This window comes from Triticum urartu, chromosome 4 (genome assembly GCF_003073215.2).
Source record: "Triticum urartu cultivar G1812 chromosome 4, Tu2.1, whole genome shotgun sequence".
In the NCBI taxonomy this organism is placed as follows: domain Eukaryota; kingdom Viridiplantae; phylum Streptophyta; class Magnoliopsida; order Poales; family Poaceae; genus Triticum; species Triticum urartu.
Window position 1 is genome coordinate 15027011 of NC_053025.1, and position 69738 is coordinate 15096748.

General features: G+C 46.1%; 6 protein-coding genes across 9 annotated transcripts; 3 read left to right on the forward strand and 3 right to left on the reverse strand.

Moving 5' to 3' along the window:
* The first annotated feature begins 16344 nt into the window (after positions 1-16344).
* Positions 16345-20900, forward strand: LOC125550283 (EVI5-like protein). 2 transcript variants are annotated; one of them, XM_048713246.1, is made up of 9 exons: positions 16345-16722; positions 17147-17316; positions 17716-17911; positions 18270-18440; positions 18527-18643; positions 19107-19304; positions 20037-20096; positions 20175-20273; positions 20510-20900. In XM_048713246.1, the coding sequence occupies exons 2-9, from the start codon at positions 17174-17176 to the stop codon at positions 20669-20671; spliced, it is 1146 nt and encodes a 381-aa protein (XP_048569203.1). In that variant the 5' UTR covers positions 16345-16722; positions 17147-17173; the 3' UTR covers positions 20672-20900. The 2 variants fall into 2 exon arrangements, with proteins under 2 accessions (XP_048569203.1, XP_048569204.1); XM_048713247.1 differs by having other exon boundaries at positions 16704-16722; positions 17152-17316.
* Positions 20901-26882: 5982 nt separating this feature from the next.
* LOC125550284 lies at positions 26883-28610 on the forward strand. The gene is made up of 2 exons (XM_048713248.1): positions 26883-27194; positions 27299-28610. Exons 1-2 carry the CDS (start codon positions 27027-27029, stop codon positions 27617-27619), a joined length of 489 nt encoding a protein of 162 aa, XP_048569205.1. The 5' UTR covers positions 26883-27026; the 3' UTR covers positions 27620-28610.
* Positions 28611-32975: 4365 nt separating this feature from the next.
* On the reverse strand, positions 32976-35767 carry LOC125550286 (costars family protein). The gene is made up of 2 exons (XM_048713249.1): positions 35529-35767; positions 32976-33408 (listed from the first exon to the last, which is right to left on the reverse strand). The coding sequence occupies exons 1-2, from the start codon at positions 35616-35618 to the stop codon at positions 33226-33228; spliced, it is 273 nt and encodes a 90-aa protein (XP_048569206.1). The 5' UTR covers positions 35619-35767; the 3' UTR covers positions 32976-33225.
* A 1510-nt stretch (positions 35768-37277) lies between these two features.
* LOC125550289 (tetratricopeptide repeat protein 38-like) lies at positions 37278-42514 on the forward strand. Its single transcript, XM_048713255.1, has 13 exons — positions 37278-37861; positions 37964-38062; positions 38157-38258; positions 38654-38797; positions 40023-40117; positions 40212-40341; positions 40418-40522; positions 40665-40771; positions 40850-40901; positions 41176-41265; positions 41346-41430; positions 41530-41594; positions 42274-42514. Exons 1-13 carry the CDS (start codon positions 37610-37612, stop codon positions 42361-42363), a joined length of 1416 nt encoding a protein of 471 aa, XP_048569212.1. The 5' UTR covers positions 37278-37609; the 3' UTR covers positions 42364-42514.
* Positions 42515-42709: 195 nt separating this feature from the next.
* Positions 42710-48048, reverse strand: LOC125550290 (plasma membrane ATPase 1-like). 2 transcript variants are annotated; one of them, XM_048713256.1, is made up of 20 exons: positions 47929-48048; positions 47744-47842; positions 47468-47605; positions 47212-47346; positions 46901-47080; positions 46595-46801; positions 46366-46502; positions 46183-46303; positions 45979-46101; positions 45770-45874; positions 45535-45679; positions 45105-45269; positions 44783-45021; positions 44627-44659; positions 44280-44361; positions 44010-44170; positions 43701-43886; positions 43412-43594; positions 43132-43301; positions 42710-43041 (listed from the first exon to the last, which is right to left on the reverse strand). In XM_048713256.1, the coding sequence occupies exons 2-20, from the start codon at positions 47810-47812 to the stop codon at positions 42945-42947; spliced, it is 2676 nt and encodes an 891-aa protein (XP_048569213.1). In that variant the 5' UTR covers positions 47813-47842; positions 47929-48048; the 3' UTR covers positions 42710-42944. The 2 variants fall into 2 exon arrangements, with proteins under 2 accessions (XP_048569213.1, XP_048569214.1); XM_048713257.1 differs by having other exon boundaries at positions 43701-43807; positions 44003-44170.
* Positions 48049-51715: 3667 nt separating this feature from the next.
* LOC125550288 (B3 domain-containing protein LOC_Os12g40080-like) lies at positions 51716-56021 on the reverse strand. Of its 2 annotated transcripts, none has more exons than XM_048713254.1 (7): positions 55591-56021; positions 55301-55445; positions 53885-54209; positions 53610-53800; positions 52908-53481; positions 52565-52806; positions 51716-52281 (listed from the first exon to the last, which is right to left on the reverse strand). In XM_048713254.1, the coding sequence occupies exons 2-7, from the start codon at positions 55388-55390 to the stop codon at positions 52018-52020; spliced, it is 1686 nt and encodes a 561-aa protein (XP_048569211.1). In that variant the 5' UTR covers positions 55391-55445; positions 55591-56021; the 3' UTR covers positions 51716-52017. The 2 variants fall into 2 exon arrangements, with proteins under 2 accessions (XP_048569211.1, XP_048569210.1); XM_048713253.1 differs by having other exon boundaries at positions 55582-56021.
* Between the last annotated feature and the right edge of the window lie 13717 nt (positions 56022-69738).

Here is a 69738-nt window from a genome sequence, read left to right on the forward strand (position 1 = left end):
TATGCAATCAAAATATGTGACATGATATGGCCATCATCATCTTGCGCCTTTGATCTCCGTCTCCAAAGTATTGTCATGATCACTACCGTCACCGGCATGACACCATGATCTCCATCATCTTGATCTATATCAATGTGTCGTCACATGGTTGTCTCACCAACAATTACTCTTGCAACTATTGCTATCGCATAGCGATAAAGTAAAGCAATTATTTGGCGCTTGCATCTTATGCAATAGAGAGATAACCATAAGGCTTTTGCCAGTTGCCGATAACTTCAACAAAACATGATCATCTCATACAACGACTTATATCTCATCACGTCTTGACCATATCACATCACAACATGCCCTGCAAAAATAAGTTAAACGTCCTCTACTTTGTTGTTGCAAGTTTTACATGGCTGCTACGGGCTTAGCAAGAACCAATCTTACCTACGCATGAAAACCACAACGATAGTTTATCAAGTTGGTGCTGTTTTAACCTTCGCAAGGACCGGGCGTAGCCACACTCGGTTCAACTAAAGTTGGAGAAACTGACACCCGCCAGCCACCTGTGTGCAAAGCACGTCGGTAGAACCAGTCTCGCGTAAGCGTACGTGTAATGTCGGTCCGGGCCGCTTCATCCAACAATACCGCCAAACCAAAGTATGACATGCTGGTAAGCAGTATGACTTATATCGCCCACAACTCACTTGTGTTCTACTCATGCATATAACATCAAACCATAAAACCTAGGCTCGGATGCCACTGTTGGGGAACGTAGTAATTTCAAAAATTTCCTACGCACACGCAAGATCATGGTGATGCCTAGCAACGAGATGGGAGAGTGTTCTCTACGTACCCTCGTAGACCGAAGCGGAAGCATTGATGCAACATAGAGGAAGTAGTCGTACGTCTTCCCGGTCCAACCGATCCAAGCACCGTTACTCCGGCACCTCCGAGTTCTTGGCACACGTTCAGCTTGATGACGCTCCCCGGGCTCCGATCCAGCAAAGCTTCGGGGAGGAGTTCCGTCAGCACGACGGCGTGGTGACGATCTTGATGTTCAACCGTCGCAGGGCTTCGCCTAAGCACCGCTACAATATGACCGAGGTGTAATATCGTGGAGGGGGGCACCGCACACGGCTAAGGAACGATCACGAAGATCAACTTGTGTGTCCATGGGGTGCCCCCTGCCCCCGTATATAAAGGAGTGGAGGAGGGGAGGGCCGGCCCTCTCTATGGCGCGCCCTAGGGGAGTCCTACTCCCACCGGGAGTAGGATTCCCCCTTTCCTAGTCCAACTAGGAGTCCTTCCATGTAGTAGGAGTAGGAGACAAGGAAAGGGAAGGGAGAAGGGAAGGAAGGAGGGGGGCGCAACCCCTCCCCCTAGTCCAATTCGGACTAGGCCTTGGGGGGCGCGCGGCCTGCCCTAGGCAGCCCCTCTCTCTTTCCCGTATGGCCCAATAAGGCCCAATACTTCTCCCCCGGATTCCCGTAACTCCCCGGTACTCCCAAAAATACCCGAATCACTCGGAACCTTTCCGATGTCCGAACATAGTCGTCCAATATATCGATCTTTACGTCTTGACCATTTCGAGACTCCTTGTCATGTCCCCGATCTCATCCGGGACTCCAAACTCCTTCGGTACATCAAAACTCATAAACTCATAATATAACTGTCATCGAAACCTTAAGCGTGCGGACCCTACGGTTCGAGAACAATGTAGACATGACTGAGACACATCTCCGGTCAATAACCAATAGCGGGACCTAGATGCCCATATTGGCTCCTACATATTCTACGAAGATCTTTATCGGTCAGACCGCATAACAACATACGTTGTTCCCTTTGTCATCAAGTATGTTACTTGCCTGAGATTCGATCGTCGGTATCCAATACCTAGTTCAATCTCGTTACCGGCAAGTCTCTTTACTCGTTCCGTAATACATCATCCCGCAACTAACTCATTAGTTGCAATGCTTGCAAGGCTTAAGTGATGTGCATTACCGAGAGGGCCCAGAGATACCTCTCCGCCATTTGGAGTGACAAATCCTAATCTCGAAATACGCCAACCCAACATGTACCTTTGGAGACACCTGTAGAGCTCCTTTATAATCACCCAGTTACGTTGTGACGTTTGGTAGCACACAAAGTGTTCCTCCGGCAAACGGGAGTTGCATAATCTCATAGTCATAGGAACATGTATAAGTCATGAAGAAAGCAATAGCAACATACTAAACGATCGGGTGCTAAGCTAATGGAATGGGTCATGTCAACCAGATCATTCAACTAATGATGTGATCCCGTTAATCAAATAACAACTCTTTGTCCATGGTTAGGAAACATAACCATCTTTGATTAACGAGCTAGTCAAGTAGAGGCATACTAGTGACACTCTGTTTGTCTATGTATTCACACATGTATTATGTTTTCGGTTAATACAATTCTAGCATGAATAATAAACATTTATCATGATATAAGGAAATAAATAATAACTTTATTATTGCCTCTAGGGCATATTTCCTTCACCTAGGCGCAAGGGGAGGCCCATGGGGGGCGCACCAGCCCACTAGCGGCTGGTTCCCCTCCCACTTCAGCCCATGGGGCCCTCCGGGATAGGTGGCCCCACCCGGTGGACCCCCGGGACCCTTCCGGTGGTCCCGGTACAATACCGATTACCCCCGAAACTTTCCCGATGGCCGAAACTTGACTTCCTATATATAAATCTTCACCTCCGGACCATTCCGGAACTCCTCGTGACGTCCGGGATCTCATCCGGGACTCCAAACAACTTTTGGATTACCGTATCCTGCTACGTCTCGAGCTAGCGTTGGTTTTCCCCGAAGAGGAGGGGGTGATGCAGCACAGTAGCGTAAGTATTTCCCTCAGTTTTTGAGAACCAAGGTATCAATCCAATAGGAGGTCACGCGCAAGTCCCTGGTACCTGCACAAAACAGTAGCAACTCGCAACCAACGCTTAGGGGTTGTCAATCCCTTCACGGTCACTTACGAGAGTGAGATCTGATAGAGATAATATTTTTGGTATTTTTGGTATAAAGATGCAAAGTGAAAAGTAAAAAGCAAAACAAGTAAAATAAAGTAATGGAGATTGATATGATGAGAATAGACCCGGGGGCCATAGGTTTCACTAGTGGCTTCTCTCAAGAGCATAGATATTCTACGGTGGGTGAACAAATTACTGTTGAGCAATTGATAGAATTGAGCATAGTTATGAGGTTATCTAGGTATGATCATGTATATAAGGCATCACGTCCGTGACAAGTAGACCGACTCCTGCCTGCATCTACTACTATTACTCCACTCATCGACCGCTATCCAGCATGCATCTAGAGTATTAAGTTAAAAACAGAGTAACGCCTTAAGCAAGATAACATGATGTAGAGGAATAAATTCATGCAATATGAAAATACCCCATCTTGTTATCCTCGATGGCAACAATACAATACGTGCCTTGCAACTCTTTCTGTCACTGAGTAAGGACACCGCAAGATTGAACCCAAAGCTAAGCACTTCTCCCATTGCAAGAACTACCAATCTAGTTGGCCAAACCAAACGGATAATTCGAAGAGACTTGCAAAGATAACTCAATCATACATAAAAGAATTCAGAGAAGATTCAAATATTATTCATAGATAAGTTGGATCATAAACCCACAATTCATCGGTCTCAACAAACACACCGCAAAAAGAAGATTACATCGAATAGATCTCCACGAGAGAGGGGGAGAACATTGTATTGAGATCCAAAAAGAGAGAAGAAGCCATCTAGCTACTAGCTATGGACCCGAAGGTCTGAAGTAAACTACTCACACTTCATCGGAAGGGCTATGGTGTTGATGTAGAAGCCCTCCGTGATGGATGCCCTCTCCGGCGGAGCTCCGGAACAGGCCCCAAGATGGGATCTCGTGGATACAGGAAGTTGCGGCGGTGGAATTAGGTTTTTGGCTCCGTCTTTGGTCTAATGGGGGTACGTAGGTATATATAGGAGGAAGGAGCACGTCGGTGGAGCTCCGAGGGGCCCACGAGGCAGGGGGCGCGCCCAGGGGGGCGCCCTCCACCCTCGTGACCTCCCCGGAAACTTCTTGGAGTAGGGTCCAAGTCTCCTGGATCACGTTCGGTGAGAAGATCACGTTCCCGAAGGTTTCATTCCATTTGGACTCCGTTTGATATTCTGTTTCCTCGAAATACTGAAATAGGCAAAAAAACACAATTCTGGGCTGGGCCTCCGGTTAATAGGTTAGTCCCAAAAATAATATAAAAGTGGAAAATAAAGCCCAATATAGTCCAAAACAGTAGATAAAGTAGCATGGAGCAATCAAAAATTATAGATACGTTGGAGACGTATCAGGCATCCCCAAGCTTAATTCCTGCTCGTCCTCGAGTAGGTAAATGATAAAAAGAGAATTTTTGATGCGGAGTGATACTTTGGCATAATTTCAATGTAAATCTTCTTAATCATGGTATGAATATTCAGATCCGAAAGGTTCAAGACAAAAGTTCATATTGACATAAAAATGATAATACTTCAAGCATACTAATCAAACAATTATGTCATCTCAAAATAACATGGCCAAAGGAAGTTCATCCCTACAAAATCATATAGTTAGGCTATGCTTCATTTTCGTCACACAAAGATGTTCCCAACTTCTATACCCCCGATGACAAGCCAAGCAATTGTTTCATACTCAAATAATCTCAAACTTTTTCAACCTTCACGCAATACATGAGCGCGAGCCATGGACATAGCACTATGGGTGGTATAGAATATGATGATGGGGATTGTGTGGAGAAGACAAAAAAGGAGAAAGTCTCACATCAACGAGGCTAATCAATGAGCTATGGAGATGCCCATCAATTGATGTTAATGCAAGGAGTAGGGATTGCCATGCAACGGATGCACTAGAGCTAAGAATGCTCAACAAAAGAAAACTAGTGGGTGTGCATCCAACTTGCTTGCTCATGAAGACCTAGGGCATTTTGAGGAAGCCCATCGTTGGAATATACAAGCCAAGTTCTATAATGAAAAATTCCCACTAGTATGAACAAGACAACTTATGAGACTCACTATATGAAAATCATGGTGCTACTTTGAAGCACAATATATGAGACTCACTACATGAAGAACAAGGTGCTACTTTGAAGCACAAGTGTGGAAAAAGAGATAGTAGCATTGCCCTTTTTATTTTCTCTTTTGGGCCTTTCTTTTTTTTGGCCTTTCTCTTTTTTTTTGATTGGGCAATGCTCTAATAATGATGATCATCACACTTCTATTGATTACAACATAATGATTACAACTCGATACTAGAACAAGATATGACTCTATATGAATGCCTCCGGCGGTGTACCGGGATGGTGCAATGAATCAAGAGTGACATGTATGAAAAATAATGCATGGTGGCTTTGCCACAAATACGATGTCAACTACAAGATCATGCAATGGCAATATGACAAAAGTAAAGCATGTCATGATGATGATGAATGGAAGTTGCATGGCAATATATCTCGGAATGGCTATGGAAATGCCATGATAGGTAGGTATGGTGGCTGTTTTGAGGAAGATATAGGGAGGTTTATGTGTGAAAGAGCGTATCATATCACGGGGTTTGGATGCACCGGCGAAGTTTGCACCAACTCTCAATGTGAGAAAGGGCAATGCACGGTACCGAAGAGGCTAGCAAATGGCGGAAAGGTAAAAGTGTGTATAATCCATGGACTCAACATTAGTCAAAAGAACTCATATACTTATTGCAAAAATTTAGAAGTCATCAAAAATCAAGTACTACGCGCATGCTCCTAGGGGGATAGATTGGTAGGAAAAGACCATCGCTCGTCCCCGACCGCCACTCATAAGGATGCACAAGCCAGGTACACTTCATGCTTCAAATTTGTTACACAACTTTAACCATACGTGCATGCTACGGGACTTGCTAACTTCAACACAAGTATTTCTCAAATTCACAACTACTCAACTAGCACGACTATGATATTATCACCTCCATATCTCAAAACAATTATCAAGCATCAAACTTATCTTAGTATTCAACCCACTAAAAAGAAAGTTTCACATATCTTGAATACCAAGTATATTAACATTAAGCAAATTACCATGCTATTAACGACTCTCAAAATAATCTAAGTGAAGCATGAGAGATCAAGTTTCTTTAAAACAAACCACCACCGTGCTCTAAAAGATCTAAGTGAAGCACTAGAGCAAAAATTATCACGCTCAAAAAGATATAAGTGAAGCACATAGAGTAAACTATCAAGCTCAAAAGATATAAGTGAAGCACATAGAGTATTCTAACAAATTTCAATTCATACATGGCTCTCTCAAAAGGTGTGTACAGCAAGGATGATTGTGGTAGACTAACAAGCAAAGACACAAATAATACAAGACGCTCCAAGCAAAACACATATCATGTGGTGAATAAAAATATAGCTCCAAGTAAATTACCGATGGAAGTGGACGAAAGAGGGGATGCCTTCCGGGGCATCCCCAAGCTTTGACTTTTTGGTGTCCTTGGATTATCTTGGGGGTGCCATGGGCATCCCCAAGCTTAGGCTCTTGCCACTCCTTGTTCCATAATCCATCAAAAGAATTCACCCAAAACTTGAAAACTTCACAACACAAAACTCAATAGAAATCTCGTGAGCTCCGTTAGAGAAAGAAAACAAAAGACTACTTTAAGGTACTGTAGTGAACTTGTTCTTTATTTGTATTGGTGTTAAACCTACTGTATTCCAACTTCTCTATGGTTTATAAACTATTTTACTAGCCATAGATTCATCAAAATAAGCAAACAACACACGCAAAACAGAATCTGTCAAAAACAGAACAGTCTGTAGTAATCTGTTACTAACGCAAACTTCTGGAACCCAAAAAATTCTACCAAAATTAGAAGACCTGGGAAATTTGTTTTTGATCAGCAAATTGGAATCACTATTTTATCACGTTCTGGTGATTTTTGACAATTCGGGCACTGAGCGCAAAGATTCTGGAAATTACAGCAAGATCAAATAACTATCTTCCAAGAAGATCTAATAGGTTTAACTTGGCACAAACACTAATTAAAAGATAAAACCACATCTAAACAGAATCTAGATGGATTATTTATTCCTAAACAGAACCAAAAACAAAAAACACAAAATAAAATTGGGTTGCCTCCCAACAAGCGCTATCGTTTAACGCCCCTAGCTAGGCATAAAAGCAAGGATAGATCTAGGTATTGCCATCTTTGGTAGGCAATCCATAAGTGGCTCTCATGATAGATTCATATGGTAATTTTATTTTCTTTCTAGGAAAGTGTTCCATGCCCTTCTTTAAGGGAAATTGGAATTTAATATTCCCTTCCTTCATATCAATAATTGCACCAATCGTTCTAAGGAAAGGTCTACCAAGAATAATAGGACATGAAGGATTGCAATCTATATCAAGAACGATAAAATCTACGGGCACATAATTCCTATTTGCAACAATAAGAACATCATTAATTCTTCCCATAGGCTTTTTAATAGTGGAATCCGCAAGATGCAAGTTTAGAGAGCAATCATCAAAGTCACGGAAATCTAGCAAATCACACAAAGCTTTGGGGATAGTAGAGACACTAGCACCCAAATCACACAAAGCATGAAACTCATAATTTTAATTTTAATCTTAATTGTAGGTTCCCACTCATCATGGAGTTTTCTAGGGATAGAAACTTTCAACTCAAGCTTTTCTTCATAAGATTGCATTAAGGCGTCAACAATGTGTTCGGTAAAGGCCTTATTTCGACTATAAGCATGAGGAGAATTTAACACGGATTGCAACAAGGAAATACAATCAATTAAAGAGCAATTTTCATAGTTAAATTCCTTGAGATCCAAAATAGTGGGTTTAGCAATATCTAGATTTTTATTTCTTTCAATCCCTTTTTTATCAATTTCATCATCAGGATCTAAAAACTCAGAATTCTTAGAACGCCTTCTAGGTAAGGGAAGATCATAATCAGATTCATCAAGATTCACATTTGCAAAACAAAGATTTAATAGGGGACACATCAATAACTTTTTAGATCTTCATCTTGATTCTCATAGGATTTAGAAGAACACGCTTTAATAAAGCATCTTTGCACTTGTTCCAAGAATCAATACTATTTTTAGGCAAAGATGAAAACCACGCTTTAGCACGATCTCTAAGCGAAAAAGGAAATAGCTTCAATTTAACGACATCATTATCGACATCCTTTTTCTTTTGCATATCACATAAATCAACAAAGCCATTTAGATGAGTAGCGGCATCTTCACTAGGAAGGCCGGCGAATTGATCTTTCATAACAAGATTCAACAAAGCAGTATTGATTTCACAAGATTCAGTATTGGCAAGAGGAGCAATCGGAGTGCTAAGGAAATCATTGTTATTGGTATTGGTGAAGTCACACAATTTGGTAGCATCTTGGCCATCACGACAAGCAAGCAAACTAACACACGAGCAAACAAAAGGCAAAGGGAAAGAGAGGGCGAATAAAACGGCAAGGGTGAAGTGGGGGAGAGGAAAACGAGAGGCAAATGGCAAATAATGTAATGCGAGAGATAGAGATTGTGATGGGTACTTGGTATGTTGACTTTTGCGTAGGCTTCCCCGGCAACGGCGCCAGAAATGGCTCGTTGACGGGAGAGTAAATCTTGACTTGACTTGGCGTAGGCCTCCCCGGCAACGGCGCCAGAAATCCTTCTTGCTACGTCTCGAGCTAGCGTTGGTTTTCCCCGAAGAGGAGGGGGTGATGCAGCACAGTAGCGTAAGTATTTCCCTCAGTTTTTGAGAACCAAGGTATCAATCCAGTAGGAGGTCACGCGCAAGTCCCTCGTACCTGCACAAAACGGTAGCAACTCGCAACCAACGCTTAGGGGTTGTCAATCCCTTCACGGTCACTTACGAGAGTGAGATCTGATAGAGATAATATTTTTGGTATTTTTGGTATAAAGATGCAAAGTGAAAAGTAAAAGCAAAACAAGTAAAATAAAGTAATGGAGATTGATATGATGAGAATAGACCCGGGGGCCATAGGTTTCACTAGTGGCTTCTCTCAAGAGCATAGATATTCTACGGTGGGTGAACAAATTACTGTTGAGCAATTGATAGAATTGAGCATAGTTATGAGGTTATCTAGGTATGATCATGTATATAGGCATCACGTCCGTGACAAGTAGACCGACTCCTGCCTGCATCTACTACTATTACTCCACTCATCGACCGCTATCCAGCATGCATCTAGAGTATTAAGTTAAAAACAGAGTAACGCCTTAAGCAAGATGACATGATGTAGAGGAATAAATTCATGCAATATGATAAATACCCCATCTTGTTATCCTCGATGGCAACAATACAATACGTGCCTTGCAACTCTTTCTGTCACTGAGTAAGGACACCGCAAGATTGAACCCAAAGCTAAGCACTTCTCCCATTGCAAGAACTACCAATCTAGTTGGCCAAACCAAATGGATAATTCGAAGAGACTTGCAAAGATAACTCAATCATACATAAAAGAATTTAGAGAAGATTCAAATATTATTCATAGATAAGTTGGATCATAAACCCACAATTCATCGATCTCAACAAACACACCGCAAAAAGAAGATTACATCGAATAGATCTCCACAAGAGAGGGGGAGAACATTGTATTGAGATCCAAAAAGAGAGAAGAAGCCATCTAGCTACTAGCTATGGACCCGAAGGTATGAAGTAAACTACTCACACTTCATCGGAAGGGCTATGGTGTTGATGTAGAAGCCCTCCGTGATGGATGCCCTCTCCGGTGAAGCTCCGGAACAGGCCCCAAGATGGGATCTCATGGATACAGGAAGTTGCGGCGGTGGAATTAGGTTTTTGGCTTCGTCTTTGGTCTAATGGGGGTACGTAGGTATATATAGGAGGAAGGAGCACATCGGTGGAGCTCTGAGGGGCCCACGAGGCAGGGGGCGCGCCTAGGGGGCGTGCCCTCCACCCTCGTGACCTCCCCGGAAACTTCTTGGAGTAGGGTCCAAGTCTCCTGGATCATGTTCGGTGCGAAGATCACCTTCCCGAAGGTTTCATTCCGTTTGGACTCCGTTTGATATTCTGTTTCCTCGAAATACTGAAATAGGCAAAAAACAGCAATTCTGGGCCGGGCCTCCGGTTAATAGGTTAGTCCCAAAAATAATATAAAAGTGGAAAATAAAGCCCAATATAGTCCAAAACAGTAGATAAAGTAGCATGGAGCAATCAAAAATTATAGATACGTTGGAGACGTATCATATCCTAATATCTCAACAACCCTAGCGTCACCGAACCTTAAGTGTGTAGACCCTACGGGTTCGGGAGACACGCAGACATGACTGAGACGACTCTCCGGTCAATAACCAACAGCGGGATCTAGATACCCATGTTGGCTCCCACATGCTCCTCGATGATCTCATCGGATGAACCACGATGTCGAGGATTCAATCAATCTCGTATACAATTCCCTTTGTCAATCGGTACGTTACTTGCCTGAGACTCGATCGTCGGTATCCCAATACCTTGTTCTATCTCGTTACCGGCAAGTCACTTTACTCGTACCGTAATGCATGATCTCGTGATCAACCACTTGGTCACATTGAGCTCATTATGATGATGCATTACCGAGTGGGCCCAGAGATACCTCTCCATCATACGGAGTGACAAATCCCACTCTCGATTCGTGCCAACCCAACAGACACTTTCGGAGATACCCGTAGTGTACCTTTATAGTCACCCAGTTACGTTGTGACGTTTGGCACACCCAAAGCACTCCTACGGTATCCGGGAGTTGCACAATCTCATGGTCTAAGGAAATGATACTTGACATTCGAAAAAGCTCTAGCAAACGAACTACATGATCTTTAAGCTATGCTTAGGATTGGGTCTTGTCCATCACATCATTCTCCTAATGATGTGATCCCGTTATCAATGACATCCAATGTCCATAGTCAGGAAACCATGACTATCTTTTGATCAACGAGCTAGTCAACTAGAGGCTCACTAGGGGCGTGTTGTGGTCTATGTATTCACACATGTATTACGATTTTCGGATAACACAATTATAGCATGAACAATAGACAATTATCATGAACAAAGAAATATAATAATAACCATTTTATTATTGCCTCTAGGGCATATTTCCAACAAATCTGCCATGACGGATACTAGTGGGGTGGTCCCTGCGATCGAAGGTGATCGGACAGGAGGACCAAGGGTTGAACTTTGGGGCGACCGGCTCCAACGCATATACGTCCCTGAGCGCACGCTTCCGCTCCCTCTTGGGGATGTGGGTTGCGTATATCATGTTCACCGTCCGCACTTGTGGGGGAAACCTCTTCTGTCCTCCGGTGTGTGGCTGCTGTGATTCCCCCTCGTCATCGCTATGCGGCCCCTTGTCTTTGTTTTCGGCAAGCAACTTGCCGGCCTGCTTGAACACCCAACAATCCCTGTTGGTGTGATTGGCTGCCTTGTCTGGGGTGCCGTGTATTTGACACGAGCGATTGAGTATACGGTCCAAGCTGGACGGACCCAGCGTACTTTGTTTGAATGCCTTTTTCCACTAACCGGGTTTAGAGCCTTTGAATCCGGCATTGACTGTCGTATCCTCGGTATTTTCGTTGTTAATGCGGCGCTTATGATTGTTGCGACGTGACCTGCTATTGCCGTCCTTGGTATCCGAGGTACCATGGTTTTTTGATATGTTATTACTGCGAGCCAGCCAGCTGTCTTCTCCCGCACAAAAACGGGTCATGAGCGTCGTGAGAGCTGCCATAGATTTCGGCTTTTCCCGACCAAGGTGCCGGGCTAGCCACTCGTCTCGGATGTTGTGCTTGAAAGGCGCTAAGGCCTCTGCATCCGGACAGTCGATGATTTGATTTTTCTTTGTAAGGAACCGAGTCCAGAATTGCCTGGCCGACTCTTGTGGCTGCTGAATTATGTGGCTCAAGTCATCGGCGTCTGGTGGTCGCACATAAGTGCCCTGAAAGTTGTCGAGGAATGCGGCTTCCAGATCTTCCCAATAGCTAATGGAGTCCGCTGGCAAGCTGTTAAGCCAATGCCGCGCTGGTCCTTTGAGCTTTAGTGGGAGGTATTTGATGGCGTGTAAGTCATCACCGCGGGCCATGTGCATGTGGAGGAGGAAATCCTCGGTCCATACTGCGGGATACGTTGTGCCGTCGTATGATTCAATATTTACGGGTTTGAAACCTTCTGGGAACTGATGATCCATTACTTCGTCTATGAAGCATAAAGGGTCTGCTGCGCCTCTGTATTGGGCTATATCACGACGCAGCTCGAATGGGTCTTGCCCGCTGTGTTCGGCCCGGCCGGATTTGCTTTTAATGTATCCGGCATGACGTTTATCGTCTCGCAGAGTGGTGCTCCTTCGTGATCCGTAGATCGATCTTGCATACTTTGCTTTGTCCTCCAATATGTCCCGCAGGTCTGGCATATCCCCCCAGGCCTTTTTATGTGAATGGCATCGGGGTGGAGGCTGAGTTTTTGGCTGGAATGCCTCTCTATCACGGCCACGAGGTGGCCGATCAGCCGTATCATACGCTTCCTCCTCCAGTCGGGGCAGTAACCTGCACTTTGGGTAATTCTTGGAGGGGCGCTCGAGTTTATATTCCTCGGCCGCGAGGACTTCAGTCCATCTGTCAGCTAGCAGATCTTGATCAGCTTGAAGCTGCTGCTGCTTTTTCTTGAGGCTATTTGCCGTGGCCATAAGCCGGCGCTTGAAGCACTCTTGTTCGACGGGATCCTCTGGTACGGCGAATTCATCATCGTCGAGGCTTGCCTCGTCTTCGGAGGGGGGCATGTAATTATCATCTTCCTCCTCTCCGTCTGCCGCTCTCTCAGGAGGGCTGGCTTCTCCATCCTCCTGCTCTAAATCTTGCTGAAGGGGATTGTTGTTGTCTTCGGCAATATCCGGAGTGTTATTATCTCCTGTGCCAGTATCACCACTTTTGCTTTGGCGGGACTTAGAGCGGCGCCGCTGATGTCGACGCTTGGTTTGCTTCTTGGAGGGGTCATCCTCCGTTATCTCATCGCCATTGCCTTCTTTGGGTGTATCCACCATGTATATGTCATATGACGAGGTGGCTTTCCAGTGCCCTATAGGTGCTAGTTCATGTTCGTCTCCTACATCGTCGTCCATACCGTCGATGTCTTCGGAGTCGAAGTCGAGCATGTCGGTTAAATCATCGACAGTGGCTACTAAGTGGGTGGTGCGTGGGCGTCGAATTTCTTCGTCGTCCGCATCCCAATCCTGTTGGCCATAGTCCGGCCAGGGCTCTCCTGACAAAGAGAGAGACCTTAGTGAATTCAGAATGTCGCCGAAGGGCGTGTGCTGAAAGATATCCGCGGTGGTGAATTCCATGATCGGCGCCCAATCGGATTCGATTGGCAGGGGCGCGGACGGTTCGGAGTCCAGAAAAGAGTCCGGCACCTTGGAGTCACGGGCTTCGTAGAGGATTAGTCTGGTGTTCGGCTTGATCGCCGTTGAGACTGCAGCCCCTGAGGCGGTGTCTAGCCACCCGTCCTCGATTGACGCAGTTGGCTCCGAGTTAAGGGTCGGAGCTGATGCGGGCGCGGCCTCTGGGGTACTGTTCGGCGGCAGAGCTAGGTCATACCCATCGTGATAGTGCGGCGCGCCCGGCTGCGGCTCGAATCCGTCGAAGATCAAGTCTCTGCGGATGTCGGCCGTGTATTTCAAACTTCCAAATCTGACCTGATGGCCAGGGGCGTAGCTTTCAATCTGCTCCAGATGGCCAAGCGAATTAGCTCGCAGTGCAAAGCCGCCGAATACGAAGATCTGTCCGGGGAGAAAAGTCTCACCCTGGACTGCATCGTTGTTGATGATCGGAGGATCCATCGAGCCTAACGGCGACGACACAGAGGAACTCTCAATGAAAGCACCAATGTCGGTGTCAAAACCGGCGGATCTCGGGTAGGGGGTCCCGAACTGTGCGTCTAGACCGGATGGTAATAGGAGGCAGGGGACATAATGTTTTACCCAGGTTCGGGCCCTCTTGATGGAGGAAAAACCCTACGTCCTGCTGGATTAATATTGATGATATGGGTAGTACAAGAGTAGATCTACCACGAGATCAGAGAGGCTAAACCCTAGAAGCTAGCCTATGGTATGATTGTATGTTGTGGTTGTTGTCCTACGGACTAAAACCCTTCGGTTTATATAGACACCGGAGAGGGTTAGGGTTACACAAGGTCGGTTACAAAGGAGGAGATATCCATATCCGTATTGTCTAGCTTGCCTTCCACGCCAAGTAGAGTCCCACCCGGACACGAGACGAAGTCTTCAATCTTGTATCTTCATAGTCTAACAGTCCGGCCAATGGAGATAGTCCGGCTGTCCGGAGACCCCCTAATCCAGGACTCCCTCACTTCCGCTTTCGGTCTACTAGGGTACGTGGACAACACTCTCCCCTCTCATTGCTATGCATCACCATGATCTTGCGTGTGCGTAGGAAAATTTTGAAATTACTATGTTCCCCAACAGAAGAGCTTTGTCCACTACTTCCTGTGTGCTTCCCTCGAGCGGCTGACCATGGTCGAGGTGTCTTAGGGTTGTGCTGTATTACTTTCTCCCGATGCCTCCCATGCTCATGGACATAGAAACCGGGAAAGTGAAAATGTGAAGAAACAATGGACACTCCAACGCTAGTATATTTTTCACTCACCCTTGCCTTTGGCCGTTTCTACCCCCTTTTCTTTTATTTCACACTTTCAAGTATATATAATGGGGATGGAAAGAATTAAGAAGGGGGAGAGATAGGTGGTAGATTGAGAAGAGTAGGCGGTACAATGTTGCGCATTGATCGGAGTCAGTGAAGATGTCATGATTCGGGAAGGACAGAAAACAAGAAAACATTTAATGTATAAAGGGTGCCATTTTATAGTCATGGCCTCCTCGCGAATGAGCCTACTTATGGTGCGCTCACCAACTCAACTGCGATTTCGTAAAGGGGTCTCCTAAAATGGGCAACGTGTCAAGCTCTACAGAGGAGATGAAAGAGTACAACATCAACTCGAGAACATCAATGGAAAGAAAACACCGCCCTCACTATGCCTAACTCACTCAAAGATGCTATTCCATCCTCCTATTTTACTAATCTTCGAAAACGAAAAAAATCCCTAAAACAAAAAGAGTTGGGTATGTAGGGTTCCTTTGTCGAACCGAAGTCTAAGCGCATCATATCATATACAGTGTCTATCGTCTGAACATTTGCATGTGTCATCAACTCATCACTATTTTGAACATGCTGATACACTTTTATACCGGGATGCATCCCATCCTTATCCTAGAATGCCACTGCGCATCTTCGCATAGCTTTGGTTCTCACAAGAGTATTAGGGTTGGTCAAGTTAGACTTCTCCGTGAGGCCAATCCAGACTTAGGCCTTGTTTGGTTGTGAGGATGGAAATTTCCAGGAAAAAGATGACCAGGGTGGATTAATCATGGCAAATCTAAAATCCCGTGGAAATTCTCATGACCCTTTGGGGGAGAGATGGGAATGGTACTCCTACTTGCAAGTCAGAGGAATGCATCCTCGTGAGTAGAGTTTTGGGACTCCCTGGCAAATCATCTCCCGAACTAACATGCATCCCCCGTCTTCATGGCCATCACCAGCAGTAGTCATCATCGCCGGCAGCCTCCCTTGTGGCGCCACCTAGTGGGCAAGACGCAGAACTCGATGGTACATCTGCTATCGCCGCCGGTGAGGACGAGGGCGAAGGCGTGAGTACAAGCTGCAGGTGGAGACTGAGGAGGAAAGGACAGGCAACATATAGTCTTGGAACATCACGGGGTGACAGTGTAGGGAGGCGGCGGCCTGGCGTCTGGAGGTCAGAGACGAGCGAGCAAGACGGGGGATTCTTGGCCGAAAAATACTCGTGGCTTCGGGCGTCCAAATGTCGAGACACCTGGCCCGGGTCAAATCTTCACCGCGGGCTTTCCACCCGGGGAATGGGCCGGGATCCCTGGGGATTCCCGGTCAAATCTTAATAGCCAAATCTATTCGAGAAACATTGTCACGAAAACGCCAATTGTAAGTTAAAAGAAGATGCGCATACTATGAAATCTTGTTAATTTTAAACCTAACCATTTTAACTTTTTGATGAATCCCCTTGAAAAACATCGCCATCGCTATGCCTAACCTTTTTGTGCGCGTCATCCTTTCCCATGAGCAGGCTCGTGCGTGCATGTGCGGTCTGCACGCCCTGAAGATCGAAAGAAATCGTTTTTTTTTAACCTTTTGTGAGCGCGCAGGCGACGGGTGGTTCGTGCGACCCAGCCAAACCGTGCGCGTCGGATGTGATCAGATCTTGACCCGAACAACGCGCTAATCTAATCTGCTGCCTCTTCTTCTTCTTCCTCCTCGGCGCCGTCCCCTCCACAGCTGCCCCCGTCCCCGTCCCCGCGCCGTGCCGTCCACCCCCTCCTCCGGACCAGCAGCCGCCCTCCCCCCTCAGCCAGGGGGTTCCCGGCTTCGCCCTCGCCCTCCCCCCGATTCCCCGCCGGCCGGCCCCGGCGCCCGGGCAAGAACGGCCGGCAGCGCCGCCAGCGCAGGGTTCATTGCCGTCGCCCGATTCCAGATTCGCGTGATCTGCGCGAATCCGCCCCCCCCCCCCCCCTCCGCCGGTCGCCAACGAGGGCTCTCGCCCACGATCCTCCCACCACCGAAGGTAAGGAATTCCCCTGGCCTGCCTGGACATATTCGTCTGCAGCATTCTGTATCTGTGAGCAATAAGGTGGCGGATGGATGTGGTGTCTGCTAATGCAATCCTTTGTTCGTTTGTTTGTTTGATCGATCTCGGTTGACCCCATTTTCCATTCATAGGATGTGCATTGTATTTAATACTACCCGTTGATGTCAGCAAGTTTGTTCTCGAGCTTCTGAGGGTTCTCAACTGACCCCATCCATGCCCAATGCCTACCGGGTGGAGAGATATTGCTTGTGCTTAAACTATTGTTTGCTAGTATAGCTTGATTTTTGTTCAGACTGCGTTAGTAGGATGGCTCAATAACCTTCATACATCTACTGTTTGGCTGAGCATTTGATATTCTCGATGTGAAAATTAATGACCTGGTATATTTCTTGCAATGTAGTGAAGGTATCCTCGAGTAATCAATAAGATGGATAAGAAGAAAGATGCCGATGACGTAGAACCTGGACCAGCTCCTTCTCGGCCTGTGGACAGATTTGGCTTTATAAAAACAGAACAAAGCAACTCCCCTGAGGGGGTTCTGAAAAGCAGACCCACACATGAGCGTGGAAGGTATGATCAGGGGTCTCCTGTTTGTTGTACTTACAGTCCCCATACGTTCATCTATTTGGCAAGCTGGAAGCAGTGAATCTCCTCGATTAATTACCCTTTTCATGCTTATGCATGGGCCTTTTAAGCTAATCTTGTGGAAATGGTTGTCATATATTTGACTTGCTTGGACGATAAAGTATACTTGGTATTTACTACTCCCTCCGTTCCACAACACTTGTCATGGTTTTAGTCAATTTGAACTAAAACCACGACAAGTATTTTGGAACGGAGGGAGTATCTTGTTTATGACTATGTTACTCTGGCACCATGTTGTCACACGTGCCATGCTAATTTACTTATCTAACTCTTCTTTTCTCTAAGCAATTTGTTTCGCGGGCTAAAAAATTTTGTTTATTGTAGGGAGGAAAGGAGGATAAGAAAGTGGAGGAAGATGATAGGTACTGGCGGTAGTGACTGGAAGCATTATGTTAGAAGAAATCCTCATGTGGTTAAGAGAAGAATAAGGAAAGGAATTCCTGATTGTCTCAGAGGACTTGTTTGGCAGTTGATTTCAGGCAGCAGGGACCTCTTGCTAATGAATCCTGGAGTTTATGAGGTACTTGCAACCATCCTTCTGTTTGAATCATTATTGCATTTCTGTGGCCTTGTTGGGGTTCTCTTATAGTGATGACTGATAACAAAAATATTTATTCTTCTTAATCTAGTAGTGATCTGAAGAGGAACATCATAGAATTCCTTCGCCGTACCTTATATATTGTGCTGCTTTCATCATAATTTATTTGTGTTGTTGGAAAACAGGATAGTTAAGCTTTGTAGATCATTTTATTAGGAAATTACTCGCCATAGATCATACTCATTCTCATAATTTGCTGCACCTCCTGCACGTCCCTATATTGCTCTTATTCCAGACTTGACTGATTTTTTTAAATACAACCTATGTTTTCTTTGGACAGACTTTGGTCATATACGAGACATCAACATCAGAATTGGAAATTATTCGTGATATATCGCGTACATTTCCTTCTCATATTTTCTTCCAACAGAGACATGGCCCAGGTCAAAGATCTCTGTACAACGTTTTAAAAGCGTACTCTGTTTATGACAGGGATGTTGGATATGTGCAGGTTTGTGTTCAGCCTGCCAGTGTATTATGTAGGGCTGTACATTCCCTGGATTAACATGCTGTTACTTTTGCGTGGTCTCGATGCAGGGAATGGGATTTATAGCTGGGTTACTGCTTCTTTATATGAGCGAGGAGGATGCATTTTGGTTAATAGTAGCTTTGCTGAAAGGAGCTGTCCATACTCCAATGGAAGGCTTGTATCAGGTGATTGAACTTTGGCGATTTTTGTTTTCCAGTGAGCAGATAACTCAAATCACTTTATGAAACCTGAACTTCAGAGTGATGAATGACAACTTTTTCTTTCAGCTTTTTGGTTCAATAATTCCAGAGTGTTTGGGTCATGCTTATCATCAGCTTCTACTATAATTTATTTTTCTCAGTTTGGTATTATAACTATTAAACCAGATTTTTCCACTTGTTCAGCAGCAGTTATCTTTAGTTTGGGCACTTAGCTTTGGAACACATGCAACACTAAAGTGACATTTTCTAGAAAAAATCTGCATATTCTGAATTACTCCCTCCGTCCGAAAATACTCGTCGGAGAAATGGATGTATCTAGACACATTTTAGTTCTAAATACATTCATTTTTACCCATTTCTTTGACAAGTATTTCCGGACGGAGGGAGTACTATTTAACAAATCTTACTCTTTACATTCCTCCAACAGGCTGGTTTGCCGCTTGTGCAACAATATCTGTTTCAATTTGAGAAATTAGTTCAAGAGCACATGCCAAAGTTGGGACAGCATTTTATTGAAGAAATGATAAATCCAAGCATGTATGCAAGCCAATGGTTTATCACAGTTTTCTCGTATTCCTTCCCATTCCATATGACTCTTAGAGTTTGGGATGTCTTCCTTTATGAGGTAAGGATCTTGCCCATCCTGTGTTTTATGTTTCGTGTTTACCTGAGCTTGAGTTTTGAGTTGTGTTTTACCGAGTTTTCAAACATGTTTGCTTCATATTTGGTATGATTACAAGTTCTACATCAGCATTACTCTTTTTAGGACTTTTTTCAGAAGAACTTTATTAAGGGCAGTATATGTAGTGGTATACTCTATACAATCGCTCCTTATATCTGGACCTCTATAACCATTATTACTTCTAGTTTCGCCAAATATAACATGCAGCAATTGTGGAGTATGATGTACATGTACAGATAAATAGTATCAATATTGGAGTTCTTTTGGGCTTTGGTTCCTTTCAGTGACTGTATGCACCTTAAATGTTAATTTTCGGATGGAGTGCAGTGTGAATTTAGGAACCAGGCAGAATCAATTTTTGAACAGCCATAGAGAAGCATTCTATTTCTAGGGAATATGTATGTAATATTGCAGAGTATTTATATGTTGCAAATAGTTGAATGTAGCTAACACATGGTTGTGAGGTCCTACTCAAATAGTTTCCTAGTAAGACGTGAGATTTTGTTGCCATTTCTATTATACTCCTTTTGTGTCCAATTTTTTTTTTTTGCATGAATGCGCATGGTTTTTTCATATGACTATTCTTATACCTATTTTGTGCATCCACGTATTAAACCAACTGACTGTATTTGATTTACTTGTTTTTGCTGATCATTGACTCAATCCTACTTACAGGGTATTAAGGTTGTTTTCCAAGTTGGATTGGGTCTACTGAGATTCTGCCATGATGACCTGGTAAGTTTCTTGGTGTCTTGTGCTGCTTTTACTTGAAAGACATATTTTAAAGAATTGCTGAAGTTTCCTTTCTGTCAGGTCAAATTGCCTTTTGAGGAACTTTTGCATTCCTTGAGATATTTTCCGGATGAGGCAACTGATCCTGATACATTATTTCCACTTGCCTTCTCATTTAAGGTAATCAACTGTTTTATGAAGCAAATGAGATGGCAATATTAGTATGTCCATGGTTTTGTGAGTTCTTGCTTGTGGGATATTATTTATCCTATTTCTATTGTTTGGTGGTTTGTGGTTGCTGTATCGCTTATGGTAGGAGGAGTAATACGTTTGTGCATTTGCTGATGATCGGAGACTTGAAATTTGCAGTCCAAGATTGATACTGATAATCGAGGTACACTTGATCTTACTTGCAGGTGAACAGTAGTCTCGAGGAGCTTGAGAAAGAGTACCGAAAAAGATTGGATGGACCCAATGCAAGCTCAAGTAGCAGTAAGCGGCTTCTGCCCCTCAAATCGAAAACGATGAGCAGGGCTGTTAGCCAGGTCTTGTCTATCTCAAATGTTGGTAAAAAGTAACACGGTTCTCGTTTTGCAAAAACAAATCGCCTTGTTGTTTATGCGTTGTATAGAGCGATCATCACTCGTCGCTTTGTTTTACCTTTTCTAAGTTATTAGCCATGCTTTCATAACCGCAAAGGCTCATGCTGTTGTATTTTGCCCTTATTGCCGGACAACTGTGAATATTTGTTATAAGATGGGACAATATTTCAACAATGAAATGGTGAGAATGTTGTGACCCCCATAATGTTGCCTTGATTATGCGTCGCTTGTACCTGCCAATGCGGTTATTTATTTATTTATTTATTGAATTCTGTGTGTAATTGCAAAAATATGACTATATGTTGAGAGTTATATCAAAGCGCATACATATGTGGGAACCGCTCTCTCCATGGAAACCATCTGTAGAAGGTATAATATATTCTACTCCCTCCGTTCCCGTGTTATTGTGAAATTATTGACAAGCAACCAGCTCAATCACCACATGAAACATTGACGGTTAGATCTCCCCCGGCGGCGCCTAGGGATCCCTTCCTGGATCCAAACTCCATTGCACACGAGCAGGATTTCCCCTGTGGATCATCAATCAGGGTCAAGGTTTGTGGATTATACTCCACCACTGCCTCATCTCACCATCTGCTTGCTTCCAGCTGGTGGGCTCTTTCAGCCGATCAACGTTTCATTTGGATGATTTGAATGTTATCATGCACACAATTTGATACATGTTCTCATGCTTCTTACATATTACAATTTCGAACTACTCCCTCCGTTCCTAAATACTTGTCTTTCTAGGTATTTCAACAAGTGACTACATACAAAGCAAAATGAGTGAATCTACACTCTAAAATATGTCTACATACATCCGTATGTAGTAGTCATTTGAAATGTCTACAAAGACAAAAATATTTAGGAACGGAGGGAGTATAAAATTACTTAGTAACATTTACTACATGCATACTCCTGTGTATCCATTTTGAAGATCAAAATATGCAATGCTTTCGACATCAGCTATTTCATTCAACTTCCCCTCGCCACCCCCTTGCTCTCGCGGCCTACGGCAAACCATAGGTGTGCCACTGCCACCGTTGTTGAGGAAGACTATGGAAGAGGTATGGGCGAGAAGACAAGGGAGCAACATGGTCCCACCACAACTGGCAAGGGACGTAGCATTGCGAAGTCGGTAAAAAAGGTAATAAACCGGGACAATTATTCATCTTATTTATGTTGCATAGTTTTGTCTCTAAACTTGCATTGATCTCTTTCCCGGAAATTGTGTGTGCTATTGCAGAAAAAGAATCATTTTTCTCCTTGAGAGGTATTATTATGATCGTTGGCGGATGGATGGATTTATCCCACAAATGCAGGCTTTGTAAGTCTTTTCTTTACCTTTCTGAATACTATCATTATGTATCTGGTGTTGTTGACAATGTGAAACAACCAAGCTTAATAATAAGCAACATATCCTTTCGATATCGATAAAATTAATTTTCATGTCTCAAGGTCTCAATATATTTGTAGAAATACCATCATTAATTGTAAAAAATGGATGTGTGCGGCAACACGCATTAAAAGCGCACGCGGCTGGAGCATCCCTCACTCCCACCACACCAGCCCACAAATCCCCAAAGGAGAGGATGGGGGGCGTGGGTTCCTCCACGAGTCAACGGCGTGGGGAGGAGGCGCCCGGCCCGGACTACCTGATGTCCCTTCCGCCTGAGATGCTCGACGACATCCTCCGTCGGCTCCCCTTCGAGAAGTTGGTCGGCACCTGCTGTCTTTCCCCTGCTTGGCACCGTCGATGGGAATCTGTCCCCGGCCTCGACATCTGGTTCAGTCGAGGATCCTCCACCGCACGCGATCCACGCTTCCTGCGGTGGCTGTGCGCCGCGCCCGTCCACAGATTCATCGCCCGCAGCCTGTGGCGGTGCGCCGCACCCATCCGCAGCTTCACCGCCCATGTCCAAAGGCGCCACTCCCACCGCCACGCCCGCTGGCTCCTCGCCCTGGCGCACAAGCGCGTCGAGAAGCTCAAGCTCAAGTTCGATGAGCCCTGGCCCGCCCACTCGGCCCGCCCGCCTGTGGTCGGCCCGGCCCTTTACTCCTGCAGCGCACTCACCCACCTCCAGCTCTGTGGCTATTGCCACTTGTTGCGCGCTCCTCAGGGCTTCGCAGGCTTCCCCAACCTCTCCACCCTTTGCCTCGAGTACGTGGTCCTCCCTTTCCATGGCGCCGCGGCGCAACTCCAACTCATAATCTCCTCGGCACCGCACCTCACAAGGCTCTTGTTGAATGATGTCATGATCGGCGACGAGGAGGCTGATATCGAAACATGTGCCATCCAGGCGCCCAACCTCCGTTTCCTCAGGTTGACCATGTCCCTTGACAACGGATGCCGAATTGTGGGGGAGCTCCCATTGCTGAAGGTGGCACAAATTTCCATTGATCCCCTATTCGGGACACCAAACTTCATCAACACTTTCCGACGGATTTCTAGTGTTAAGAAGCTTTACTTGGACACCGACTCAGATCAGGTACCAAACTACATTGCGTCAAATGTCCATGGAACAAATAGTTGAATTCTATTTTTTTTAATTTGAGGCGACATGCATTGATGGCAATCTCTAAACCATGTCCATTATTTATTTTTCTTTTTGAGGAAATGTCCATTGTTATTTAATTGGTCAAAGCACTGATATTGCTGAGAGCAACTCTAGCAGTGTCACCATCCCATGCCATGCCATAACAATTTTTGAAGCGCTCTCCGTATCTGGCCTCCCAGACTGCATATTTGTTGCCTCGAAGGTCACTTTGGAGCCCACTCCATCTAGGAAACCCGTGGCACGAAGGAAGTTTTAGCTCGCGCGCAACTCATCTTCCACCTCCCTTCCGCTTCCCCTCCCCCCCCCCCCCCGCAACTCATCTTCCTCCCCTCCCCCCCCCCCCCCCCCCCCCCCCCCCCTTGTCCCAGAGCCCTAACCGCCGCCCCCGCACTGACCCCTCTTCGCCGGCATAGCCCAAATCTAGGATTGATAGATCATCCAGATACGACAGGGGGTTGGTGAGAGGCTCGGAGAACAGAGGGAGAGATTTCAGCTGGCCCTCACTTGGATCTTCAGAGCCAGGCGACTCATTGTCCATCCACGTAGGCGAAGGCGTGACATTTGAGCTCCTCGGTGTTGGGTGCTGCAGAGGTCCTCTGCGCGGCGAGCTCCTCGAATAAATAGTAAGCCAACAATAGGTGGGTCTCATGTGTAAAACAAATACTGCTATGAAAGTTGTGTTTGGCGAATCTGGCTTTGCACATAGCCCTAGGAGCCTTGAAAATGCTCCCTCCGTCTATAATTACTTGTAACATAAATGGATAAAAATAAATGTATCTAGAACTAAACGTCTAGATATATCTATTTTTTCGACAAGTATTTCCGAACAAAGAGAGTGTGATGGAATGCATTCCATGACATTATGTAGGCTGCCCTTTTGATGACTGTGCTAGAGTCGCTCTGTTCCCGGGTTCAAAATTTGGTGTTTTGTGTCCCCTCCTTTAGACCATCAGAATGGTCTACAGACTCTATACTTCCATGAGTGGGGCCGAGCCTGCTCATGATCACCATGTTGCCAAAACCTAAGAGAAGATCATCTTAACCATTAGTATTGACCCGATTGTGGGAAACGTCATCCCTTCCTGCTAGAAGGATTCAAAGCTGATTTTTTTTTTCTATTAAGAGGAGTTAAAAGCAGAAAACCACACATTTTGGGCTTCGTTTATGAAAAATTACCTGGTCTCTAATTTTTTACAAAAGCCACCGCATTTCTGATAAGTGGGACCCGGTCTCAGAAAAACACCGATTGGACGATTTAGCCTGTTTGATCACTTTCTGGTAAGTGGGACCCGGTTGTAAGGAGCTGACTCAGCAAACAATTAACACATACACCCCTATATCTGAAAAAGAAAAGTAATCAACCCCTCCCCCTGTGGAGCCGACCGTCTGGATGCCCTGGCGGGGAGCGTGAGCCCCGGCAGGGCGGACACAGAGATGAGGAGGAGGTGGAGCAGGGAGGAGATGGGCAGGAGCGTGCAGTCGAGCACGGCGTGCGCGCCCCCGAGCGCGTCGCGGTGGCGGATAGCGACCACGATCAGGTCGGCGTGTCCGCGACACAGCATCACGACCTCCTGCTTGGCGTGCCCGCGATAGCAGCAGCGACGAGGACCTGCGGCGGCAAGCAGCAGCAACCACACCGGCGGGGAGTTGCGGTGCCGAGCAGCAGCACACGGGGCGGAGCACTCGCTGGGCGGCAGAGCTCCGGCAGCATAGCGGCAGGGCCGGGTGAACGCGCATGATTGGAAGCCACTTCGTGTCGAGCCGTGAGCTTGTGGCTAGGGGTGAGCCACCGGCCAGGGAAGAGGGAGGCTGCCCCGCCCCGCGAGCAAGGCCAGGGAGGAGGGAGGCCGGACCGCGGTGGCCAGTCGCCACCTCGGAGGAGGCAGGCGACGGGGATGGGAGGGGAGCTGATTGCTTTTTCATTTTTTGAATAAGGGTGTCTTTTTGAAATCCAGGGAGGTGTATGCCAATTTTTTACCAAATCATCTCCTTACAATCCGGCCCCACTTGTCAGAAAGTGATCAATCAGCCTAAATCACCTGATCAATGCAATTTGTAAAAAGTTTACTAGATACGTGGTGACTTTTGCAAATAATTAGGGACCATGTATTTTTCCGCAAACGAAGCCCGGAATGTGGTGGGTTTTTGCAATTAACTCATATTAAGAGCATTTTTTTAAAAAGGAGGAGGACCCCCGGCCTCTGCATCTGGGCGATGCATGCGACCACTTTATTAATTATTCACACAAGACCTTACAAAGTCAATAACAACAGTAAGACTAAAGCCACCGTCTAAGCAACATATGTCGCTACTCCTATCCAGTTGATGAAGGGGCGCTGATAGTCTGGGCCTAATGCCAAACAGACCTCGCAGCCAAACCTAAACATCTAAGACCTGAGGTCCCAACCAGGACGCCTGCCGGGTATGGGGCTCCCACCAGTCCGGCGCACTCCTCAACCAGGACGCCTACCGGGTATGAGGCCGCCGCAGCCACCTGCCACCAATCAATCTTTAGTGATGTACTGTTGCATCTACCTTCCTTGGTCTAGCTGTCGTCGACGCCACCACGACGCGCGGCAACGCCACCATCCTGTGCTCGTCCATCATCACACGCCCACCAGCGAGACCCCGCCGCTCCATGCCGTTGAGACCCGCCGTTGTCGTGTCAGATGCCACGCCGCTCCTCCTCTTGTCCCCTCCAGCCAGCCCTTGCTCCAAAACGATGCCCCCAGGAGGGAAAACGACATCGAAAACGCCGTCATCGTCCAATCCGGTAGACCCAGATCTGGGTTTCCCCGGAACTTCCCGATCAGGTTGACGTGACCTACAACGACAATGCCTCGAGAAGGGAACGACAACCGAGACACCGCCATCGTCTGTCATGACCGCAGTCATGCGTGATTTTCACCGGAAGCCACGGCGTCCCGATCTCGCGGATGGCTGGAAGCGAGCGGAGCCTCGCCACGAAGATGAATGTCGTCGTCGGTAATCCGGCGGAGATCCGTCATCTCCTCACCGGTCCCTCCACGCGCCGTCGGTCGGCGGAAGGCCATCCCGCGGCGGATCCGATCGGGGCGTTGGATCCGCGGTCGCCGCCGTCACCATCTCCGCACAGATCAGCCACCCCGCCGGATGGGGCGCTGCCACCGCCACCGTCCATCGCAGGGCCACCGCTCCGCCGGCTTATGGCGCTTCGGCCACCGCCGCACGGCCTGGGTTCGCCGCTCCAGCCGCCGCCTTCGGATCCCACGAGAGGAGCCGCCCCTGCCGCCTCAGATGAGATCTCGCCGCATCCACCCGCCCAGGTGCCTTCGGCAGCGGCGGCAGAAGGAGGGCGAGGGAGAGGCCTGCTGCGCTAGGGTTTGGGGACCCCTGGCGTCGCCCAGGGGGAGGCAATGCGAGGGGGGGGGGGTTAAAGAAAAAAGGTCCTAAGCATCGTTACTACATGAAGTATTCAACAGTCATCTTGTATAAATAGTAATGGTAGCTCAGAGGTAACTATTTAATTTTTTAAGCCATAATGGTAGTCTTTTGGTGCGTGGATACTGGATAGGCAATCATCTGTTCACCTTTCTCATTTTTTGTATGGCACTGTGCAGTTTTCACAATGTGAATTCATTCATGAAATCCACTCTAATGCAGCGAACAGACATTGCTAACAGTTTCCCTCTTCGATTCCAAAAAAACATTGCTAACAAAGTCACTCTTAGCTGATTAGAGTTTATATATCATCCCGATGTAAACTTGCACTAGGACCATATGCTAGTCTAACCATGTTCTATGTTTTCCAGACTATGGAAAATCCGCTGGAAAGGATTTTATGGACGTTCCAGAACTTGAGGGCTGTACAACAGACTGCAAATTTCGGCAAATTCCCAAGCATTATGTCGATATTTTCTTCACTGAGATTTGGTCCTCACATTGAAAAACTCAAAATTCAGGTAATATAAGATGCATCCTTGAACTTGTATGTCTCGGTTAACAGACAACCATTAATGGATTGAGTTGTTTAACTGCCACAGCAATCTTGGACTTCCTTTTGTAGGTAGTCAGGCCAGAAGTTGAAACTGACAATGACGATGCCATCGACCAAGATATTCTTGATGCACTGATATATGATGACCTATTTGCTAATCTCAAACATGTCTCGGTGGATGGTCCGCAGTACTTGCCAAATGACATGTGGTTTATGAAGTTTCTGCTATCAAAAGCAGGGCTGCTTGAATACCTTTTTGTCAGTTTCAACCATGGAGAAGAAACCAAAGCTTACGTGGAAGCATGTAAAGAGTTGGCAACGTGTGAAAAGGCGTCTCCCGAAGCTATGCTCATACTAAGCCCTAGAGACAAGCCTACCCCAGATATTTAAACCCCTAATCATGTTAGTTGTTGCATGCTTAAACCATAGATGATACCAGATGTGGTTTTCCTTTTTGAGGTGGACTTCACCAATTGCCATGTTTGTGACTTGTTGTTTCAGATGCTCATATGAACAATGCACAAGTAATACCTCACATCGCAATGTTGTGGATCGCTATGAATTTTTTAACATTGGATCTCTTGCTAGGAAACTGCTAGACATTTATTTATTTTTAATCACAAAATTTATCTGTTGGGCCACATTGGAACCAGCTCTTAACTTGCAGAATTCCTTCCACCCACCCATGTTAGGCATGTTGCACGTTCGTGGTGTAATGTTTGCTTCTTAAATTGGATCACTTGTGGTGTGCCATGATTTATTAGCACCCTACCCTGCTTATCGTACATAAGATTTCTTCCCAAGTCTTACCACAGGTGTGACTAATAATTTTCTCCTTACAAAAGTTGTGACTTGCTAACACATTTGATACAAAAAGTGTGGCAAATTTAGGCACCAACCAAACAGACTTGTTGTCTGAAGTCTTGTGTTCTCTGTCGTCTTGATACTTGCACGTGCATTATTATGCCTCCCATCCTTATGCACAAACCAATTTTCAAATGCAAAAAACATGGAACACTAGACTTGCAACGCATTCTCTAGCCATCTACATCCTTATGTTTTTCCTCGACTTTGTGTTTGGAAGTTTGTAGAAGATTGGAACAATACTTGTTGAAGATAAATGTCTTTCCCCTTTTGCTGAAGGCCAAAAGTGTTTAGTTTGTTCTGATAGTAATCCGTACTCTTGGTATCCTAAGTCCTTGTACCATATATGGTCAGTAATAAGATAAAGTTTGTGGTCACTGGCCACAAGACCAATTTTTATCAGAATCTCAATCTAGTCCATACAACCCTATCATTAACTGGATCATGTTCAACATTGTATGGAGCCTCTCAAAATTATCCTAGAAGGAGTCTTTACTTGGTAGAATCTTAACCTGTAGAAATTCTAACAAAATTGTGATCGTGTTCAACATTTTTTTTGAGAATCACCGGGGGAGGAGTCCCTCCACCTGAATATATTGCTCAAAGTGGCCATAATGTTAGGAGAGTGATCCAGTTTATAAGGAAAACCGGATCAAAAACCTTAACAAATTGACCCCATTTTTGAGGAAAACCGAGCCAAAAACCAGACAAGTAACAAGTGTTACAAGAAAAGGAGAGGAACAGGACGCCCAACATAAGGCAAGACCTAGCTAGCATACTAACAGGACCAGGTAGATGAGGGGTGCGTCGAGGGATCACAATACCAAGACTCTACAAACAGCCTAGCGCACCGCACCGGCGTGCGTATCAAACCCCACGGCACAACAAAGGAGCATCCACAATCAATGAGTGCCAAAGCTTAACACGAACCTTGACTGAGCGCTCCGCCATGAAAGTTCAAGATGATTAGCAAGTCGGGGAGGCGTCATTGCATCGTCATTGAGCAAAGGTGAACCAAGATGAGACCAAGAGCCCGAAGCTCGCCTCAACAGAACAAGGTCATGAGCATGCATAGTAGCAGGCCGGAGACCACACGTAGGACAGCCGAAGAGAAACACCTGAAGAAGAACACACCATCCTCGGTCCTGAGCAGGCCACACCACCACCACCAAACGCACCATCCACAACCACACACAACAACAGAAGCCGCTGTTTGGGTCTCCAAGACGACGCCTCCAAGGAGGTAGTGTTGTCGAGCACACAACACTGTCATCCGATCCGGCAAGCCCGATCTTGGGTTTTTACCCGGAGACCACAAACAAAGAACTGTAGGTGTTGTAGCTCCACGACATACCTCCTACGAGGAAAACGACGTCCGTAGATGCCGCTGCCACCTGCATCAACATAGCTGATGCAGGGTTCTCGCCCGGAGTTTGAGCACATCCCTACAGCAAGACGACAGCCGACCACCACCGTCGTCGAACCCTCCATCGATGAAGAAGCACGACGAACCGCCTCAGCCAGCCGCACCTCACAGAGACCACTAACGACCAAACTCAACACTAGACGCCAGATCCACCAATGGCCGGCCGGACGCAGAGCCACCGGATGCAACACGAGCCACCGTGCCCCACCAAGCTGAAGGAAATATGCCCTAGAGGCAATAATAAAGTTGTTATTTATATTTCCTTATATCATGATAAATGTTTATTATTCATGCTAGAATTGTATTAACCAGAAACTTAGTACATGTGTGAATACATAGACAAACAGAGTGTCCCTAGTATGCCTCTACTTACTAGCTCGTTAATCAAAGATGGTTAAGTTTCCTAGCCATGGACTTGTGTTGTCATTTGATGAATGGCATCACATCATTAGAGAATGATGTGATGCACTAGACCCATCCGTTATCTTAGCACTATGATTGTATAGTTTATTGCTATTGCTTTCTTCATGACTTATACATGTTCCTATGACTATGAGATTATGCAACTCCGAATACCGAGGGAACACTTAGTGTGCTATCAAACGTCACAACATAACTGGGTGATTATAAAGATGCTCTACAGGTGTCTCCTATGGTGTTTGTTGAGTTGGCATGGATCGAGATTAGGATTTGTCACTCCGATTGTCGGAGAGGTATCTCTGGGCCCTATCGGTAATGCACATCACTATAAGCCTTGCAAGCAATGTGATTAATGAGTTAGTTGCGGGAAGATGCATTACGGAACGAGTAAAGAGACTTGCCGGTGATGAGACTGAACTAGGTATGATGATACCGACGATCGAATCTCAGGCAAGTAACATACCAATGACAAAGGGAACAACGTATGTTGTTGTGCGGTTTGACAGATAAAGATCTTCGTAGAATATGTAGGAACCAATATGAGCATCCAGGTTCCGCTGTTGGTTATTGACCGGAGATGTGTCTCGGTCATGTATACATAGTTCTCAAACCCGTAGGGTCCGCACGCTTAACGTTCGATGACGATATGTATTATGCGTTATGTGATTTGATGTACCGAAGGTTGTTCGGAGTCTCGGATATGATCACAGACATGACGAGGAGTCTCGAAATAGTCGAGACATAAAGATTCATATATTGAAAGGTTACATTCGGACACCGAAATGGTTCGGGTCGTTTCGGATAAGTTTCAGAGTACCGGGGGTTACCGAAACCTCCTCCGGGAAGTTATTGGGCCTCATGGGCCTAATGGTGGAAGAGAGGAGGCAGCCCAAGGTGTGGCGCGCGCCCCTTCTAGCCCAAACCGAATTGGACTAGGGCTAAGCCCCCCCCCTTTCCTTCTCTTCTTCCTCTCCTTCCTTCTCCTACTAGGACTAGGAAAGGGGGGATCCTACTCGGAGTAGGATCCCCCCCTTGGGCACGCCCCTTGTGGCTGGCCCTCCTCCTCCTCCCCTCCTTTATATACCGGGGAGGGGGGCATCCCATAGACACACATGTTGATCTTTAGCCGTGTGCGGTGCCCCTCCACAGTTTTCTACCTCGGTCATATTGTCGTAGTGTTTAGGCGAAGCCTTGCGTCGGTAACTTGATCATCACCGTCAACACGCTGTCGTGCTGACGAAACTCACCCTGGGCCTCAGCTGGATCAAGAGTACGAGGGACGTCACCGAGCTGAACATGTGCAGATCGCGGAGGTGTCGTGCGTTCGGTACTTGATCGATTGGATCGCAAAGACGTTCGACTACATCAACCGCGTTACTTAACGCTTCCGCTTTCGGTCTACGAGGGTACGTAGACACACTCTCCCCTCTTGTTGCTATGCATCTCCTAGATAGATCTTGCGTGATCGTAGGAAAATTTTGATATACTGCGTTCCCCAACACAAGCACCATGCCGACAAGGAGCAGAGGGGCGCTGCCCGAGGCCAAGAACCACCATGGTTCCGGGCTGCAGCCATACATCAGGCACGCCGACGCGCCCCACGCGCGCCACCGCACGCCTGTTGGAGGCCAGATCCGAAGTGCCCGCAGTGCAGACTGAAGGAGGGGGGATCGAACCCTGCTGTTGCAGCACCTCCACCGCCCACCACCCCTCCTCCACGCACCCATCCCCCGCCTACAACACACAACCTAGCTTCCAGCAGCAGCCACCATCGCGCCCAGAGGCGCCAGATCAAAGTGGCGCTGCGCCTGGAGCTCCGACCCACTTGGTCGACGAGCACCAGCACCAGCCTCGGCCGCGTGCAGCAAGACCCACGATCCACCAACCCCGCGTTGGCGCATGTAGCCGGCCGCACGGATCCAGGCGCCCAGGCCAGATCCACCGCGGGGATGCAGCCAAGGACGCACGGATCTGGCTCGTCCGCGTTGGCCACCGCCGGCCATGCATCCAGCTTGGCCGCTGGCACTCCCACCACTCCCACGGGAGGCAGGTGAATGCAGCCCGCACGCACCAGCGTCGCCGCCACGAACGGCGCATCTCACGCCCACGCCCAGCGAAGCGTCCACCGCGGATCTCCCCATGTTGCCTTCGGAGACGGGCGCCGCCAGCATCGCGGCCGAGCCGGTGGCAGCAGGGGGGGGGGGGGGGCGGCTGCGAGCTTGGTCTCCCCCGAGTCGCCCGGTGGGAGGGACGCGGGGAACTTCGCTAATATCATGATCGTGTTCAACATTATCATTTGAACCTATTTGATTCAACCATTTCTTGTGATTTGTTGTATACATTTGTCATGACAAAGTACCAAATGCTCTTTACTTTGCCGTATATTTCTCATACAGAGATTCCAATGTATCACAGATTTAAAAAAATATATAGGTAGAACCAGACATGATCATAAATTCTACATCAACCCTACGAAGTCCAGTGCTAGCAAGGGAAGACCGGTCAAATTCTTGATCGCGAAGCTGATGAATCCTGCAAAAGGTCGGACCTCACTTCCCAACGTCGTGGATCACTATAACAAAAACTATCATCACAACACATGCCATGAACTGATTATCCTTTGCCCCATCCATGAAAGGTGACACTAATGAAGAACTAATTGCCTCTTCAGGCTGGTTACCGTTGGTTATTTTCTTCCCAATGTCTCCTATCCTCACTTGTCATGACTAATACTCCCTCCATCTAGAATTACTTGTCATAGAAATGAATGTATCTAGACGTATTTTTAATTCTAGATACATCCATTTCTATCAATTTCTAGGACAAGTAATTTGGGACGGAGGAAGTATGAAGAGAAAGAGTGACTCCACACTACCAAAACAAACTAGTTATATAGCTCTACACACAACTGCACATACACTGTATAGCTCTCTCACAATTTATATAACATGGTGTGAAGAAAGAAAAGAAAGTACTCCAAAGTTGGAGCTATGTGCACAGTACTATAGATGTCATTGTCAGACAAGCAATGTGAAGTACACTCTCAATAACACGGTGGCCATTTACTTCAGAGTTGGAGCTTGTCGCTCTATGTTTCACAACACAGTACATCAGCACTGAGTTTCAACAACCATGCAAGCAATAGAGCAAAGCAATTGCATAGATCATGAGTTCACATCTCACAATAGTACTCTTCTGAGCACCAAACAGTTCATGGGAATTTAAGCACAACAAATTACAAGCAGATTGACACAATAATGTGGGAGACTTGCCGGTGTTGCAAACTTCAAGTGGCAGCGACCGTGGGGGGAGGGAACAGGGTTATCTCCACATTGTCATGAACACCCTGCAGAAGCATTTCACCGTCGTAGGTGACAACTTTCCTCTTCTTGGCAGCCCGCAAGGTGCCAACTAATGCTTCAAATATGTTTGCACATCGGTCATCATTGAAGATGACACCAAACTTGACCTGCAAACCACAATACTTCAATTACACAAGTTGAAATCCATTGATTATGTACACAAGATGCAGGAAAGCTGCACTACAAACTTTCTCATGGATAAGTTTCTACGGTTCCTGTAAAATCATATAAGTTTCTGTGTTACAAGCCCAAGCATTGACAACGATACTAATAGGATGCATGTTTAGAACTCACAAACACATAACTCTTTCAGCGAAACAAGAACTGCATTTAGCAAGTCTTTGAATCATGAGTTCAGTTGCCTGCTGCAGTGTTGTGCTTTAAGAATATGCCATGTCAGCATAAGCATGAAACATCAAGATTTATGCAGCTCTATGAAGTCTACAATAATGATGTCACACTGACTGAAGTATTCTTGTGTCCATTTCTCTGTTTTGATGTCAAAATTTATGAAGAGTTAAAGACTGAGGCAAGTTAAAAAATATGTGATTGACAGGGCAACGTGCTACACAATAACTCTCCATCCCAAGTCCAGAGATTGGGGTGGTTATAGCCATCTCATCAAGTCGAGAAGCGTATATCTTTTTACAGTTTCTAGGCAAAATGGGTGGTTTTAGCCATCTCATCAAGTCCAGAAGTGTATGTCGTTTTACATCTTCTAGGTAAAAGAATGGTTTTAGGCATCTCATCGAGTCCACAAGTGTGTCATTTTGGCATTGCTCTGATTAACGAGTATTTCTCCTGTTAATGTTCTTCCTTGGAGAGAGCACACCAGAATTAAGAAAAAATTAGAGGACCTAGGATTAAGAGAAGGAAATGATGATTAACTGAGGATATTCCTTAATTCTCATGACCATGGCAAAAACGACCAACATTACTGAACAGAGGGAGTACTTAATTTAGCATTTGTCACAAAACAGGAATATGGAGAAATCACAGTAACGAGCCCTTTTAAACCATTGAAAGCACTTTAGAACCTTACATGATCAAGAAAGAAGAAACAAAAGGGAATATGTGACTGAAGCCTACAACATGACATAATACTGGGCAACTTGGCACTTGGAATGGGAATGCAAAACTCATTAGACGGCGCAATGCATTTTTCATGTTCTTGTCTAATCTCATTCAGTTATGAGCAGGCTATAACAGCAACTTAATGAACATAACCATCTTCTTGAAATTGTCAACATTCAGATAAAACTGTACTACAGTGTTATAAGGAAAACTTGGCCGCAGCTTGTGAAAATTCTGGAGAAAGTGCGCAGTTACACAGTGATTGTTTGTAAATTTCTTTCTCATAAAATTGTAGTGGATGTCTTGATTGCCAATAGGGCATCCATCCCCTTGCGTATCAGAATGCAGTGCCATGTGCGGCGAGCTGGTGGTTTCTGCGCGTCCAGTGGATAAAATGTGAACACATTGAACTGAATATACAGTAACCATAGGGAAATTTATACAGTAGTAAAATTCTGTCCCACGGGCAAAGAAGGGGAAATTCGTCCTATGGTTTTGATTCGATCTATTCATCAGCTTGTCAGTTATCCAGAGACCTCTATTTATAAAGCAGTGCCATGTGCGGTGCGCGTCCAGTGGATAAAATGTGAGCACGCCATACTGAACACATCATACAGCAACAATAGTAGGGAAATTTATACTTTGTAAAATTCCGTCCAACAGGCACGGTAGGGGGAATTCGTCTTACGGTTTTGATTCGATCTATTCATCAGCTTATAGGTTATCCAGACCATTCGCTATGTTTTAGAATGCTAATGGGTTTCACCAGCTATGTTCCATGACCCTGCGCTACTGGTCTTTCAGCAGCAGCAACAAAAACAAGAAAAACAAAGCCTTTCAGTCCCAAACAAGTTGGGTGGGGGGATTAGATGATTTGCCCCAACATATTTGAGGCTCAGAACTACTGTACAGATCATGGATCTGCACTGCACGCATCATTTTCAGAACCCAGCAATTCGTTCGTTCAGACGGACGAATCCGCAGAGATCGCCACAGGATCCAGCAAAATAGGCAATGGCGGGCGAACGAGAATCCGCATCGGGCGATCAGCGGCGCGCGCCGGCGTGAGACGGTGGAGAGAATGGGGGTCGAGATCGGGGTAGGCAGGACGCGGGGGAGACGGCGGATCTGAGACCGGTTCGTTGACACGTACCTTGTAGGAGCCGTCGGGCTGCTGCTGGCCGAGCCTCTGGATCTCCTCCCGGAGCTTCCCGACCTCCTCCTCGACGTGCCCAAGGTTCATGGCGCCGCTTCTTCCTGTGATGCTTCTTGGATCTTGGCGCCGCGGCGGGATGCTTATTGATGGGGATTTTTCTTTTTTGTCGGGGTAGATGGAGGAGAGCCCGCGGTTGAAGACTTCAGTGGCAGTGGCACCAACCGTTGGGGCAGGAGCACACGGGCCGTTGGATCGGAGATGGACGGGCGGGATGAAGGCGACGACGGGGCAACCATGGATCAAGTCGCACACAAATATCACCTTACACAAAGGGAAACCATGGATTAAGCCCCCATGGTGTCAAAAAAATGGATTAAGTCTCCATGGGACCTACTTTTTGTGTATAGAAAAAGTCTCCATGAGACCTTGATTTAAAGGCAGATGGATAAGCCGGTTGACACGTCTCACTCGTCTTTGGCTGCCTTGGGTTAGCTAAGGTGAGGGGCAACCCCGAGTTTTTTTACATGGTGTGTACCTTTTTTTAGAAAAAAATATTTGTGGCGGGTCTGGATGGTGGTGATGGATGCGTTCGTTTTACATCACTATTTCTTATCACAAAAATTTCAAAATTGTCCATATTTTACACATTATCACAACATTCTTATATCTTTGTCTTCTTAATTTTCATGTAGCAACGAAGGAGGGGATTGTCAGAAAAATACGAAAAGATGACCATCAATAATAGCAGCAAAGAAACTAGTTATTCGGAGCTTGGAAAATCAGAAGAAGAAAAACATAAAGTCTAAAATTCATGGGAAGAGAGCCAGGGGCACCGGACCCAAGCCGGGGAGGTGCATGTGGGGCTTACACGACCTGACCTGGGCCACGAGACAGGGGCGCGTGGGGCCCACATGGCACACTTGCCTCTCTCCGGTGCCCCTGGTCATATTTTACCCTAAAACATGTGCCTTTAATTCACATGAATTTTTCGCCACAATCTTCAAGGCGGAAACAGAACAAAGCACTTCTCCCTCACGGAGGATTGATCTGCCGGGACCATTCCCCTCCGGACAGGGGAAATCAAAGCCATCAATATGACCAACACTATGTTCATTGCGGGGAGGATCATCACCAGCTCCAATCTTCACTAGCACCATCTCCATCTCTATCCGCTTTTCAATCTATGAAATATCTCCTTGGATCTGTTGTCGAGACCACTTTCACGGTGTTAATTGTTGCTTGGGGGAGTTGATGTTTAGTGCTTTATTGATGAAGATTCTGTATGTTGAGATTGTTATCTATGTCTCATTAGCTTCACTACATCGACGAGTTGTCGGTCGTCTCACCAACTCTTGCATGCCCTGGGGTTGTCGCATGTCCCACCGGCCACCGCATCGCCCACACCGCAGCGCGACACCGATTTCTTCGTCGTCGGGCGGCCACGCGTCTCACGGGAGGAGAGAAAAGAGAGGCGGACGCGATTTTGTGGGACCCACCAATAGGTGGTGCCTAAAACAGCCATCCCGGCCTTTTTCGATGCCAAGCGGGTGATCTTGTCGTAAGGTTGGAAATGGATGGGATTATGGAGGGACTTCAGATAGCTGGAGACGAAGTTTCGTTTTCAACTAGCTTCATAATCTCAAGGTTTAAATCAGACTTCACTCGAAAATCATCACTGTCACTGTTTCTTTTACCCATTGTAAGGTCAAATCTACTGGTAGTACTAGAGTCCAAACAAGTCTTCCACCGGCCATCGTTTCCTCCCCGGCCCTCGCGTGCCGCCGCGTCGGCATCCGGCGGCCGCGAGGCGACTCCGCATCGGGAGAATCACTGTCCCAAAACCACTGACGCGCGGGACGACGCAACACGCGCCCCCCACCCTGCCGTCTGACCGCCGAACCACCACGAGGCACGGACGTGGACGTCGCCAGCGGTGGCACGCCACGCCTCCGCAACAACCAGCCCCACTCCCACTCCCACTCCCACGCGGCCTCTCGACCCCCCTCCCCCAACTCCCACTCCCACGAGCACCCACCCACCGGAGCAGCAGCGGAGACGAGCTAGCAAGGCGGCGGCAGATGGCGGAGGGGGAGGTGAGGAGGGACATGTGGGGGCAGGAGTACCGCACGGCCTCCGCCGACTGCGCGGCGGCGCTGGACGACTACTACGCGCAGACCATGTCCTTCGGCCGCGGCCGGGGCCGCGCCGTGCTCCGCGCGGCCGCCGCCGACCCCGCCTGCGCGCTCGCCGCGCTGCACGCCGCGCACTTCGTCGGCCCGCGCGACCGCGCCGGGGCCGCCGCCTTCCTCGCCGCCGCCGCCGACAGCCTCGTAAGCCCAAAGCCCCCCTCGCTCCTTCTCGCTTCCGAATCCTCCTCCTTCCGTTGACCCGCAGCGTGCTTGCGCTGGTTCTGTTCGTCTGCTTCAAACAAGGGCAAGGCGACGGGGTACGAGCGGGCGGTGTTCCGCGCGCTCTCGGCGCTCCTCGGCGAGGACAGGGACACGGAGGTGGCCATCGACCGGCATTTCCAGGTTGGCTCTCACGGCTTGATTTGATTTCTCGCGCCGATTTGGAAGCGGCGGCCGCCAATTGACTGATGAAAAGCATGTTTCTTGTGTGTTACAGCTGCTCAAGGAGTTCCCCAGGGATCTCATGTCCCTCAAGAGAGCGCAGCTCCTCTGCTTCTACGTCGGACGGCCGGACACATCCCTCAAATTTGTTCAACAAGTAAGCTCAGTATTTACCACAAAGAGGTGTGATTTTGTGCTTACAATTTCCATATTTAACCCAGGGGTAGTAACGCCGTTTCTTTCGTGCATTGGGGGCACTTGTGTGAAGCAATTTTTAACAGCACCCACAGAAAACTTCCAGTGAAATAAAATTTAGTGATTTCTCAAAGGAGTTGTATGCCTGCTGTTTTCTAGCATCAGGGTAGGTAGCCCACTGCACTGAATGAAACCCAGTGACAGCGTAACAGCATTTTACCATACTCATTAGAAATTGTGTGGCTGTGCTGATGGCCCAACGCAGAAGTTTTGAATCAAGCAGCTCCTCGTATGAAGATGCTACTGTACCAAGTAAGTACTCTTTCTGACTGATTCATGCCGCTCATTGCTGATCAGGTTTTGCCGGAGAACCAAGATCGGAACTATATATACGGCATGCTCGCTTTCCCTTTGCTAGAGCTCGGAAGAATGGACGAAGCTGAGATAGCTGCTCGGAAAGGCTTGGCTATAAACAAGAACGACTTCTGGTCACAGCATAATGTATGTGGATGATTTGTGATTTGGCTATATTTAGCTTTGGTGATTACATGTAGTTGCTGACCTGTAAGTGGTATGAATAATAGCATCAAGCGTTTTTCTAATCAGTCACAGCATAATGTACGCGTGTTTTGAGGTATCGAATCTGCAGAGAACCAGTGTTTAGACTTGTTAGCTTAGAACAAATTACCACTAACAAAAATAATGATTGTTGAGGAGATGATTAAATAAGTTATAACCATAACTAAACTAAAACTAGGCAACATGATAGAGATCAAACTCTGCTAATCAAGATGTTAAAATCCTCCTCTAGGCCAGGGTCACTTGATACAGTTTCAACTAAATGAATACAATAGCAATTAGCACCTATACTGTCACTTAATGCTCTGCTCCTTTCACAAGTCCTTCGCCTTACTTACCACTGGAAATTCTTTCATACTTAGTACAGATTGTCCTAATAAAACTGAATACCAGGCTCATGTCTATCGTTGAACATTCAATAATAATCCAGGGCTGATTACTAGCTGATTAAAACAGTTGACCTATCCATAAGTCTTAAGTTACAGTTAAATCCCATGCCAGGGAACAAAATGGTTTACTCCCTACTTGATCGAGATGTACTCATGGGATAGTTTAGGATGACTAGAAGGCAACACGACCCTGGATAACTTATAGGGGAGGGATGTGTTGCACAGCACCAAGGGTTGGTAGTGTGGAGGCTTTGCTGTCCTGCAAACTCTGCCAAGCGAGGTTTTTCTTGCAGGATCTGCACATATACCCAAGTAGTTCTTGGACTGTTTCTTTTTTCGAGAAAAGGACCATGACCCAGTGTTTCATTAAAAAAATCCATTGTTCAAATTTTTGGACTGATCCACTAAGATTTGGACAAATATGACACAATCAGTTTCATTTAGCTTAATCAGTGAGTTCATTCAGATGCTATGGTCTTTTTTCTCTTAACGTTGATCCTTTGTGGTCCACGTCCTTACATTTTCATTTCTTTGGAAGACATGATATTGAATACTTTCTTTGTGAAAGGGAAGTCATGATAATTTTCTTGTTATGGTGAGATATGTCTGTCTGTATGACCTTAGTGAATTCTCCTCATGCAAGGGCTGTTAAATTAAGATAACTTACATTAGCATACGAGTTTTACTAGCTGGCCCGTGCATATTAAAGCAACAAAACGATCTTTAAAATAAGCTATGTCCTACATTCTATCTTGCAGATGTGCCATGTTTTCCAGCAGGAATGTCGCTTCAGAGAAGCCACTGAATTCATGGAATCATGTTCTCCATCATGGACATCATGCTCATCATTTATGTATGCAGTTTTCCACTTGATACCCTTTCTAGTGATGCAAATAAAAAATCAGGAATGTGATTTCTTAGAAAATCTGCTTCCTTCTTCCTTGTAGGTTTACCCACAACTGGTGGCATGTGGCAGTCTGTTACTTGGAAGCCGAAGCCCCTATTAGTAAAGTTATGGAGGTATATGATCAAAACATCATGAAGGAACTCGATAGAAGTGATTGTGAGCCAGCGGAGGTATTATAATATAATTGGTGATTATTTTTCCTAGATATTGACGTCTGAGACACTGAATAATTTATCATGCCTTCAGGTGTACGTGAATGCTCTTGGTTTGCTACTCCGTTTATATGTGCGTGGTGAAATAGGTCCAGCCAAAGAGAAGCTAACACCATTGCTAGATGAACTTAAGAATGAGGTAGCACTACTGGAAACATTTGTTATATCTATTAGAAGATGTAGATTTAACTGTGCTGCCTATTCTCAAGAGCATTTCAAGATATAAACTAAAGCTATAAGAGATCCATTCTTCTGACTATTCCAGTTTGAACTTTGTCCAGTCCATTTGGCATGCGGAATGGCTCCTCGATTTACTTATATTATGGGCATTATCAAGTATGAATGAAATTAAAGCAGCAGAAAATCTGCTGGACTCACTACGCTCAAGGTCAGATATCTCTCTTTTACTGGAAACATAAGGCTGTCATGTTGCAAGTGTTCTCAATATTTGTTTTTTTTCCTTCAGAGTCTCTTCAATGGACACGAAGAGACAGCAAGTGATGCACAAGGCAATTCAGGTGTGCTAAATTCTTTCTACAAGGTCAAATGCTATTGTAGAGATGCCACATGTACAGTGTAATTAATACCTAAGAGAACAATGACAGTATGAAGCAAAAGAAGTACTCTAATATTCTTGAAAAGTGGAATGCTCAATTTTGGTTCCTGAATATCACTGACATGCAGTAATATGTTTATCTGTGGACTGATATCGGATATGTTGCTTTCCAGCATCTCTTGTTATTTTGTAATTTCCTTTACATCATTCATTCTGAGTTTATTGCCTTGATGCAGCTAGCCGATGCTGTTTATAAATATGGAAAAGGAGAGCACAAGGCGGTGTTTGACACCCTGGGTCCAGACTTCGATGGGCTTAGCTATAAAGTAGGATCACCGAACCTAGTGTTTCAAGACAAGTAATTATGAATTTGTTTTTACTGAACATCAACGGATGGTACAATTAGATGATTGGCGCATCAGATGAACAAGTGGACGTCTTCAATGAAGTTTGGTACACTGTCTTAATAAATGCTGGAGAGACGTCTACAGGTATTTGGTCCTCAATGCTTGAAAAAAATAACTACTGCGGTATTTTTTCCGTTGCCCTTTATACGAGGAGCTAGCTAACACAATTTGGATTGTGCACAGCAATTGAGCTGCTCGTCAAACAAATCAGCAAACGACAGGGCGCGCCTTTCCTGTGGCGCTTGCTGGTAGAGTGCTTTTGCAACCACATTGCTTTCTTTCCATTTTATGCTCCCTCTGTAACTTAATATAAGACGTTTTTTGACACTGTCATGTACTCTAAAAACGTCTTATGAAAAGTTAGAGAGGGAGTACATTGTATCCTCGTTGTTATCTCTTAGCTGACTTGGTAAAGATTTGAAAACTGTCATACAGTATCTGTAAACTCATGAGCTGATAGCCTTAAAAAAAATTTAACTTGACATGCACCAACTGCATCAATCCACCAAACTGGTTGAGACTTTTACCCGGAATTTAGTACTCGGTGTGGCTCATAAGGTCAGTCCTTTTTGACATTGGCACGGTCTTGAAAGTGACATGGTGTGACCACCAGTTTCCATGAAAATAGGTTGACTCACATGAACATGATTATGCATTATAAAGTCGTATTTCACGATGATCTAGTAACATTAATGATGTTGTCGATGCTAGTAATTATCCAGTCATACCAGTTCCTTTTACGAACGTAGTTGCCCTCGTAGTTAATGATCTTAACATCCCTTTTTGAAAATGAAAGATTATAGCAGCTCTATAGACTCACTTAAGTTGCGATCATTAGACATGAGAAGATTCTTTTATGTATCCCATATGTAAACTCACTTAACTGTGAAACTATGAGGTAAAATCTTTGTTTCGTGTTTTTTGCAGGAGAAAGCATACGCAGTGGAGGGCAGAGGTGCGGATGCTTCAGTGGCAGCCGAGAAGGCAAATGCTCTACAAGCTGCTCAGTTTCATTAGCGTCTAGTTCCGGCTCGTTCGCGGAAAGGTTACATGTACTGTTGATGTATGTATGGGTGTAACTATTTTTGCTGGTACGCACAATGGAAATTTCATCTAATAAATCATAGTGGAGGATAGTGCTTTGCACAACTCCCTCTGTTGCAACAAACCTCAGCTCTTTTCTGCAGCGACTGCACATCCACACGCATGACCAAAAACAAACCAACACATTTTGTTTTCAAATGCACATGTATGAGGCTGGAGAAATGCATTTCTTCACCTGAAGCACAATGCACTGGAGAGACAATCTTCTTCCTGTTTTTTTCTAGGTGAAAGAGCACGGTGTACCGATCTCGGTACCATGTTTCAGTAGCGAAGCATCCAAATTTTATTCATGTCTTTGCTCTTTTGGTCCATATGGGTTTTGCCCTGCCTCTAATACTGGGCTGATAGTACATCAAACCCCTTCAAATATTGAACTGGTAACGTCGGCAGCTTTAAGTCAACTAAGAGGGGGGCAAAAGCAACCTATCAAAAGTCTGTTATTCCTATCCAGCAAGGATATATAAACTCCCACTTTCAAAGATATCCCAAACTCATCACACGGTGTAAGATTGCTGAATGGTGTCGATGTCGAGGCCCTTCGGCTTCACGACCGTCTCCACATGCCCCTTGAGAGTGTGTACCATCATCAATAAGCACATAGTTAGATTCATAACTGTCAAGAAATATGAAAGATCATGGAAAGCATCCCATTCATGGAATTCTTTGCAAGTGGCTACATACCTTGCAATATCAGCCCTCTGCTTCGCCTCCTCGGCCATCTGATTCAGCTTGTTGTAGCCTGCCTTCTCAGGGAACAGCTTGGCATCCGCCGGCTGCAGCCCATGGAGTGTCCTCGGTGCATTGAGCTCCCTCTCTTGCTGGCCAAATTGCTTCTTCCTTGTAAACGCAATCTACAAAGGATAAAAACAAATGAACCATCAGTTCCAAAATGCACAGAATGTAGTGGGCTCTCGATAGCTGAAAACAAAATGGGAAATTATGGTGGTGCGATGTGAAATACTCTTTGCTCAATGACAAGATCCCATGCTTGCCCGCTGAGGGCGTATCGGGTGAAGAACTTGATGATGTCGAGCGGGAAGTAGAAGACGAGGTTGTAGAGCCACACGATGCCGGCCCAGCCCCACCCGATGCCATTGATCGAAGTGAATGCCCAGTCGGCGTATACAGCGATCAGTGTGGCTATCTGCATTTTTTGAAGGGGGTGGTGAAACTTGCTCACTGGTGACTTGTAAATTTACATACATGTAGAGCAAAGAGAGGAGGGCGAGGCCGTGAGAAAAAAAAATTACCAGCTGTGCGACCAAGAAAGCGAAGACCAGGAGAAAGTTGGGGCGCTCGACGAACGACCAGCTTCGCGACCTTGTAACGAAGATGAGAGCTTGGCTGATGGTGCTGACTTGAAGGAATACAGCAGAGGCAAGCATTTGGAAGTCATCTTGAGCCGTCTTCTCAAGGCTTTTTACATGAAAGATCCTCTGAAAATTCCATTGAAAAAACAAGTTGATAAGTCAATTCATATCAAGAGGTTAATTCATTATCTGAAATCATTTTTTTCAACAAAACACAATTTAGTTTGTTTTCATTTCAGTACTCCTTGCAGGGAAAAAGTCAGTCTTGTATGCAGCCCAGAAGAAAATGACAGTCGTCATTGCCAAGTATCCGCCAAGAACCACCCCACTTGTGAAAATTTCAGCCAACTTCCAGCTGTCAGGTAGCGGAGAAGGCTTTACTCGATCCTTCGATGTTGTCAGTATGGTACCTGTCCATGCCACAAAATGGTTGAGAGTGAACACTGTCATATAATTTTCTACTTTCTACTGCGATACTGTGAGGCAGGGGAGGAATGGAAGGAAAAGAAAGTAATGTACCCTCATTCAGAATTGTGATGATCAGGACCATAAATGGCGGGAAATCAAACTCCCATATGAGGGCAAGTAGCATAAATCCAAGCTGTTGGGGGTAAAGAGGAGTCAGATGCATACTCACACAATAAAGAAAGTAAGGTTCATGGACATAATTTCACAGATCAAGATGAAAACATCATATAGTGGAACATCAGTTTTATTAACAGGATTTTTTTTTCATTAAATGAATAGTTACAATTGACCTGCAAAATATTCCCAAACACCTATGAGAATCATCAACTATGTAAACAGAGCATGAGCCAATGCACTTCGGCAAACTTGTAGTCATAGTAAGAGTAGATCAAACATACCACAATACGTATTGTAATTGAGACCGCATAGATCTGCAAACATGAATTTGGGTGATTAGCATATGGGCTAGATGATACAAGCATAAATGCACGAATAACTCTTCAAATAAATGGGAGGAAAGAAAAATCTCATCCACTGTGTTTAATCTGACATACAGTGTAGTTCTTCATCCGTTGGAAAATTGCTCGACTTGTAAGGACAGCACTAATGATCACACTTAGACCAGGTTCCGTGAGTATGACATCAGAAGCACTCCTCGCTGCATCTGTTGCATCGGCAACCGCTATGCCGATATCAGCTTTCTTTAGGGCTGGTGCATCATTTACGCCATCGCCAGTCATTCCACAAATGTGCTTCCGTGCTTGTAGGCGTTTCACAATCTCATATTTGTGCTCTGAGCAAAGAACAAATGTTACCGTTATATTCCTTTTTCAGTCATTTCAAATTTTTCTTGTTCTAACTGATTACAACACATACCTGGGAATACGCCAGCAAAACCATCGGCTTTCTCAATTAGATCATCGACTGGTAAATCAGCAATAGACTCATCCTTGTTCTGCCCCAGCAAAGAAGATGAAGGGTACATGTTTGTACCCATTCCTAGACGACGCCCTGTTTCCTTCCCGATCGCTAGCTGGTCACCTACGGAAAAGAGAAAAAACGCACAATCAGATGTGTTACCAGAATTATTGAAAACTGAAATTATGAAACAAGATAAGATACAGTATAAGTGTTCCAGCTCTACTTATGGCGCAACATCACAATAAACGATAGTAAACATCAAAGACATAGTGCTCATTATAAAAACAGATAGTAAGCATCAAAGACATGGTACTCATCTTCAAAATTGGGATATTTAAGAATAGAGAGAACAAAATAGTAAGAGCTCAATCGGTAGTGCATGTACCTGTGATCATCTTCACATTCACACCAAGGTTAAGTGCCCTTTGAATCGTTTCTGCGCTGTTGTGCCTCGGTGGATCAAAGAGTGGCAAGAGAGCAACAAAATGCCACGGGCTACCCCGGCTCTCTTTCCTTCCGTCTGGCACGTCCTACAAGGCAGAAAAGGATGACTACCATTAGGTTCCTGCCTTGCAAGCTTGAATTGCCCTGTGAAGGGGCACCCCAAGAACCTTGCTCACCTGATATGCTACACCAAGTGACCGAAGTCCACGTCCCGCGAACTTGTCGATGACAGCGTGGACTTTTTGTGCGATCTCTGACTTGTTGTGGGCCAGGTTGAGAATCTGCAGATCAATTTGTTGTGAAATCAATGACATCATTATGTAAATGTAAGATTCAATCCAGTAATGTTTTTAAAGCTTTTTTCAGTGGAAAAAAAAGATTATACCTGCTCTGGTGCACCTTTGCTAACACGGTACATCTTTCCGTCGCCATCAATGTATGTCAACGCGGTTCTTTTGTCAGTAGGGTTGAACGGCAGGAAATGGGCCTCTTGCACACCAGCACGCGCCTATGGAAAGCATTGACATGTGTCCATTTTAGCAAATAAACATGACAGGTGTATGTCTCATTATTCGACAAATTAATGTACCTCCTTTGGATGGCCTAGCATCCCAACTATTGCCGTATCAATGGCATCTTGATTTTCTATCCGGGATGCTCTAGCAGCCATCAGAATCACCTGGTCCTTAGTCACTCCTTTTTTCAAAAACCTGGACCAGGAAAGTATGTAAGTGCTTTGAGGTTACATGCGTGTGAGATAACACGAAGTGACTGAGTGTTCAAGTGAACCTCGATAAGGTTCTTGTCCACACTGAGCTTATTTAGAGTCAGGGTCCCAGTTTTAGCACTGCAAAGAACATCCATGCCAGCCATATCCTCGATTGCAGTCATCCTCTTTATTATAGCTCCCTGCAGGAAGAAAACTCAGGAATTGATTGTATAGAGCAGAAGTTCAGGTCTGGTCACAATATAGTTAATACTGTCCCTGGAATGATGCAAACCTGTTGAGACAAGCGATGAGATCCAATCGCCATGGTGACCGACAAGACTGTGGGCATCGCTATGGGAATACCTCCAATTAGAAGCACCAGAAGGTTGTCGATCCCGGGGCGGTACGCCCTGTTTTGGATAGGATACATGACAATAATCTCGATGCAGATTCCCACAAGAATGGAGCAAATGCAGAAGTTCCCGATGGCTGTTAACACCTGTGTCAACCGGATGATAATGAACAAGTCAATGTAGCGATGATTCAATGCGATAACGGTGTCAGATCGATGGAAGTATCCGAGGCTTGTCAAGCTTGCCTGTTGGAAATGGCCAACTTGGTTGGTGGAGTCGACGAGAAGTGCGGCCTTTCCAAAGGAAGTGTGCACACCAGTTGCTATGACAACGGCCTTGATCTCGCCTTGCTTGACCGTCGAACCAGAGTAGACGCCGTCACCAGGCCCTTTGGTGGCTGGTAGCGATTCTCCGGTCAGGGCAGACTATAAACAAAAGACCAAACAGTGAGATGTAGAAACCTATTTAACTTGAAAAGGAAAGGTGAAGGTGACTTGAATGTGAAGTTTTGATACTGGAAAATCTGAATGAAATTTGATAAGAGGACAGGACGAGCCTGATCAATCTTCAAAGGATCACCGTCTAGGAGGCGGGCGTCGGCAGGAATGATATCTCCAAGTTTGATACTGATGATGTCCCCGGGCACAAGGGCGGCGGCCTCCTCCTCGGTCCAACGACCATCACGGAGAACCTATCCAGCAGCAACATAAGAATTGAGTTTCACAAGTTAAAATGGACTCCAACAAGGTGACAGGTACATGCAGAAACAGCGGAAAGAAAAAAAAAACACACAAAGTAAGTTGAATATGGACCTTGCCTTTTAGTGCAAGACCGGCCATAAGCGCGGCGGCAGCATTTCCAGCATTGTTTTCCTCGACGAAACTGATGCTCGAGTTTATAAGAAGCAGGAAGATGATACCGAGGAAGTCTTGCCAGTCTGGTGGCTTCCCCTGGTGACAGAACACATCTCACATTACATATATATATTCAGATTTGAGAACAGGGCAGGACATACACATCACACATCACACATCACCACACCAAAACATTTTTCCACAAATTCTGCCATACTATGTGCTAGGCCTTACCCCTCCGTTTGCCAGCGCGATGGTCATGATCGCCGCTTCCTCCATGACCCATGACAGTGGATTCCACATGAACCCCAGAAACTTGCGGAACTTGCTCTCCTGGAGCCATCAACACCCCAACTTAATCGAGTGTATAACATCAATGAGAAGAAGAAAATTATATTGGCCGAATGAACCGTCGTGACCTCCTTCTCCTCGAGCTTGTTCAGGCCGAAGATCTGCAGCCGCTGCTGCACCTGCTTGGAAGTGAGCCCCCTGTGGCTGCACTGAAGATTCTCAAACACTTCATCGACCGGGATGTGCTCCTGCAATTTTGTAACGACCATCGCTTTTAGCAGTCCAAACAAGTAGCATTAGCATGAGCAAATTTGAACGTGCAAGTATGCTGCAGCCTACTACTCCAGGGAACCCAGAAGAGGAAGAACCAAAGCTAAGAGGCCAAAAAAAAAATTCCCAATTAAACAGAGGATCATAATAAGTATGCATACTTTTTTCCCATGGCCAGGTCACCTTTAGTTAGAACAGAAAAGACTAAAGCAAAACATCAGTATTTCGAGCAACCACTATACTCTGAACTTTGATCGACCTGCTATATAAAAAAAATCCAAAGCCAGAATACATGCATCTACAGGCAGCCCCGGTACACAGGTCGAAAACAAAAATCAAAGCCATAAAACTGTGAGGGTTTTAAAAAAAATTGTGGCTGTGGGATTTGAAAATTGAAATGCTAAGATTTGGGGGAAATTTGAACGTGCAAGTATGCTGCAGCCTACTACTCCAAGGAACCCAGAAGAGGAAGAACCAAGCTATAAGAGGCAAAAAACATTCCAATTAAACAGAGGATCATAAGAAGTATACACACTTTTTCCACGGTCAAGTCAACTTTAGTTGTAAATTTGGGAGATTTTTTAAAAATAAATCGTGGCTGTGGGATTTTAAAATTGAAAACTAATATTTGGGGGGAATTTTGCGGTGAAATGTTGCTAAGATTTGGGGGTGTGATTCTAGAGCAGTGCAGAATGCTGGGCAGGGGCCCGGAGTGGGAATCGGCACCCCGGACAAGAATCGATCTACAAGAAGAGGCGCTAGCAGAGCAGCTCCGGCACCCTGCAACGCCCGGTAAAAACCCCAGCGGCGGAGCCACATGCTGATTAGCCGCTGCTAGATCATGGATTCCCCGTGCTAATCCATCCACATCGGCAAGCGCAGAGACGAGACCACACCGAAAGCTAACGAAAAACCAAAAGAACCAACTAATTACCAGATCGACGGCCTTCTTGAGGACGGCGTCGATTCCGCTCCTGCTTGCCGGCCATGGTCATGCTCATGGAGGCAGGCAGTAGGCACTGCGCGCGCTCCACTGAATCGTCCCACGGCCAACTACTACTCTCTACTCTCCTCCTCTGCTCTTCTTCTTCTTCTTCTTTAGGCAATGGATAGAGAGGTGGTGGCGTCTAGGAGGGGAGGGAGTGGCTTCCCACGGCTGGCGCAAGGGACGGTGGGGGAAGGAAAGGTGGTGGAAGAAACCAAGAAAATGTGAGTACGTCGCAATGAAAGAGGGTAGATAGATAAACCGGTGGCAGGCAGGGGTGAGCGACACATAGTGCCCAATCAATGTGGCCGGATAATTAGGTGGACAGTGGTGTCCTTATCTCATGAGGGTTTAAGTCCTAGTGCGTGCATTTATTCTGAATTTATGATATATCAGGTGGCTTCCCACTTGTCGAGCAAGGGACGGCGGAAGAAGGAAATGTGGTGGAAGAAACCAAGAAAGTGTGTGTGTTAAGGTCTGTGTCACTTCCAAAATGGCCTCACAAATCAGTAGGGGCAACTTATGTCAATTTTGTAAATATCGATAGTTTTTTTCTTGTCAACTGGATAGAACAAACGGTCAACTCATGAAAGTGTAACAGGACGGCATTCATGATACATTTTCAAAATTTAAGAGCGGCAAAAATGAAATGTCAAATTTATCGAAAAAAGCTTCTGCCCCGCTTTATATATAAAGCAAAGATCAACATCACCTGATGCAAACACACGTCACCACCACACATGCACATACCCAAGGCAGGATACATAGACGCTGAGCGTAGCAACACCCCCTAGCACTACCAGCGAGAAGTTGAAGCCGCATACGACGAACCGTGGGCTCCAAGACAGCGTCTTCAGGAAGGATGTGACACCGGAGCGCCGCCACCGTCCGATCCGAGGATCAGAGATTCCCCTAAGGCCACACTACGGGCAATGAGAGCCGCGACGATGCCTTCAAGAAGGGAACGAACTTCGCCGCCGCTGGTCTGTCCGAAGATAGAACGGGTTTTCACCCCGGCCAGCACTCACCGCCAACGAACGCCACACCCCGGCCACCACGCTGCCCACACGACCATGGCCACCGGGCAGCACCAAGTCACGGTCTCTGCCCAAGAGCACCGCGCTACCACCACCAGGACCGGCGCCCCGGCATCCAAGACCTAGACACCACCTCACCCGAGAAACGCCACTACCCCAACCAACGCGATGAGTGGAAAGGTCCGACCTTTCGCATCCCTAGGCGGCCCCCACTGGCTTCCATCGACCCGTCCAGCAGCACCAGGCACGAGACAAGCTCAGTCCAACGGCACCATGCGCGAGACGAGGTCGTCCTGCTGCACCGTGCGTGAGACAAGCTCGGTCCTAACGCACCGGGCGCGAGGCGAGCGATGGATCGCAGCGGGGAGCCGGCCAGCCCGTCGATGAGAGAAGCGACCGGACTACGAGGAGAGGGTCGGAGGCCAACTGCCCATCCCGCACCGCCCGGCGAGCTCCAAGTCTCAGAGCCGCCGGGCACGCACCCGTGTGCCAAGCTGCCGAGGGGGAGGAGCGCTGCGAAGCCCCCAAACCAGGACGAACCAGGTCGGAGAAGGAGATGCCCGACCCCCCGACACGCATCGGCCACCACCACGTCGCCCGTGACGCCGTCGACCGCGCACAGTAGCCACCACCGCCCGCACACGCCGGAGCACCGCCGCGAGCCCAGCGCCCGCTACCGCCTGCCGAGGCCCGCTGCCGCGCGCCCCATGCTCTGCCACCGCTCGCCGAGGCCTGCCGCCTCACACCCGACCGCGAGCGCTGCAAGACACTGCCGCCTGTCGCCTAGATCCGCCGCCCGCGGAGGAAGGGAAGCCGGGAGAGGGAGCCTCCCCCCCCCCCCCCCCCCCCCCCGTCTGCCACGCGGGTTTCACCCGACGGCATCACCCAACGATGACGTGAGGAGGGAAGGAGGAGAGGGCGGCGACGGCACCTAGGGTTGGAGAGTCCCCGAGTCGCCCAGGGCGGGGGCGACGCGATGGGAGGGAACACAATAAGATTTTCATCACAGTAGCATAAGCAAAATAGGCAGAAGCTAGAGTGACAAAAACAAAATTTCCCCTCGAGTCTTCATTCGGATAACCGGATCGAAAGGCCGGGTACTTCGTTCGGAGCGGTGGAAAGAGAGAAACTTTTTATTTTATTTTTATTAGTCAAGATGTCGGCAAGGTCTTTCCTTTTGTGCATGCCATTGTCGTGGGTTTGGGTTTCCAGGAGCACAACAGAGGTTTTTTATATTTCAAACAAGGAATCGAGGATCACCTGAGGCTGTGGACCTGACTGTCGGTGTCGGGCAAGCAAGGATTCAGACAAAGCATCCCTGTCCTTGGCTTTCTTCCTCTATTTTGAACTGAAACTCTAGTACTCCCTCCGTTCTAGAAACGGTTGTATATAGACTTGTTTTAGTTCTAGATACAACCATTTCTAAAACAAGTATTTCCGAACAGAAGGGGTACATCTTACCAGCTTGGGCAAGTCGCACAAATGCTGAAAACTCATCAAGGCAAAGCAAAATATATATATATATATATATATATATATATATATATATATATATATATATATCATGCGCATTTCCAAAGAGACACAACAGAAGCATCATGATGGAGCCGAACCAAGACCCAGTTGAACACAGCCATGAAGTAGGCAACACGTATAATTAATGGTGTTTACAGTTTACATCATATCTCATGGGAGAAAAGGTTCTCATATCACCTGGATGGAGACATCCTTCCTAATCACAAACAATATGCATCTGAGCATGACACAATACCACTAACTAGAGGCAGGCAAGACTCCAATCCATCCCAGATTAGAAACAAGCTCACCAACTCACTGTCATGTCATGGCAGGGCACCACGGTTAGAACCATTCGGACAACGTATTAACTACCAGTACATAGACATATTAGGGCTTGAGCTACACCTCTATGTCTGACTTGACTTGCGGATGAAATAGACCGTCATCCTGAGCTTTTTCGTGCTCTCTCCCCGTTCAAAGAGGCAGATATCCCCCTCCCGCACTTTATTCTCGGTGACAAATTGCTGCCAGCCACGACGAATCCACCTCTTTCCGTTCTGATCTATCACCAATCTGGTGCGCTGCTCGGTACCTCCCTCTGCCTGAAGCATGAGATCCATTTTTCTGCCTATGTGTGGAATATGTCTTGCACCGTATTCCATGCGGAAGCCCTGATCAGACATACACAATCGTCGCATGAGAAATCAAAATGTCAGATCAATGTCTACTACTTGAGTGGAATGAATGATTCACACGTACAGTACAGTCGGTGTTTACGTATTAATAATAGATGGACTTTGATGCATTTTTAGATGAGAAATTAATTGGTTATATATATGCACAGGGTTTTGTAATTAATGTAGTAATTGCACAAGTGGGTCTCAAGATTTCCTTTGACAAATTAACGCAATCTATCTACAAACGATAGGTCAAAGAGTATGTAATTGAACTCACCAATTGATCGGCATTAATCCGGCTTTTAGTCATTACTACCACAAAGATAGGAAGTTCAGATTGAATTGCTTGAACTTTCTCCTCAACTTTCTCCTTCTCCACACTACTTAGACTTGTCCTTCCTTCAGATAAAACGTAGGGATACTGGGAAGGGCCCTCGAGATTGCTGGTGGAGCTATGAGGTTCCAAATTGATCCCAAACTCCACAGATGCTCGCTCATTCAGCTTGTGAGCTTCATATCCTGAAAAGCTTGCACAACCCTCATAAGATAAGCATAGGATAACCAGAAGCAATTTGGAAATTGATAAAAGGAAAACGCACTCGTATATATAGCACTATAACCTGATTTAGCAGCAGACGGGGAGGATGTTGAAGCCACCTTTTGAGCTTTTGCATAGCGACTAGGTGCCTGCTTCTGCCGCCTACCTGATTTTCTAGTGCCTTCTTCCACAATGTGATCAGCATCAGAACTACTCACATAGTCTTCTTCCGCAATGTGATCATCATCAGAACTACTCACATAGTATCCTTCTTCCATAATGTGATCATCATCAGAACTACTCACATAGTAGTCTGTATGAGGGGGTGGATCAGTTATTTCAAGTGAATCTTCACGAATTTCTTGAGTACTAGAAATATTTCCCACGTCAAAGCATGAAGAGGTTCTCTGATGAACACTTGTGCCAAGAATACGAACTTCAAGGCGTTTGGTACCCTTGGTTATAAAAACAAGGAGGTCATTCTCTTGTATGCGATTAGCATCTACAAGATTATTCCACCCATATTGAAGGACTATTTGATCATCACCATGCTTGCAAGCTTCAACACCATATATCATGTCATTAGGGGCTTCTAGTTGAATAGTAGCTTTAGATGTGTCCTCCTTGAAATGTTCCACAAGCTTTAACGGTAGGTTCTGCGGTAACCCAAAATAAAAAGACATTATTGCAACGATGGAATCTTGACCAGTAGCAGTAGGAATGGGTCCTATTAGTGGGGTTAATAACATAACCAAGAAATGGTTAGGGAAAAGATCCAACTTACAACAGAGCAATCCTTCAAGTTGACATTGCTTTTGTTCATGACTGCCACATAAAGGGGAACTTGAGATCTCATGGTACAAGCTAGTTCACGTACTTTGTCATCTTGTGCTTTGGTTAGATGGCAGCCAGGTAACATGCTATAGCCAGAGTCAGTTGAGGTCTGAACATTTCCAGAAACAGACGGTACTTGTTCTGCACATCAAGTACATTGTTACAATGACCACAAAAGCACGGTACAAGTAGTATTAGACTTTAGAATACTATAATCAATCTTACCATTCAGCACATGATGATCGCAAGTTGCGGCAGGTGGAACACCACCAAAGCTCTCAGAAGGTGGTTTAGAACAGGAAGTAGCCTTCTCATGACCGTTAGAATTGAATATATGAACCTTAAAGGTAGAGTTCCCACGGTACACAAACCAAAAAGAATAATTTTCTTTTATGTGATGCATTGCGACAAACTTATCCCAGCCAGCCCGAAGAACTAGCTCACCCGTCTTTCTACACACTCCAATAAGGAATATGCCATTAGGAGCTTCTAGTTTGATGGTCTCGGAGATCATGCTCCCCAAATGGTTTGCAACCTCCCACGGTATGCACTATTTAAAAACAAGGAAGATAAACTTAGAGTTACAAGGTTCACTGTCTGTGACAAGTTAAGTTTCGTGCTATTTTCAGGAAATACAGAAGGACATTGCAAACAAACAAAACAAAAATTGATATATTTGGAACACGCATTATGGAAAAAATGTGCTTAAGTGAATGAGTTACCTTATTATAATTCAGAAGTAGCATAATGATGGTAGTTGGCCAGAAGTGTACTAAAGTACAGTACTAGTTACCAAATTAGTACTAACGATAGTAGACCAGCAGTGTGCTAATACACTAATTATCTCCGTAAGAGCTTTCCACCAACACTGTTGTCCTGCTGCCCCATTTATATGTTCTGAAACAATTTTTCAAAGGAATTCTTTTTTCTGAAACAGTTCTTTGAAGAAAAATACACTGAAAGCTAGATTAGCTTTGCAGTTCCAAATGTCAAGCCTAGCCCAGCAAGGCTGGGATTAATAAATATTTTTTTTTGCCTGGGAACCAAATGACAATCTTATCTAGCAAGGTTGGCCTGATTTAAATGGAATGTGCTTAGCGGCTGGGAGCGAGGTATGTGCCCCCTCCCCTGGTTACTTGCATGTACAGTTAACTATGTTGGGTTTAGTACAATTTTAGCCTATTTGTAGGAAGAGAGGGCCTGCCGCTGGTGGTGTGAGACAGAGAAAGCCTTTTGGTGCTACATTTCTAAAGAATATCCAGGCATATCTTCACGCCCCCATTGCTGCTGCGCCCATAATGCAAGCACAGGTGGTGCCGCAACTTTGGTCCGCCAAGAGGAACAAATGCACAGTTACCAGCAATTAACGATTTTATCTACCAGGTCTTCCTCTTTCCTTCCAATGGCAGGAGAATGTTGTAGGAAGGGCCAAGTATTGCACAGCATAGTTAAGAATAAAATACTGTAATATTAACAAATAAAAAGCACAGCCTTCTACTCAGGAAGAGGATGATTTCACTAGTAATAGTTTTAGTGGCATTTCAATTTTCAACACCCTCGTCCCTGTCCTAGCGTGCATAAGGAGAGAGCTCCCACGACGGAGTGGATTGATGCAAGGAAGGGCTATGTAAGTTAACTGACCATGCTGTGCCTGAAACCACCCGTAGCCACAGCAACGAACTGCGTCTTGTCATGGCCCACGTGGTTGCGGGGGTAATGCCGCCACCACATGGTACAGCTCTCGCGGGCGCTCCTCCTCTCCTCTTGCAACCGCCGCCGCTCCGACCTGATGGACAGCGACCACAGAAATCAAGAAAAGGAAGTCATTTACCCACGAATTTCCCCCCATTTATTTATACAGTAGTAAACCCTCATCCCTTTGGCCATGAATCAAGAACCAGGTGGTTGAGGGCCTAATTAACCTGGTAAACCTTGTTGAGAGCTTGGGGAGGGGTGCGGCTGCTCGGGGGATAGTGGACGGAGGAGTTGCGGCCGCTCGGGTTCGTCGCCGTTGGCCCGGACGGGGGATATCGGAGGCGGCAAACGCGGAGCTCCGGGGCGGCGACCGGCTCGATTGAGAGCAGGCGGAGGCGGACGACGGGAGCCGTAGATCGGGGAGGGGTGGAGCAGACGGATTTGTCACCAACGGCGGCGGCGCAGGTGGAGGGGCCGAAACCCTAGCTCGGCATTGGCGGCGTCTCCTCTCGCAGATCCTCTAAGGCGTTGAGGCAGGCGAAGGCGGAGGTGGAGCACCGGAGCGGGGGCGCCTAGGAGTCGCCGGACCGAAGACGGAGGTGGAGCGCCGGAGCATTGTGTGGAGTTTTTTTTTTCTTTGCACTGGACGAAGAGAGAGCGGAGGCACGGGTGGAGTTTGTTTTTTTCTTTTGACAATTAGCACGGGTGGAGTTCTTTTTCCTTTTTTTTTGAGCTTCGGTGCTGCTAGTTTTTTTAGGAATAACTACGTGTTTATATATATTGCAAAAATAGTATATAGAGCACGAAATATGTACTATATGGCAAACTGCCACACGCATCCAACGCCATCAATTCTCTCCCGATTTCCTTCCTTTTCCGCACGACCTCTGATTTCTTTCCATTCCCGCACGTCCTCCTCCGATTTTATCAGGCACACCCGCTCGTGCCTTCCTAATTTTCGTAATCGTCATTTATGGCCTCACATGCCTTCTCGATTTTCAGCAAAAATAATGCTTAGACTAGGATTTGATCTCTGGTCTGCAGGTAATTAACAAAGGGAGCTAACCACCTCACCTATGACACTCATTGTTCAACATTCTAAAGGAAATATTGTTTTTGACATGTTTTTGCCTTTAATATGTTAGCACCGAAAAACTTTTTGTTTCAAGCATCATGGTAACTTTGATCATTGGGAATAAATTTGTTAAGCCCGCCCCCCGGTAATTTCTGTAAATAGTACGATAACATTCACGCCATAGACCTGTTAATTTAGATACAAACATCGTGGTAACTTTAACCATTTGGGGAAAACAAATGTGAAAAGATACCTGATAATTTATGTGTAAATAGATGGTAATATACGCAGCGCACATTTGATAACTGAGGTAGAAGCACCATGGTAACTTTGACCGTAGGGATTTTTTTTTTGAAAAGATACTCCGGTATCTTCTGTGTAAATAGCACGGTAGTATGCCTCCCTCCCCTGGCATTTTTATGTGTAAATAGTATGAAAACATATGCACTGCGATAACTAAACACCATGATAAGTTTTTGACCCGTGGAGGGGGGGGGGGGGGTTTGTTGCTGAAACATATCCCCGATAAATTTTGTGTAAATAGCATGATATTTTAAGCACTGCGGGCTTGATAGGTTACCTAGAATCACCATGATAACTTTTTGCCCCGGGAAAAAGTTGTTCAAAACATCCCCAATAATTTTTGTGTAAATAACATGATAATATAAGCACCGCATAACCGATAACTTGCAATATAAACATGATGGTAACTTTTTTACCAAAGGAAAATATATAAGTTGTTAAAAACATACACTTGCCTCGCGCGTGGGCCTCTTGGATGAACACAACACATGGCCTGCCACGGGAAAGTCACATAATGTTTAGTGTCATGAGGGGCACACGTGCTATAGGCGTGATAAGTTACGCAAAAACATCATGGTAATTTTTGACCTATGAAAAAAGCTACCGAAACACACCCAGGTTTTTAGATGCAAATACCATGATAATATACGAACCGTAGACCCGGTAACTCATGTACAATCCCCCATGGTAACTTTGACCGGGGGGAGGTTGATGTACATATACCCTGATAACTTATGTGTGAGTACCACGGTATTTTACACATCAAAAACCTTATAACTTGTGTACAAAACACAGTGGTAACTTTGAAAGGGTGTAGTTGTTGAAGCATAGTACCCGATATGTTCTATGTAAATAGCACGGTAAGTTATGCAACACAGGCTTGATAACTTGCATACGAATATCATGATAACTTTGTCCTGAGGAGAAATCATGTGGTAGACGTGAAGAAGTGGCAGTTTTCTCGAGGGTGAGCGTCCGAGATGTGCGGGAGAAGCAGGTTTCTCAGGCGAGCCTGCGGGGTCATTTGGGAAGAGGCGAGGTCAAAGAACGAGGGATCGTATGATACTTTAAAATGAAATAAATATAGGTGTGGCAGTTTTGTTTATATGGCACACATGTGTCAAATATCACAGTCCGAGCACGTACATACGAAATTCACCAAAAGGACCCAGAAACACACATGCCCCGTACAATTGCACAAAAAACCTGAAAAAACAAAGTAAAAAACTCAGTCCAAAGAGATCCTTGCATCCATTGCCATCTTGGCCCGTTGCAGGTCACCGTCGTCGCTGGAGCACCGTCGGAGACAGGAAAAATAAGCAGCCCACTAACCAGATCCGTCGAAGCACCATCACTGAATCAACGTTGTGAACCGATTAAGCAGCCCGCTGTAGAACGACAAGGCACGGGTGGAGATTTTTTTGTTGAGCTTTGGTGCCCCTAGGGAGCTATGAGAGGAAGAAATGCCTCAAATCGCCCGCCGGGTTAAAATCCTTTATTCCAAATCATAACCCGAGAGAGAGGAGAGAGGCATACCAGGCCGGTGGAAGAGTCGCCGTTGTCGGAGGAACCGCCGGAGAGGTCATTGAAGAAGACCATGGCTACCATGGCAGTCGGATGCGAGACGGCGAGAGCGAGAAGCGGCTATAGCTTGGGAAGGAAGGAAGGAGGAAATAGGGAAACTGTGGCTTGTGGTTGGGGAGAAAAAGGGGTGAGGAGGAGGGGAGAGTTAGATATTTCGATGGTAGACAAAAAATTTCAAAAAGTGGAGGGAAACTTGGCGCGCGGTGCTGCCGGACACCATTCACTTTGAACAAATGTGCGCATTCCAGACGATTCTTCTGCTTTACGCGCATGCGGTGAGTTTGAGCATTTAAATTTTGAACGAAATTACCTCGGTACGGTGCCCATCCATGTCATTGCATAATTTAACATCGCTTGCTAGTTTCACTTTCATGTGGGACCACTGTTGATCAAACCGACTTTTGGCAAACCGCACCCTGCCCACCGCCGGGTTGGAAAACAGAAACGAGGGAAAGATCTAGCTGTAGCACGGAAGCCAAGAAATTTGGTGTCTGATGGGGCTTGTTGATACAGTGTTATTTATTCATAACTAGCAAGATGCCCATGCGTTGCATGAAAAATCAAGATGCATTTGTATGAGTAGTTTATGTTGTGGGAGATATGGATGAACGAGGCAAGGCCTTATTTGCAAATGTGGAGAGGGGTGTGAGTATCTTTTTGCAAAGTTGCCATAGTTTCCTTCCTATCCGTCAGATATAAATCGGACGACCTATATTGCAGGATGGCAGACACACCATCATCATCAACTCTGTGTTTTTATAAGAGTAAGTATAAGTATAAGTATATAAATATAGATACAGAGAGTAGAGATTTGGGTTTGGCACGAGCTCGTACTGCGGGAGCACCACAAGGCCTGCCACAGGAGTTACATTTCCCTCTCGGGGCCCACGGGATCGAGCTTCAGTGGCTTAGTGCACCGGCCTATGAGTCAATGACATGCGGACCTTAAATGCGGCTGGCCCACATGTCATTCTCATGGTGGTGGCATGGTTCACGACTCGCTCGTTCGATATGAAGGTGTGGCCGTGGCGAGGGTGCCACAGTTGGGCATCGAGGCGTTATGAGGCGTAGATGGCCACACCGGCGGGTACTACCTGTAGTACAGAAGTACTCCAGCTGAGGATTGATGCCCGGGACGAAATGTGTCACAGTCGTTGGTGTTGGGTTTCGTAGTAATTTCAAAAAAATTTCCTACGCACACGCAAGATCATGTGATGCATAGCAACGGGGGGGAGAATGTTGTCTACGTACCCAACGCAGACCGACTGCGGAAGCGATGACACGACGTAGAGGAAGTAGTCGTACGTCTTTACGATCCAACCGATCAAGCACCGAAACTACGGCACCTCCGAGTTCGAGCACACGTTCAGCTCGATGACGATCCCCGGACTCCGATCCAGCAAAGTGTCGGGGAAGAGTTCCGTCAGCACGACGGCGTGGTGACGATCTTGATGTACTACAGCAGCAGGGCTTCGCCTAAACTCCGCTACAGTATTATCGAGGTATATGGTGGCAGGGGGCACCGCACACGGCTAAGGAATAGATCACGTGGATCAACTTGTTTGTTCTAGGGTGCCTCTACCTCAGTATATAAAGGAGCCAAGGGGGAAGGGGGGCGCCGGCCAGGGAGAGGGCACAGGAGGAGTCCTACTCCTTCCGGGAGTAGGACTCCCCCCCCAATCCTATTCCGACTAGGATTCCCCAAGGGGGGGAAAGAGAGAGAGGGGGGCCGGCCACCTTCTCCTAGTCCTAATAGGACTAGGGGAGGGGGAAGTGGCGCAGCCACCTTGGGCTGCCCCTTTCTCCTTTCCACTAAGGCCCATGAAGGCCCATATGGCTCCCGGGGGGTTCCGGTAACCTCCCGGTAACCCGGTAAAATCCCGATTTCACCTGGAACACTTCCGATGTCCAAACATAGGCTTCCAATATATCAATCTTTACGTCTCGACCATTTCGAGACTCCTCGTCATGTCCGTGATCACATCCGGGACTCCGAACAACCTTCGGTACATCAAAATGCATAAACTCATAATGTAACTGTCATCGTAACCTTAAGCGTGCGGACCCTACGGGTTCGAGAACAATGTAGACATGACCGAGACACGTCTTCGGTCAATAACCAATAACGGGACCTGGATGCCCAAATTGGCTCGTACATATTCTACGAAGATCTTTATCGGTCAGACCGCATAACAACATACGTTGTTCTCTTTGTCATCGGTATGTTACTTGCCCGAGATTCGATCGTCGGTATCCAATACCTAGTTCAATATCGTTACCGGCAAGTCTCTTTACTCGTTCCGTAATACATCATCTCGCAACTAACTCATTAGTTGCAATGCTTGCAAGGCTTATGTGATGTGCATTACCGAGAGGGCCCAGAGATACCTCTCCGACAATCGGAGTGACAAATCCTAATCTCGAAATACGCCAACCCAACATCTACCTTTGGAGACACCTGTAATGCTCCTTTATAATCACCCAGTTACGTTGTGACGTTTGGTAGCACCCAAAGTGTTCCTCCGGCAAACGGGAGTTGCATAATATCATAGTCATAGGAACATGTATAAGTCATGAAGAAAGCAATAGCAACATACTAAACGATCGGGTGCTAAGCTAATGGAATGGGTCATGTCAATCAGATCATTCAACTAATGATGTGACCTCGTTAATCAAATAACAACTCTTTGTCTATGGTTAGGAAACATAACCATCTTTGATTAACGAGCTAGTCAAGTAGAGGCATACTAGTGACACTCTGTTTGTCTATGTATTCACACATGTATTATGTTTCCGGTTAATACAATTCTAGCATGAATAATAAACATTTATCATGAAATAAGGAAATAAATAATAACTTTATTATTGCCTCTAGGGCATATTTCCTTCAGTTGGATGAAAATTCGATGGTACGGGAGTATGGATCGAAGCACAGGAGCGGAGCAGGCAAACCGCGTCCAATCGGGTGTGGTTGTGCTAGAAAGTTGATGGTCGCCGCAGTTCAGCTGGCCTGAATGTCATGCACACAAAGGCAGAGGAGCGGTGGGGCAGAGAGGGATGAGGCGCACGTCGAGGGACGTCGTGTCGTGGGTTGGAGTGGCGTCGTGGGAATCGCGTGTGGGTGTGGCAGTGGTAGAAACAAGAAACGTGATGGTCGTCGTGATTCAACTTCCATGGAGAGGCTATCATGTCTGCTGACACATACATTGCATACCGCTCACTGCAAGGAGCAGTAGTAGAGAAAACTTGTTCCAAAGATACCCTTTTTTCGATAAAATTCTTGAGATATCATTAGTTTTTACACATGGGATTACTCCTGCAAGGATCAATCACAACAGGTGTTTTGTACCCCTCTCCCACTTACCCCTTCATGGCTAAGACTATAAATAGACCACCTCCCCTCCTTTCTAAGGTTAGCGTTGTGATAGCTCATTTGAGAGATAGAGCTACGCTCATCCATATTCGGATCTACTCCTTGAGAGAGACTGCGGCCCCTCTTCAGAGAAGATCCACCTTGGATTCAAGACCCCTTTACGGGAAGATCCCCTTGTGGATTCAAGACCTCCTCATGGAGAAGAACCAGCTACCCTTTGTATCGTCCCTAGTTGATCGTGGATCGTGTATCTTACTTTATGTATTCGAGGATCTAGCACATGTGTGATCTATTCATGTTGGTTTGAGTGTTTTCTCTCGTTTTCCCCTTTGTGTTCTTCGTGTTCTTCGCGGGATTCCGCTCCTTTCGTGAAAGATCGGGCGATAGAGTTCCTACCCTACATCATCTTGGTATCATGAGCCACGTTGATCATGATTTCGGAGCCTCCCCCACCGTTTTCTAGCCTTCTTTTGCTTGATTTCGTCCTAAATTCGAAAATCCCCACCAAAAATAGTCCCAATTTTTTTTTTGTGATTTGTTGGTTTGATGATGTTTTGTTGATTGTGATCCATGGATTTGCTTGGTTTTGAGTGGATCTAGCATCTCCCCAAGTTTCTCCATCTTTCATCCACGAAATCTCATCAATTTTGACCCCCAAATCCCCAAATTCCGCCCAAAATCGCGTCCCGAATCTCGGATCTCGAGTTGACCCCGATACACCGGACAACCGGCCCTTTACCGGACGTCCGGAGCCGCAGGAACCACCGGACGTCCGACCTTACCGGATGACCGGAACCCCCTAACCCGAACAGAATCAGCGGATTTCCGACCCGACCGGACGTCCGGCGACCGGACATCCCTTTTTTCCGGACGTCCGCTACTTGTAGATATCAACTTCGCTCAAATTTTGTTTCGGCCATAACTAATTCATCCGGAGTCCGATTTTGACGTTCTTTAGCTCGTTGAAAAGCTCTTGACATCCTCCTTCCCACAAAAATACCACCAACATCATTTGACTCCATCAAATTTTCTGAAATTTGGCAAGTTTGCCTAGGCCCTCCACCATATCATCCGCTACACCACCATAGCCTTCCGCAACCTAACCCATATTGATCCCCAGTGCATATGTGGTTGCTTGAGGAGTGATTTGACTCTCCTAAGGTGTCTAGGCTACTTAGGGACGGTTGCTTCTTCATCAACCACCACCACCACTTTCGCATAGGCTTGACCACTATACACTTCCGCCACCTCAACTTAACCCAATTTTGTTTGTGTTGTGAGTTGTGTCTCCTAAGGTGTTTAGGCTACTTAGGGACCGTGCTTTCAACTCCGACACCGTGTATAGTCCACCACCATAACCTCCACTTCCGCATTGCCTAGTGCAACACCACCGCATTCCGCTACCACCATTTGAATTTTGTCCTTGAGATTTTGAGTTGTGGTTTTCCGTTTCCTAAGGTGTTTCGGCTACTTAGGGACGAGTCTCCATCATCTTGGTATCTCCATTAAGATCACCGCCACTCATCATCGACACGGACAGTAACCTCCATATCATCTTGGTATCGTGGTATCCCTCCATTGTATATTCCCTTGCCATCGCATTGATAACCCCTAGCCCATTTTGCGTTACTTGCCTATCGAGACTAGCCATTTGAGTATTGCCGGCAACGTTACTTGTGCACATTAGTGATCTACACCATACATTGCATACGTACCATATCATATTGGTATCATATCATCTCACGTGCCTCAAGTTTGTTCCCGCATATATACAATTGCTACCTTGGTTTGTGCATTTCGCAAAGTGGCCATATACAAAAAAAAGAAGAATAAGCTTTTAAGCAAAAGAGAAAGAGCAAAGAAGCTTGTAAGCAATAGCCATAGCATCCACCACATTGCATAAGATTGTCATATCCGATCATCTTGGATCAAACACCGGGAATCATACATACATAGCATACTTGGGATAGAAAGTTATACATTTCACATCTTATAGGTTGTGCACAAGTGTCGTATCCGCCTATAGAGCAATCGTGCTAGCGTTGTGCAACACGAGCGTTTTCCGTGGATTCCACATTTTGTGCTCACCCTTGGTTGCACGACCCCATTTATCTATCTGTGTGTGCGTTTCCATGTGCCACCCATATTGCTATTGGTCTACTTGTTTCACTTGCGAATTTATGAATCTCTTTCAACATTATTGACTCTTGCTAACATTTTACATCAAATTTTTGTGCCACTATCCTCACCGAGCTCCACCATAAGCCTTATTTGTGTAGGTGTGAGAAACCAACAAGAATTGGTACCAATTGTGCTATTTCCTTTTCCACATTGGAGTGATCATTGATCCACTTTTAACTTCGGTCAAGGTACATTTGGTATTCGTTCTTCTCTTTCTCCACTCATATTGGCTCAAATCTTGTGATGGATAGGCAAGGCATTTCATCTCCGGTCTTCCACAACAACGACAGCGTGTACAACTACATCAACAACAAGCTTTCCGCACAAAAGGAGGAGCAAGATGCAAGGATGGAGGAGATTCGGACCTTGTTGATCAACCGTTCTTCCCCTTCATCATCCTCAAGGCGGCGACGTTCAAGTCACAAGTCTTCGGAGCGCAAAAATGATGCAAGCACAAGTCGTCCACGTCCACATCTCCATGGCGACCACCATCACGTTTGTGATCCACCTCGTCATGAAGGGCAAGTCACCTCCAAGCAACATGTGCACGACGACGACGAACGACATCTACATCGAGCTCAAGCACGACAACGACAACATCGTCATGAAGATGCTCGAGATGCGCCTACCTGCAAGTCGCAACAAGCCCTACTTCACGCCAAGTCCAAAATTCATGACCACAAGAGAACAACCGCAAGACAAGCACCACCAAGACGGAGTTACGGCTACACCAACCACTTTGGCATCTTCGCCAAGAGACTTCAAGGCATCTTCGCCTTCGGATATATGGCATCTTCGCCAACAAGCACCTCAAGACTACGCTCAAGAGAAGCTCCCCAAGCTCAAGTCCGCGACTTCCACGAGCTACTACGACCTCGACATCGACCACACGATTCCTTTCTATGGGACTCAAGAACCCGAGGAGTATCTCGAGTGGGAGCGTTTGATGGACGACTACCTCATGCTACATCAAGTCCCTCCCGAAGATCAAGTGAAGTGTGCCACAAGGAACTTCCACGACTACGCGTCCACATGGTGGCTTCACACACCTTCAGAGAGCTACGACATGAGTTGGCCCAAGACGAAGAGAGCTTTGCGGCGAGAGTTTGTGCCTCCAACCTACACAGAACAACTTCAACGCCAATTGGAGAATACCATCCAAGGATCCAAGTCCATCGACGATTACTTCAAGGAGATGAAGATTGCCTTGCAACGGGCCAGCGTGGACGACCCCATTTCGATGAAGTTCCACTTCATGATGGGATTGCACAACGACATCTCCAAGATGATCTTCCTCGAGAACTACAAGTCCCTCAATGACAACTACATTGGTGCTCTCAAGGCGGAACAAGAACTCATGAAGGCCAAGGCTTCTCGACCCCAAGCTCACTTCGCGACGACCAAGCTCCATGAGAACGAGCATGAGGATAGTACCACCAAGATGTCCAAGCCCGACGAGCTCCAAGACGATGCTCCCAAGGTCGACTTCACCGACATCCCTCTTTGTGGCATTGATGATGCCGAGTCCTCCATGACTCTTTTTCAAGACGGTGCGACGACGAGTACGACTACGGAGACGCTCAAGGACCAAGCTTTGGAGGCGAGCGACAAGGTGGCGAGCAAGGATGATGCTTCCATCTTAGGAGGCGAGAGTGATGATGTGCCATCTTCAGCCTTCATACACGGTGACAACAACGAGATGGTTGAGCATGGGATTTTCCCTTCGACCACGGCGACGTATGATGACTTGAGTGACTTGTGCCACCATATTGAGAGTGAGAGTGACTTTACCACTAGCCCCATATATGTGTTGCCACAATTCCCATGTGAGGAGAGCCACAACCCCCACCACTTGAGTGAGATGAGTGACTCCACCATATGTGAGTTTGAGTGCACCTATTTGGAGGGAGTGAGTGAACCACCACATAGAGAGAGTGAGATAGTTGATAGGTCATGCGAGGCCACTTTCAACACTAACGACTTGACCTCTACCTCTATTGTGTCTTCTCATTTGGTGCTAGGTCCCTTATATGATGACGCGCCGATTCTCGACGACTTCATCCTACCTTTGGACAAGACGATGGCCATGGTGGAATATGATGCACCCCCACATGGTTCCATCAAGATGAAGATGACCACCATTCGGTCTTTCCCACCTCACCTACGCCACGTGAGTGGAATGACAAAGGTAACATAGGTGACGGTGATGCTCTAGTCCCACTAGTGGACATTCTTGACATTGATTGCTTGCATGATGTTGATCCCCCTATTGACATGCTTCATACTAGTATGACTTCCCCATGCGTTGATTTACCCATTTATGATGAGTATGATGATTGCCATGTGGAGTCTCTTAGTTGTGATGCCATGTTACATAGGATTTCTTGTGCTAATTCTCTCGGTCACATCATGTTTGCCAATCCGCTTAACTTGTCATATGCTATGCATGAGATCAATCATATGTCATATTTGCAATCTCTTCATAGTGACTATGCATATGCTATAAAAATGAACCCAATTTGCGCATATGGCATAGATGACAAGCCCATGGTTATCGGCATTTGTTTTTCTTGTGATGATATTGATATGCTTCCTTTGCATCATTTATCTCATATGTCATGCCATGACCACCTAGCTTCGGATATGCATTGTTTTGGGTGTTGCCCATTTTCTCCATATGATGTTTCCAATATTGCTCATGAGGAGACCCCCATAGTTTCCTCATACATTTTAGGAGATTTTGATCACTCCCATCCATTGCATGATCCTCATACTTATGTGCACAATATGCTCCCCATGAATAAACATGATATGATGTGCCATATATTTGTATGCTCAATTTGCATCCCCATCGTGTTATACACAATAACTATTCTTTCATGATGGATGACATGTTCTTATACCATGCATCAAATTTCTTTGAGCAAGGCTTATCTTGTGCTAACTTTCACATGCACATACACATCATGATGGATGATGTGTACATTTACCACACACACAATTTCTTCCGTTTGTGTCTCTTTTGTGTAGGTACTCATGAATTCTTGTCAACCTCGCAATCCCACGAGTTGATAAAACGAGCTCTAGAGAGCAACGATGACTTGGGATCCCATGGATTGCCTTTCCACCCCTCTCTTCACGCAAAGACTTTGCACATTTCTTCTACATGACCCTCACTTGGCTATGGGTTATTGTCCACTACATATTCTATGCCCATCTTGCCATGATCACTTTGCATGATATGCTCATTACTATGCTTTTGCCATGCATTCGTGACCCATGCTTTGCATTACACATGATGATTGATTCTCATACTTGTATGTGTATTTGCAAACTTGGTGGAGACATTGCTTGTTATTGCCATGTTTGCTTCGTGCCCCATGCCTATGATGATACTTCCATTTTGCTTTGTGTTTGTGCTTGCGATATGTCATGTGCATTGTCTATGTCTATTATTTGCTCACATGACATGATTGCCATGATTTCCTCTAGTATGTTGCATCTTCACACTACTAGCTTGCACGACTTGATTACTATGCTTGACTTGATTGCCTCACACATGATGAACAATTGCTCTTTCTATTGTGTTGAGTGCCACACGATATTCACTACACCCAATGCACATTATGATTGGATTGTCTTGCACTTGACACATGTGTTTAGACACTCCATTTTATTTGGTGTTGTGAATGATTCCTATACCTACCATAGACCTTTCATTGAGCAATTTGTGAATGCTTGCTATGAACTTGAGGTAGATGCTTCTTCACTTTTCCAACATATTTGCATCAATACCTCACATTTACATGCTTGTTTCCATGATGTCCTTATTTATGCTCAATTTATGTGCTTACATGCCATGTCACAATCCTTTGTAACACCATATGCTATGCTTGATGACAACACTTGTTGGGTGAATCACCTCTTGAATGCTTGGTTTTGCACTAACGCTAACCGCATTTGTTTTTCCAAGTGTTTGTTATCCTTGCTCCTTTTGAAGGAATCACGAGACGGTACGACATTGGAGAGCGCCCATTTCGAGCTTCAAGATGACGAGAACTTGGTGATCGACCACTCCTACATGGCGATGCCATCTCTTTCCCATGGTGATTTGGATTTCGATCCGAGGTCGGATCTTTCCCAAGGGAGGGGAGATGATGCGGAGCATCCTACGGGCATCACCATGTCAAGAGTCCATTTGGCAAGTGACACGTGCGACATCTACTTCTCATACCTAAAGGTGAATCTTCCCCTTTACACGTGTTCACTTGACCCCTTTGAGGATGGTATACTACTTGACACCCCTCTCGTGTGCATGCATAGGTATTGTCGGAACTTCACGGATGACGAGGAGGAGTGCAAGCGCCAAGGAACACCTACACCATCCGCGAGGGAAGCCTGGAAGAGAAGACGGAAGAAGAAGGAGCTGCAGAGTCTTCAGCGACCGGACGACTGGAAGCCACCGGACGTCCGACCCTCTACAGCCGCCGGACGACCGATGACACCGGACGTCCGACAAGTCCCAGGCATCAGACATCCAACTCTTACCGGAAATCCGGTGCCACCTGTCCCGAGAAGAATCAGCGGACGTCCGGTCCGTCCCGAGCCACCGGACGTCCGACCCCCACCGGTCGTCCGGTACCTGCCTGTGTGCAGCCGCGGGCCTTTGGCCTTGTACCCCTCTCCCACTTACCCCTTAATGGCTAAGACTATAAGTAGACCACCTCCACCTCCTTTCTAAGGTTAGCGTTGTGATAGCTCATTTGAGAGATAGAGCTACGCTCATCCATATTCGGATCTACTCCTTGAGAGAGACCGCGGCCCCTCTGTGACGCCCCCGATTTAATCGTACACTAATCATACACGCAAACGTGTACGATCAAGATCAGGGACTCACGGGAAGATATCACAACACAACTCTACAAATAAAATAAGTCATACAAGCATCATATTACAAGCCAAGGGCCTCGAGGGCTCGAATACAAGAGCTCGATCATAGACGAGTCAGCGGAAGCAACAATATCTGAGTACAGACATAAGTTAAACAAGTTTGCCTTAAGAAGGCTAGCACAAACTGGGATACAGATCGAAAGAGGCGCAGGCCTCCTGCCTGGGATCCTCCTAACTACTCCTGGTCGTCGTCAGCGGGCATCACGTAGTAGTAGGCACCTCCTGCCTGGGATCCTCCTAACTACTCCTAACTTTCGAGTTCACACATATTAAGGAAGGCATAGGTTCAACCCATCAAGGTATCGTGGAAATATACACCACAAGCTTCAATAGTAAATCCCACCAGCTCAAAAGCTGAGCATGGTTGAGAAAGCAGAGGATACAATTTACCAAAGGCATTATGTATCTGAGGAAAGGCTCACAAGGTTATTGAATAAGGAGGACACTATCGAATAATAATCCAATAAAGGATCTGACGGTCCATAGCGGAGTTGATGTGAGCATCGGCACACAATCAGTTGAAGAAAGGATGCAAAGGCATCAGATTATAGAACACCTGAATGATTCGATGCTTAGTTATCAAAGAAATTATGATTCCCAAATAGAAGGATCAGAAGCAGACGCTCTGATCAAGGGTGGATAAGTTCAATGGACCTAAGGGTACAATTGACGGCAACAGATTGGTCGAGAACAAGCTCATGTTCAAAAATGACGTCTGAGCCAGAAAGATAATTTAAAAGGATCAACTGAATAATTGCTGTGCATTCGCACACATGTTGAATCAATAGGATCAAAATTTACGGTGTCTAAGGATACTAACGAATATTGCCAGACATATGAAAAGCATCCATAATGCAAGCAGACAAGTATTGCAGAGCAATAAGCTACTAAGGATTCTTGGAGGATCAAATAGTATTT

What these genes read in the sequence shown, in the direction of transcription:
- LOC125550289 (XM_048713255.1), top strand. Translation starts at nt 37,610, where the DNA reads ATGGCGGAGGGGGAGGTGAGGAGGGACATGTGGGGGCAGGAGTACCGC. An exon ending in ACTTCTGGTCACAGCATAAT is followed by an intron (nt 38,798 to 40,022) that starts GTATGTGGATGA and finishes TCTATCTTGCAG; the next exon opens with ATGTGCCATGTTTTCCAGCA. An exon ending in ACATCATGCTCATCATTTAT is followed by an intron (nt 40,118 to 40,211) that starts GTATGCAGTTTT and finishes TCTTCCTTGTAG; the next exon opens with GTTTACCCACAACTGGTGGC.
- LOC125550288 (XM_048713254.1), bottom strand. Translation starts at nt 55,390, where the DNA reads ATGTGGTGGCGGCATTACCCCCGCAACCACGTGGGCCATGACAAGACG. An exon ending in CGATCATCATGTGCTGAATG is followed by an intron (nt 53,801 to 53,884) that starts GTAAGATTGATT and finishes CTTGATGTGCAG; the next exon opens with AACAAGTACCGTCTGTTTCT. An exon ending in GGATTAATGCCGATCAATTG is followed by an intron (nt 52,282 to 52,564) that starts GTGAGTTCAATT and finishes ATGTCTGATCAG; the next exon opens with GGCTTCCGCATGGAATACGG.
- LOC125550283 (XM_048713246.1), top strand. Translation starts at nt 17,174, where the DNA reads ATGGATAAGAAGAAAGATGCCGATGACGTAGAACCTGGACCAGCTCCT. An exon ending in TGAATCCTGGAGTTTATGAG is followed by an intron (nt 17,912 to 18,269) that starts GTACTTGCAACC and finishes TTCTTTGGACAG; the next exon opens with ACTTTGGTCATATACGAGAC. An exon ending in CACTTGCCTTCTCATTTAAG is followed by an intron (nt 20,274 to 20,509) that starts GTAATCAACTGT and finishes TCTTACTTGCAG; the next exon opens with GTGAACAGTAGTCTCGAGGA.
- LOC125550284 (XM_048713248.1), top strand. Translation starts at nt 27,027, where the DNA reads ATGTTCTATGTTTTCCAGACTATGGAAAATCCGCTGGAAAGGATTTTA. An exon ending in TTGAAAAACTCAAAATTCAG is followed by an intron (nt 27,195 to 27,298) that starts GTAATATAAGAT and finishes TTCCTTTTGTAG; the next exon opens with GTAGTCAGGCCAGAAGTTGA.
- LOC125550286 (XM_048713249.1), bottom strand. Translation starts at nt 35,618, where the DNA reads ATGAACCTTGGGCACGTCGAGGAGGAGGTCGGGAAGCTCCGGGAGGAG. An exon ending in AGCCCGACGGCTCCTACAAG is followed by an intron (nt 33,409 to 35,528) that starts GTACGTGTCAAC and finishes TGTGGTTTGCAG; the next exon opens with GTCAAGTTTGGTGTCATCTT.
- LOC125550290 (XM_048713256.1), bottom strand. Translation starts at nt 47,812, where the DNA reads ATGTGGAATCCACTGTCATGGGTCATGGAGGAAGCGGCGATCATGACC. An exon ending in ATCCTTTGAAGATTGATCAG is followed by an intron (nt 47,081 to 47,211) that starts GCTCGTCCTGTC and finishes TTTTGTTTATAG; the next exon opens with TCTGCCCTGACCGGAGAATC. An exon ending in CATCACAATTCTGAATGAGG is followed by an intron (nt 44,171 to 44,279) that starts GTACATTACTTT and finishes TGGCATGGACAG; the next exon opens with GTACCATACTGACAACATCG.